This window comes from Carassius carassius, chromosome 10 (assembly GCF_963082965.1).
Source record: "Carassius carassius chromosome 10, fCarCar2.1, whole genome shotgun sequence".
NCBI classification, from domain to species: domain Eukaryota; kingdom Metazoa; phylum Chordata; class Actinopteri; order Cypriniformes; family Cyprinidae; genus Carassius; species Carassius carassius.
This window is the reverse complement of record NC_081764.1, coordinates 24,529,357-24,601,445: the sequence shown is the minus strand read 5'-3', so window position 1 is coordinate 24,601,445 and position 72,089 is coordinate 24,529,357. Positions and strand designations below refer to the sequence as shown.

At 38.0% G+C, this 72,089-nt stretch overlaps 3 protein-coding genes and 1 long non-coding RNA gene across 7 annotated transcripts; 1 reads left to right on the top strand and 3 right to left on the bottom strand.

Annotated features, from left to right (window-relative positions):
- Positions 1 to 19,819: 19,819 nt before the first annotated feature.
- On the bottom strand, positions 19,820 to 28,114 carry LOC132151991 (potassium voltage-gated channel subfamily S member 2-like). The gene is made up of 3 exons (XM_059560592.1): positions 27,879 to 28,114; positions 23,487 to 24,466; positions 19,820 to 20,692 (listed from the first exon to the last, which is right to left on the bottom strand). The coding sequence occupies exons 2-3, from the start codon at positions 24,450 to 24,452 to the stop codon at positions 20,210 to 20,212; spliced, it is 1,449 nt and encodes a 482-aa protein (XP_059416575.1). The 5' UTR covers positions 24,453 to 24,466; positions 27,879 to 28,114; the 3' UTR covers positions 19,820 to 20,209.
- A 2,150-nt stretch (positions 28,115 to 30,264) lies between these two features.
- LOC132151990 (GTP-binding protein Rheb-like) lies at positions 30,265 to 37,390 on the top strand. The gene is made up of 8 exons (XM_059560591.1): positions 30,265 to 30,618; positions 32,197 to 32,268; positions 33,100 to 33,167; positions 33,249 to 33,331; positions 34,922 to 34,978; positions 35,066 to 35,113; positions 35,644 to 35,725; positions 35,881 to 37,390. Exons 1-8 carry the CDS (start codon positions 30,567 to 30,569, stop codon positions 35,971 to 35,973), a joined length of 555 nt encoding a protein of 184 aa, XP_059416574.1. The 5' UTR covers positions 30,265 to 30,566; the 3' UTR covers positions 35,974 to 37,390.
- Positions 37,391 to 42,766: 5,376 nt separating this feature from the next.
- Positions 42,767 to 68,711, bottom strand: LOC132151988 (myotubularin-related protein 14-like). Of its 4 annotated transcripts, none has more exons than XM_059560586.1 (19): positions 67,993 to 68,711; positions 66,337 to 66,485; positions 64,992 to 65,100; positions 63,228 to 63,303; positions 62,145 to 62,205; positions 61,074 to 61,196; positions 60,492 to 60,565; positions 60,295 to 60,365; positions 60,054 to 60,128; positions 59,495 to 59,561; positions 59,308 to 59,393; positions 59,083 to 59,159; positions 55,452 to 55,488; positions 55,152 to 55,222; positions 53,936 to 53,994; positions 53,625 to 53,757; positions 53,135 to 53,311; positions 52,710 to 52,868; positions 42,767 to 42,955 (listed from the first exon to the last, which is right to left on the bottom strand). In XM_059560586.1, the coding sequence occupies exons 1-19, from the start codon at positions 68,074 to 68,076 to the stop codon at positions 42,775 to 42,777; spliced, it is 1,869 nt and encodes a 622-aa protein (XP_059416569.1). In that variant the 5' UTR covers positions 68,077 to 68,711; the 3' UTR covers positions 42,767 to 42,774. The 4 variants fall into 4 exon arrangements, with proteins under 4 accessions (XP_059416569.1, XP_059416572.1, XP_059416573.1 ...); XM_059560589.1 differs by having other exon boundaries at positions 53,625 to 53,700; XM_059560590.1 differs by having other exon boundaries at positions 53,135 to 53,299; positions 53,625 to 53,700.
- On the bottom strand, positions 54,001 to 55,023 carry LOC132151989 (uncharacterized). The gene is made up of 3 exons (XR_009436459.1): positions 54,966 to 55,023; positions 54,766 to 54,909; positions 54,001 to 54,699 (listed from the first exon to the last, which is right to left on the bottom strand). It is a non-coding gene; the product is annotated as an uncharacterized LOC132151989 (long non-coding RNA).
- Positions 68,712 to 72,089: the final 3,378 nt, after the last annotated feature.

The following is a 72,089-nucleotide window of genomic DNA, read 5'->3' as shown; positions in this document are numbered from 1 at the left end:
TTAAATATTTGAACGCAAAGCATCCGTGAACACAGCAGTTGCGGGCAGTTCAAAGTAGATGGACATTTACAAATTATACAATTTCAAACAGGGCCCACTAGTACAACCTGCACTGCATGTGGACCCGCAAACCCCAGTGTGACTAGTGGGGCGGGGCCGAGAGTTTTAATATTAAAACTTTTAATATTAGCATCTACACTGCTTAAGGAACAGTTCAAATGTAAATTAATAATAATAATAATAATTACAATAATTATTTGCACTTATGTTGTTTCAAACTCAACAGCTTTAACAAAACTTATCTTTTTCCACACCAGTCATCTGGAGGCATACAGCGCACACCTATCGGTACTGGCTAGATGGGGAAATCAAAACAAAACAAACTCAAGAAGAACAGCGATCAACTAAACCTAATACAAAAACAAAAACATAATTAACAATACAAATTAATACACAAAAATAACCACAAAACGCATTTCTTTAATCTTGTTCGAAAATAAAACCAAGACTAATCCTGGACTAACTTCCAAGATGGAAACGGGCGTGACCAGCGGCCTATAAATCCACACTATTTAAATATGAAACTAGTTTCGTACAAAAACAATCAATATTTGCTTGGCCTACCTTCTCAACCACAACACGTCTGTACACCACCACACCAGGGAAGGCTACCAAACAGCACAATTCCACACAACAGATTGGACCTCCTCTCTAGGCCTCCCTAGAGGTGCCCGCTTAAAAACCCTCTACCTACCTGGCCACGCCCTCTACTAATTGCCACCTCAAGTCAAACCCACAACCCTAGGGTTAGGAGTCAAACTCTCTAACCAGTGATGCGCGGGTTGATCCAAAATGAGCGGGTGCCTGCAGTCACCCGCGATTATCCGCGGTTACGAGTCATCCAAAAATATTTTTAATGATATTCGGGTTGCGGTCGGTCGGGTCGTTTGAAATAAAGATGCCAATTAAACCTTTGTAATTTATATAGTACTAGACACAATTTTGAAATACATAGGCCTACACTTTATTGGCTGAATAACTGGTGCGAATAGAGTGACCACCTGTCCCGCTTTACGTTGTACTGTACAACAATTTTACCCTTTGTCCCGCCTCATGCAAATTGAGCATCTGTCCCGCTTTTTCTTTCGACCCTGCCTAATAAATAGACGTATACGTCCATAGGCGTACTGTTAACTTATGTCCAATAGTTCAGATGAGAGCAAAAAAATAAAAAATAATAATATAAAAGCATTAGTCGATAGGCTGAGTCGTACGTCAATCAAACTGTTGACTGGTGCACGAACGCCTCCTCAACATTGTCAACAATCTCAAATTGGAGAGCGTGCGCGTGCTGTTCGCTCAGGTTAAGCAGCCATGGCCACGAAAAAGAGAAGATGCACTTTTAATAGCGAATGGACCGCAACATACTCTTAAGACCTGTAGATGGCGAAGCAGAGAGAGCTTTTTGCATTTTATGCAAAATAAGTTTACTGTGGGACATGGTGGAGAATACGACGTGAGTGACATGATGCATGTGAGTACCACAGAAAAAAAGCACATCATAAACCAAATGACCCACAAGCTGACAAAGTTTGGGCAGCAGAAGTGACGAGCATTTATCATGCCGTCAGTGTTGCCAAGTCCGCTTATTATACGTGACTTTGGGCTTGTTTTTCCGTAAAGTCGCTTACAAATATTGGTAGTCATGGGTTGCATTTTTTTGGGCTTGTTTCTAAAGTGTAGTTGCTAATTTGGGTTTGTTCCAAGCTCCATAATAAGTTATCAAGCAGATATTTTCTATATGTTATTTAAACGTAGGAGTTCTAACCTGTTCTCTATGTCCCTCCCCTTTTTCCCATACACACAGGAGACAGCAGAGTTTTTTCCCCACCCACATCCTGCTTCCAATTGGCTCTGACCCAGATGGCAACGAGTACTAGCCAATCAGAGGCAGAGAAGGCAACCTGTTTTTTTTCTGGTTAGGAAACATCTCGGTTACGTATGTAACCTTGGTTCCCTGAATAGGGAACGAGATGCTGCGGTGACGTCACCACGTATGGGAACACCTTCAGTGTGATGAATGTCTGAAGCCCTATACCATCCCGCCAATCCTATTGGCCAAATAGCGCGTGGCACCGCCCATGCATGCGTACGCATATATATACCTGGTGCTGTGCGCCATTTAACTCAGATTTCATGACTGAAGAAGAAGAAAGCTATCAAGGTATGGTACGGCCAGAACCGCAGCATCTCGTTCCCTATTCAGGGAACCAAGGTTACATACGTAACCGAGATGTTCCCTTTCATAGGTCACTTCGAGGCTGCGGTGACGTCACCACGTATGGGAACGCTATACCATAACGCCTGACTACCTGATAGCTGGGATCCAAGGAAGCATCTGATCAAGCGGAGAGAACCCGGGAGCCAGGAGCCATCCTCACATCCAGACTGTAGGACTTGATAAAAGTGCTCTGTGAGGACCAGCCTGCCGCAGCACAGATATCATCCATAGAAGATCCACTGAGAAAGGCTTGAGAAGAAGCCACTGCTCTCGTGGAATAACCTCTTACTCCTAAGGGCGAAGCGAGCCCGCGCGCCTCATAGGCTAATGATATTGCCTCCACCAGCCAATGGGACATGCGCTGTTTTGTAACTGCATGGCCTTTATTCTTATGTCCAAAACAGACAAACAGCTGGTCAGACTCACGCCATGGGGCAGTACGATCCACATAAGTCTTTAAAGCTCTCACAGGGCAAAGACTCAGATCCCCAGACTCCGCCACAGCAGGGGATAAAGCCTCCAGGACCACCTGCTGAAAACGAAAGGGATTAGATGCGACCTTAGGGACATAATTAGGCCTAGGTCGCAACAACACTTTCACAGAGCCCGGTGCAAACTCCATGCACGAGGGTGAGACAGAGAGAGCCTATAAATCCCCAACTCTTTTGAGGGAGGATAAAGCCATAAGGAGAAGTGTCTTCAGAGTCAGGATTTTATCCGATACAGTTTCCAGGGGCTCAAACGGATGCCCTGACAAACCAAGCAACACAATGGATAAATCCCAAGAAGGAACTCGCACAGGGCGGAAAGGTCTCAGCCGCCGCGCACCCTGTATGAAGCGAGAAACCAGTGGATGACGACCCACTGAGACACCACCTATATACTCGTGTTAAGCTGAAATAGCTGCCGCATAAACCTTCAGGGTGGCTGGTGTCACTCCATCCGAAAAACGGTCCTGAAGAAACTCCAGTACTGAAGCCACTGGGCAGTAAACTGGATCCATATTATGAGTTTCGCACCATGTCATAAACAGTCTCCACTTGAAAGCATATAAGCGTCTCGTAGAAGCTGCTCTAGAGTTCAGTATAGTCTCGGTGGTTTCAACAGAAAGACCGGGACATATTAACTCACTCCGCTCAGAGGCCACGCCCACAGTTTCCACAGATCTGGCCTCGGGTGCCAAATCCGTCCCTGTGCTTGCGATAATAAATCCCGTCTGAGGGGAATCCCCCACGGAGAGCCCGCTAACAGATTGATCAGATCCGCAAACCACGGCTGTGTGTGCCATCGCGGGGCCACCAGCAGCAGCTGTTCCACTCTGTCCAGCCGTATTCTGAATAATACCGCTGGGATCAGACAAATTGGGGGAAACGCATACAAACTGGTCCTGTGCCAGTTGTGAGCTAACGCATCCAAACCCAGGGGCGATGGAGGGCATAGGGAGAACCATAGCGGGCAATGCGTAGTCGTGCTCGACGCGAATAAATCCATTTTCGCTTCTCCGAAAATCCGCCATAGGTGATTCACCGTCTGGGGGTGCAATCTCCATTCCCCCTGCTCCAGAGTCTGTCTGGATAGTAAATCCGCTCCGAAGTTCAGTCGTCCGGGGATATGAACAGCCCGGATCGACAGAAATTTGTTGCGAGACCAAAGAAGAATACGTCTCGCCAGCCTGCACAGGGGGCGAGAACGTAATCCTCCCTGATGAATCAGGTATGACACGACCGCTGTGTTGTCTGTTCTGAGAAGCACATGACGGCCGATCAGCAGACTCGAAAAATACTGGAGAGCCAGAAAGTCTGCCAGTAATTCCAATTTGTTTAGGTGCCAGCTGCGTTGTGCCGCTGTCCACACTCCGTGGGCTGGGCGCCCCTGACAAACAGCTCCCCAACCGGTCAAAGACGCATCTGTCGTGACAGTCTCTCGGGAAGCACAGATCACCAGCCGAACCCCGGTAAGGAGAAATTCGGCTGACGTCCACCGTTTTGACGACATCACACACCTCCGTGTCACCGAGATCGTTCGATGCGGAAGACAACGGGTGAGCCGAGATATATCCCGTCGTTTCGTCCACCACTGAAACGGGCGCATGTGAAGCAATCCCAGATGAATTACGGGCCGCCGCCATTAGACCTAAAAGTCTGAGGCACAATCTCACTGTCACTGCGTGACCCGCTCTGAAGAGCTGTACGCATGACGCAATCGACTGAGCGCGAGGGAGAGAAAGCTTCGCTGTCATCGCGCGAGAGTCCAATTCTATTCCCAGAAAGGTAATCCGTTGAGAGGGGATTAACACACTTTTCTGGAAATTTGTGCTTAAGCCCAGGCTCTGTAAATGACTCAAAATGCTCGGCGAGAGTCTCTTCCACCGGTGGTAACGCTGCATAGCCATGGTTTGCCATATCAGAAATGGTGGCGAAATCCGCAGCCGCAGCGCTTGTAATCCGTGCCGAAAACTGCTGTTTCCAGGACCTCGAAACCTCCTGGTGGAGGTCCGGGAAAAAAGGTAAAGACCTCCGGGGCTGTGCAGGTGTCCGACTAGTTAAAAAAAGTCGTCCAGCTTCGAAGAAGGTTGGGCCTCGGCCTTCTCAACCTCCCATTCCAGCCCCAATGTACCCACCGCACGAGAAACCACGTCCAACAGCTCACTGTAGGAGGGGGAAACACGCCTCTCCTGTCCACTAGGAGGGAGAGGGCTAGTGTTGGCCGCGAAGTCCTCAGACCCCGAGGCCGCGGTGGATAGAACGTCGTCATCATGGCGGTCACAACCGAAGGAGATGGCAGTACATGCCTCCGGTGTGGGCCATAAATCCTCACAGGAAAAGACGACAGGCTCAATAAAAGTTTTCCTCTGCACTAGGGTAGGGGAGAGCGAGCGATGTGGAGAATATTCCAGCGCTGAGCTGTCCTCAAAATCCATGTCGCACGTGTCACCCCAAGCTATCACCTCGTGCGGTGCCTCGGCATTCGCAGAAGTGATATGGCGGGGGTTAGACACGGGGGCGACATCGGAAAAAACATCTACCCTCGAGCGCAGCACTCTGAGCCGCAGGCCATCGCAATGGGGGCATGAAGAAAGGCCGCTAAGCGCCGCCTGTGCGTGGTGTAAGCCTAGGCAAACTACGCACCTGTCATGAGTGTCCCCCTTCACGATGTACCTGGTACACGGCTCTTTGCACTTTCTAAAACTCATCGCGTCCGCGGAGAGGAGTATACTGCTCGTGACGATCACTGTTGAACGCGAGATAATAGGGCACAGAAGATTCGCTTCGTTACTGAAGGAATGAAATCTGAGTTAAATGGCTGAGTTAAAAGCGCTATTTGGCCAATAGGATTGGCGGGATGGTATAGGGCTTCAGACATTCGTCACACCGAAGGTGTTCCCATACGTGGTGACGTCACCGCAGCATCGAAGTGACCTATGAAAGGGAAACGTCGTCAGTGAGTGACGTAAACTTTAAATATATGTGCACGAGTTGCGACTGATGGTGACTGACTGGACTGTAGGAGAGTTTTTATTATGCAATAATAAATAAAGAATTTGTGAATTCAGGATGATATTTATTTGTGTGTGCAAATTTTAATTATCAGATGTTTACTGTGTATAGGGCTCTCAAGTCTCACGCATTGGGCGTGAGACCCACGCATTTCAACCCGTTCACACGCTCACACGCCACACCTTGTATTTCTCACGCAGAGACATTACGAGGAAAACGCCCACCAAGTTGCGGCGCTATTTTTTAAACCGTGAAACAGGTAGAATCAAGTGAGTTCCCCGACGGCCCTGACACGCACCAGCTAATCGAATAAAAAAAAATATATAGCTACCGATCAGCCAATCAGAAAATATCATTGCTGTATCTGGGTAAAATTTCCACAGGCTCGTGCGCAACACAGATTCAGACTCTCGCTGATCTACGGTTACAGAAGAGTATATATAATAAATAAACTGTACCGTGTGTGCAGTTTTGTAAAACAGCGCACAGTTTACCAATCTGTCCACATGGATGTAAACTGACAATCTGTGTGCACGGTTTTACAATTCGTGGGGACGGATTTTAAACTGTGGGTACAGATTGTCAATTTACATCCAGTTTATTTATTTATCTCTTCCCAGAACCTAGGGGGGGTCCGTAGAAAAAGTCGCTTGTTTTGGGCTTGTTTTCACAGGCCTGGTTGCTTATTTGTCTCGCGAGATCTGGCAACACTGCATGCAGTACATCACACACATTCATATCGCTCTACCGACTGCAGTAACAAGTTAGCCCCAGTCATTTTTCCAGATTCTGAAATAGCTAAGAAAAAAGCTCTACATACTTTGGGTGATATTTTGGATCAGGTAGTGTCTTAATCTTTTAGTCGGTGGGTTTTAAAAGAAATATAGGCAATTACAGAAAGCTTGAAATGTCTACTTTTAAACGAAAATATTCAAACCAAAATAAATAGGCTACTATCTGATTATGTAATCCATATGAAATGTGCATTTCTCTCTGGCGTTCATGGCGAGTCCGCATCGTCAACTTCATCTTTGCAGCGACACAGAAAACATAGTTTATTACTAAACAATTAAATGTCTCCTTGCTAAGTTAGAAACATGCATAATCATTCCTTAACCGGTTCTTTGTGTGCGGTCATAACGCTTATTATCCTGTAGGCTATAGCCTAGTTATTAAATTAATATAGAGGGGCGACGCATTTACTACTTAAAGGGTAGTTGAAAACATCGGTCGGGTGCGGGTTGTTTATACGTACAATGACCCGCGCATCACTGTCTCTAACCACTAGGCCACGACTTCCCACTTTAATAGCACTGTTAACTGTAGACAAACCTATTTGTAATCCTTAAATTTTCTATGACATTTTTCATTAAAAGACTTACAGTAGAAAGCACTGTGCTAATCATGTCATACTCGGCTCTGTTCAGATCTTTTAGTAAGACTGTTGTTAGGGTTCATGTCCATCAGTCTATCCTTTCATTAAATTGACCAATAAGGATGTTGCCCTGTAACTAGTTACGAGTTAAAGACAAATAGGTCCTAGTTATATGGAAGTATGTGAAGAACGATTTACTGCATGGACAACACATGATTTCAACTGTGACCAAACAAAAGCATTACAATATATTACACATTGAAATATAAAGTAAATTCTCTGGTTTGAATTATCACTACAATCAGAAAACACGTTCTACATATAACACATTTTCAAATATACTGTATATGAAAGTCATTTTCATAGACTTCCTTGAAATCTTACAGCAGCTCCTGAGTAGCATATACGAGCATTGCTATTTATTGCAGCAATCAATAAGGTGAAAACAGCTTAATTTCCTTACCTTGCTAAGTTAAAGAATACCACCTTTACCATATTTCTCTGCCATTGAAATCTACTAAACATATACAGCAGATAGCAAAGAAACATGGTTAAGAAATATTTCGTTAAGATAATGGCAAAGAAATGTGGTAGAGGGCAAACAGAAGAGAGAGCTATTAAGTCTGTCATATACACTACAGTCTGTGTATAGTAAAAGATGTTACAAACAAATATCATATTTACGTGTATTTCAAATGGGAACATAGTGTAAGATCATCTTTCGTTGCATCGTGGTTTCATGTTTCATGGATATTTCTGCTCTCCAGACTGCAGCAGTGTTTCTAGCAATGTCATTAATAATTCAAACAGTGTTTAGATTTACCTTTTGTTTTCGATGGGGGTTATATTTCTCACTTGTCATCAGATTAGCTGTCCAAGGTCACAGCAATACACCTTGATTCTTCAATAATTATAAATGAAACATCAGAATATAATGCAGCTACTCCTGAAATTAAATTTGAAGTAATACATTTAGAAAATGTATTTATATTTATGCTTATATTTATATATATTTATGCTGCATGTTTGAGTGAAAAACTCATGTAATATTGCAAATGTGCAATAATAAAAAGATACATTGCTAATAGCAATTGAGAATGCATCCTGTTACAGTGTTTTGCAATGTGCAACTTGTGAAGTGGCTTTGTAAAAGTAAACATTCCTACAATAAATGAAAGAAAACCTATGCTTTTCTGATGTGATGCTCTTTATTTATCCTACTCTGTTGTCCCTAGACTGGAACGTAACAGGTGCAAGAAACTTCATGTCTGATATCAAGCTATGTCAACTGCTTAAATAACGAGACCTAAAATTTGTGCTGTGATCAGGCTCCACCACCTTTAAAAAGCCATATATAAAAAAGAACAGATGTTAATGCACATTATAGTCGGGACATCCCGATCTGATCTGAAGGATTGGGATCAAAGCCAAATAAGCATTTTTTTAGCTGACTAATATCAGCTCTTCTAAGCCTGATTCTTGTTTTACGGCAGCTGTCATACTGGTGTTGTGGAGTAGGTGTCTTTATGGACCAAGTTGGTATGCCACACACATTCAACCTTACTTGTTTAGAGTATTTAATGCACACGTTTGTATTGATTCACTCAAAAGTCATTTATTTGTAGTTTGCTTTTATCTGCCATCAGACCATCTGAGATATTGTCATAATTGTTTTGCATTGCGTCTTACTAAGGATATGACTGACAGACATATAAGTATAGAAAGCTTGAGGATAATGCATTTCAATCTTTCTTCACTCCCTTGCCCCCCTTTATTTGCAATTATTCTGCTTATTGTTCATATAAAATACAAAACATGTAGTATTACCATATTTATAACTGTGATCACACAGTCAGTTTACAGTGTCTATCATTGTAATGTTTACATCTACCAATGTCTTTATACTATATGTGCATATATATATATATATATATATATACAATTTTTACTTTTGAGCCCCTCACTGAGAATCTCTCTGCACATCCCTGTATACAATGGATTGATTTTAATAAATAATTTACTTGAAGTATGCACCAAGACTCGTTATCTGCAGATGCATTATTCATTGACTCGTATTGGATCAGGGTCTCAAAAAAACCTGATCCGGACATCTCTAGATCATAGTTATTATGAATTTATGCCTGAAATTAGTCCATGGTAAAGGACCATCACAATTTGAAATCACATTAGTGCTACTGGATCTTAGCAATGCGTTTTACACTATAGACTACAAAATTATATTGTCATTAGTGGAATTTCATTGGCATGGTTCAAATCTTACTTATCTTACCATTTTCAATTCGTAGCAATGAATGTTGAGGGATCATATCAATCACAAGTACAGTATGGCGTACCACAAGGCTCAGTACTTGGACCGCTGCTTTTTACATTTAATATGTTACCCTTGGGAGATATCATCAAAAGACATGGTGTTAGCTTTCACTGTTTTGCTGTTGATACTACAGTATATTTCTTTGCGGCCCAGTGAAACACACCAATTTGCAAAACTAACAGAATGCATAGTTGACAAAAAACTGGATGACTAATAATTTCTTGCTGCTGAATTCTCAAGAAAATTTTTTTTAATTATAGGTTTTAATTATTGAACCAAAAACCTCCACAATTAAAAAACCTAAAACACTCTCTAACACTTCATGGGTGCTCTCTCAATTCTTCGTCATCAGTTAGAAACCTAGGTGTGTTATTTGACAGCAATCTTTCCTTCGAAAGCAATGTTTCTAGAAATTGTTAAACTGCTTCTTAAAAATATATCTTAAATAACAAACTCCAGCTGGTCCAAAATGCAGCAGATAGAGTTCTTACTAGAACAAGGAAGTATGATCATATTAGCCCGGTTCTGTAAACTTCACTGACTCCCTTTTGAACATCAAATACATTTTAAAATTTAAAAGTGTTATTTACTTATAAAGCCCTGAATGGTTTAGCTCCTCAATACTTGAGTGAGCTCATATTGCATTATTGGCCTATATAATATAATATTTAATTAAAATAAATATTAAATATAAATATTTATTAATAAATATTTAAACATTTATTATTAATATTAAATATTTATTATTAATATTAAATATTTATTATTAATATTAAATATTAATTAATACATGTTAATTAATAAATAAATATTAAATATAATATTTAACATATATAACATAACATCCAATGTACTCATTATATTGTAAGAAGCAGATGTTTGGTTTCATTTTTGTGTTTCAATTCATCAGTTTTTGGCCAGGCAGTGTATGAGATGGTTGATAGGCTACCCCATCATGTTCACAATGTCAATAATATCTACAAGATGTAAGTGTTATTTCATAGCCTGACCCTATCTGTAGCAATGATTTAGCTTTGAATTGGACAGGCTACGTGTAGTCTGCTTTCAGAGATCTTTGTCCTGTCTCCTAAACTATAATACATATTTTCAGAAGCAGCTGTGGCGATTCCCGAAAGAGAGAGCAAAGGCTCTGGTTTGAGATTGTAAAAAGCAAGTAAATATATCCCCAGTGCTTTTTGATGTCATGTTGCCTTTGACTCACATTTGAAAATGCTTGTTCAGTGAATTTTAGGTGGACTTTATAAAAATCTTTGGGAATTGAGTGGAAGGCTAGCCAGTCACATAGGCAAATACTAGGGGCACCATCCACCATAGGGGTTTCAATATACGTTGAAGGAACGTCGAAGGGATCATTGGATACCAGCTCTGATGATATACTAGTACCATAGTGTTGTTTGGTGATGCGCATATGAAAATTATTATTGCTTTTTTTATTATAGTAAAAAGACGGAAAAATAGACAACAAATTATTATTGTAAATTACCAGTTAAGTCGAGGGCAGAATAAGTACCTGTATGGTGCAAAAAGCAGAAGAGGTCAGCAAAAATTTTTTTTTTTTTTTTTTGGACCTGTAAAGGAATACATTTTTGTATAGATTGTTTTCAACTCACTCAGAAGTATCAAGTGTAATTTACATAAAACTCAGAAACAAATGAGCTGAACCACGTCAAAAGGTATGCTTAAAATACATGAAGAACAGCAATGCTTTCTGTAGCTAAATAACTACTGCATGTCTCTTTAAGATTATTAAGTGTACCATACTAATTATTGAACCTATTAAAGTAATACAAATTAATTAAATATAATGACAAAAATAATTAGCTTATTGATTTATCTATTTATGTATTTATTAATTTTACAGTTTAAATTTTTGCATATTTGATCCTTCATACATTTTTAAATACATACATACATACATACATACATTAATTTCTCGTAGCACTAAACACATATTTCTCCAATCTAAAGTTTAGCTGAAATAGCAGTAGTAACCTGTGAATATTTAGAGCAAAGAAAGAAACAATGGCAGACCGTCAAGAAAGAGTGAAAAATAGAGGTAAGACTGAAAATAGGTAGAGTGGGTAGAGGAAACACTGTAGGAGAAAGAACAAAATCTAGCAAGTTAAATAGAGGGTGAAAGTAGACAGAAGAGAGGGTGGGAAAAGAACAAGAGTGATAACCATTGAAAGATTTGAGGAAAAGAGCATGATGGAGTGGTATAAGCGGAGCAAAGAAGAAGGGGACAGTAAGAAGGAAGAGAGGGGATGTCCAATTCTGTTTCTAGATGGTCACCTTTCAGCTGAGCTTAGCCCTAACCCTATTTAAACACACCTGAACCAGCTAATCAAGGTCTTCAGGCTAAAGGGTGTGTCTCAATCAGCTCCCTAGCTCCCAAGCTTGTGAATCAGTATATATCATGTACACGAATTCGGTCACTGGTAAGCTCCCTGGCTCAATGCACATTGGGACAGTGATTACTAAGTTTCTGGTGAAATGACTACGTACAGTCGTGGCCAAATTTTTGAGAATTACATAAATATTAGTTTTCAAAACGTTTGCTGCTAAACTGCTTTTAGATCTTTGTTTCAGTTGTTTCTATGATGTACTGAAATATAATTACAAGCACTTCATACGTTTCAAAGGCTTTTATCGACAATTACATGACATTTATGCAAAGAGTCAGTATTTGCAGTGTTGGCCCTTCTTTTTCAGGACCTCTGCAATTCGACTGGGCATGCTCTCAATCAACTTCTGGGCCAAATCCTGACTGATAGCAACCCATTCTTTCATAATCCCTTCTTGGAGTTTGTCAGAATTAGTGGGTTTTTGTTTGTCCACCAGCCTCTTGAGGATTGACCACATGTTCTCAATGGGATTAAGATCTGGGGAGTTTCCAGGCCATGGACCCAAAATTTCAACATTCTGGTACCCGGGCCACTTAGTTATCACTTTTGCCTTATGGCACGGTGCTCCATCGTGCTGGAAAATGCATTGTTCTTCACCAAACTGTTGTTGGATTGTTGGAAGAAGTTGCTGTTGGAGGGTGTTTTGGTACCATTCTTTATTCATGGCTGTGTTTTTGGGCAGAATTGTGAGTGAGCCCACTCCCTTGGATGAGAAGCAACCCCACACATGAATGGTGTCAGGATGCTTTACTGTTGGCATGACACAGGACTGATGGTAGCGCTCACCTTTTCTTCTCCGGACATGCCTTTTTCCAGATGCCCCAAACAATCGGAAAGGGGCTTCATCGGAGAATATGACTTTGCCCCAGTCCTCAGCAGTCCATTCACTATACTTTCTGCAGAAGATCAATCTGTCCCTGATGGTTTTTTTGGAGAGAAGTGGCTTCTTTGCTGCCCTTCTTGACACCAGGCCATCTTCCAAAAGTCTTTGCCTCACTGTGCGTGCAGATGCGCTCACACCTGCCTGCTGCCATTCCTGAGCAAGCTCTGCACTGGTGGCACTCCGATCCCGCAGCTGAATCCTCTTTAGGAGATGATCCTGGCGCTTGTTGGACTTTCTTGGACGCCCTGAAGCCTTCTTTACAAGAATTGAACCTCTTTCCTTGAAGTTCTTGGTGATCCTATAAATTGTTGATTTAGGTGCAATCTTAGTAGCCACAATATCCTTGCCTGTGAAGCCATTTTTATGCAACGCAATGATGGCTGCATGCGTTTCTTTGCAGGTCACCATGGTTAACAATGGAAGAACAATGATTTCAAGCATCACCCTCCTTTAACATGTCAAGTCTGCCATTCTAACCCAATCAGCCTGACATAATGATCTCCAGCCTTGTGCTCGTCAACACCTGAGTTAACAAGATGATTACTGAAATGATCTCAGCAGGTCCTTTAATGACAGCAATGAAATGCAGTGAAAAGGTTTTTTTGGGATTAAGTTAATTTTCAGGGCAAGTAAGGACTATGCAATTCATCTGATCACTCTTCATAACATTCTGGAGTATATGCATATTGCTATTATAAAAACTTAAGCAGCAACTTTTCCAATATCCAATATTTATGTAATTCTCAAAACTTTTGGCCATGAATGTACAATGTCAATGGACAACTTTATAGAATGTCACCGCTTTAATTAATCAACAATAGGCAGGAACAACCTCTTTTTGATTACACGTTTTATTCTCTTTAAACACATTGTTACTGAACTAGGGAGCTGATTGAGACGCACCCATAGCTACTGGAAGGCAAGCCTAAAACCTTAAGTCAAAAAAGCAAAATAATGTGGTTTTGGCAGTTCGCAGGGAAGGGGACAAGATGTTCCTTGTTTATTTATTTATTTATTTTATGGATTTCAATTAATTACATTTTTAGTGACTAGTATCAGCATTATGTGTGCCATATGAAGCTGTTTTTAAAATGAACAGTAGCTTTATTTGCACTGCAGTGACATTACTTAAGTGACCAGCAATTCACACTCTTTTTTTCCCACTTAGAAGCACCAAAATCTCTTTTCTTGTGCAATATGTATTCACAAGACGAGCAAACAAACTCTCAATAAACCATGCAAAGAAATCTGTAACTGACTGTTGTAAAACTTAGAGCGCTGGATACTGATGTTAATGCCATTATATGATTGGCTGAGATGCCTCATGTGATCCAAGATAGCATACCTTACATCACCTTTTATGCCATGCTGTCTTAGGGACGTACAATACAAGATTGCTACTTTTATAGTAAACCTCTATCTAAGAGGTGATTTGGGACAATGTCACTGTCTAATTCCATCAGGTACAGCAAGTGTTCACTAACACACCCCCAATGACAAGGTCATGGGTTTAATTCATAGGAAATGCAAGAACGTTAGTATTGCAGAGGTCATGGGTTTGTGCTGTCTAAGATGCTAAAAACTCCAATAAGTGTTAAGTTGGGTTGAGATCTGGTGACTGCGTATGTCTTAAATATTATCATATATATTATCTGATATTGTCTTTCAAAAATAATCTGATTCCATTAGAATTTTAATCTTAATTTCTATTACTTGCACAGTTTGTTAGCATCACATTTGCCTGTTAACTCATGGCATCTTCTTTTGTTACCTGCACTACTTGCCACTGCTAACTCATTTTCTGAGTTAGTACTTGGTTCAGATAAAGTCTTAATTGTTGGTGATTTTAACATCCACATGAATAATAAAAGTTACATTAGAATTGGCATTTACAGACATTCTAAACTCTATTGGTATTAGACAATATGTTGGGAGCCACTGATTGCCATAATCAGATTTTATATTGTAACATAAATTTGTTGATAACGTTGAAATTTTACAGCAGAGCTGTGACATCTCAGGTCATTATCTAATCTTGTTTATTGTCCATTTAGCTCTGATTTTTACTTCAAAATGAAGTCCCTGTTATAAATATGATAAACCTAGATAAACCTCTGTATGCTGATTTCCACACTCTGCTTGCCTCTTTTGATCTCAACCGAGTGTCAACTACTGCTACTCATAAATCAGGCAACCAACTGATCATGTTCTGGTTACTCCACTGCACATGTCGGATCACTTCCTCCTCACTCTTAACCTCAACATGGTCCCTGACACATCACTTACCCCTCCACATGTCATCTTTCGACGTAACCTATGCACACTTTCACCCTCCCGGCTATCTGCAATGGTTTCATCTTCACTTCCTTCCCCTAAACTGTTAGCATCTTTTGATGCTAACAGTGCTACTGATACTTTCTGCTCCACTCTTACATCTTGTTTAGACACTGTTTACCCCTTATCTTCCAGGCCAGCCCGTAACACTCCTTCTGCCCCTTGGTTATCTGATGTTCTACTAGTGTTGTGTCGTTCTTGAACGATTCGTTCATTTTGAACGAATCTTTAATGTGACTTGGGAAGAACGAGTCGTCTCGGGGGATGATTCGTTCAGTCGCGCATGCATATATGTAAATATATCTATTTATATCGTTTTTACCTCTTGTACACAACCACGTCCAACTGATCTGAGGGCGCGCGTGCTTCCTGATGTCGTGACTCGTGTGACGTTTGTGCGTGCTCTGGCTTAGTCTGTGCAAGCGCGGAAAGCACTGGAAGTGATCTCTTGCGCGTGTACGTCACTCATTGTTTACCGTTTACCACACCATGCGCCACCAATCTGCACTGTCTGAAATATAATACAGTAATTGTAATGAATTAATTTGTTTATAATGCACCCTATAATCGTTGCGATTATAATAAAAATACAACACATTACTCACCCTATTGACGGCGTGCCATTCGGTCCCTCTGGCCTTGGACGTCGCCTCCAGTTTATACATGGCAAACAAAACACAAAGTGTAAAACGCTGCGACTCAACAGCGGAGAAAACTCAGGATCTTCAGTCAGGCAGGTGTATGATGCGTTACTATCAATGTCCTCTTCGTCGTTTTGTAGTTGTGGCATTGCTATGTCCCATTCGTGACAACATATGCTCTCCATTTCTGTTGGCATCTCACAACACTTGCTACTAAAACACCACCAATTTTGAAGAGATCTCTGTCTCTCCGAGGCTTGAGGACGTGCTGCTACAGTGGATGCTTCCTCTGTCGCTCTGAATACTTGATCTGTGTATTCTGGTTCAAATAAATATGGTTGTGAAAAAAATTTAACGTTGTCTGTTGATACATTGAAATGGTCTTCCATTGCAATTTCCTGTACGTCTAAATATGTTTAGATTCTTCACAGTGAAAGGTAACACTTCCGAAATCTCTGTGTAAACCATAGACAGTAAGTGTAAACAATGAGTAACGTACACTCGCGAGAGATAACTTCCGGGGCTTTCCGCGCTTGCGCAGACTAAGCCAGAGCACGCGCAAACGTCACACGAGTCACAACATCAGAAAGCTTGCGCGCCCTCAGATCAGTTGGACGTGGTTGTGTACAAGAGGTAAAAACGATATAAATACTGTTCGTTTTCTTACACAAACGATGGGGAATTGTTTAATTTGGACTTCTCTGTGCATGCTCCTTGAGGTGGTGACCATAGACCTCCATTATATGAGTCACAGCCAAGAACGGTTTGACCTAAAAATATCAAAATGGGAAATACTGCGGAAACAAAGAAACCTACATCTTGGATGCCCTTGAGGTAAGCTAAAACATATCAAAATTTAATTTGAAAGTGAACCATCCCTTTAAGAAACCCACCCTCAACCCATCTCTTTTAGAGAACTACAGTACAGTTTCTTTTCTTACTTTCATTGCAAAAACACTTGAACGAGCTGTGTTCAACCAAGTCTCTACATTTCTCACACACAACAACCTCCTTGAAAGCAACCATCTGGCTTCAGAAGTGGACATTCAACTGAGACTGCCTTGCTCTCAGTTGTTGAAGCTCTGAGACTGGCAAGAGCGGAATCCAAATCCTCAGTACTTATTCTGCTTGATCTGTCCGCTGCTTTTGACACGGTTAACCACCAGATCCTCCTATCAACCCTACTGGCAAAGGCCATCTCAGGAACCACACTTCAATGGTTTGAGTCTTACCTATCAGATAGGTCCAAGTCACAACATCTAACTACAGGGGTGCCTCAGGGCTCAGTTCTTGGACCACTTCTCTTCTCTGTCTACATGGCATCATTAGGTTCTGTCATTCAGAAACATGGCGCTTCATACCACTGCTATGCTGATGACTCTCAACTCCTCCTCTCATTCCATCCAGATGATCAGACGGTAGCTATTCGCATCTGTGCTTGTCTAACAGACATTTCTTGCTGGATGATGGAACATCACCCTCAACTCAACCTTGCCAAGACAGAACTGCTTGTGATTCCAGCAAACCCATCGTTTCATCACAATTTCACCATCAACTTAGGCACATCAACCATAACTCCTTCAAAAACAGATAGAAGCCTTGGAGTTATGATTGATGATCAGCTGACTTTCTCAGACCACATTGCTATAACTGTCCGATCCTGCAGATTTGCTTTATTCAACATCAAGAAGATCAAGCCCTTTCTTTCAGAACATGCTGCACAACTCCTTGTTCAAGCTCTTGTTCAGTCCAGGCTGGACTATTGCAATGCCCTCTTGGCAGGTCTTCCTGCCAGTTCTATCAAACCTTTACAATTAATCCAGAACGCGGCAGCAAGATTAATTTTTAATACGCCAAAAAGAATAAACGTCTCACCTCTGTTTATCAATTTGCACTGGCTACCAATAGCTGCATAAAATTGAAGGCATTGATGTTTGTCTACAAAACTACCACTGGCTCTGCACCCATTTACCTAAATGTGTTACTTCAGACTTATGTGCCCTCTAGAAGCTTGCGTTCTGCAATTGAACGTTGCTTGATTGTGCCATCCCAAAGAAGCACAAAGTTTCTTTTACAGACTTTTAAAATAAATGTTCCCTCCTGGTGGAATGACCTCCCCAACTCAATCCGTTGGCCATCTTCAAGAATCGGCTTAAAACCCATCTCTTCCATCTTTATTTGACCCTCTAACTTAAAACACTCACTATTCTAATTCTATTCTTTAAAAAAAATATCATCTTTTTGTATTCTTTTTTTCCACACACACACACACACACACACACACACACACACACACAAACACACACACACACACACACACATATATGTATAGTCCATGTGACATCAGAGGGTCAGTTAGAATTTTTTGAAGCATCGAAAATACATTTTGGTCCAAAAATAGCAAAACCTACGACTTCATTCAGCATTGTCTTCTCTTCCGTGTCTGTTGTGAGAGAGAGTTCAAAACAAAACAGTTTGTGATATCTGGTTCGCGAATTAATCATTCGATGTAACCGGATCTTTTTGAACCAGTTCACCAAATCGAACTGAATCGTTGTCTCCAATATGCATTAATCCACAAATGACTTAAGCTGTTAACTTTTTTAATATGGCTGACACTCCCTCTGAGTTCAAACAAACCAATATCCCGGAGTAATTAATGTACTCAAACAGTACACTGACTGAACTGCTGTGAAGAGAGAACTGAAGATGAGACGCAAACAGTTTCAAACGATTCAGTTCCATTTGGTGAACTGGTTCAAGAAGATCCGGTTACATCGAGTGATTCGTTCACGAACCAGATATCACTACACTACAGTGAACGTGCTCACAACAGACCCGGAAGAGAAGACAATGCTGAATAAAGTCGTAGTTTTTGCTATTTTTGGATCAAAATTTATTTTTGATGCTTCAAAAAATTCTAACTGACCCTCTGATGTCACATGGACTACTTTGAAGATGTTTTTATTACCTTACTGGACATGGACAGTATACCGTACACACACTTTCAATGGAGGGGCAGAAAGCTCTCAGACTAAATCTAAAATATCTTAAACTGTGTTCCTAAGATGAACGGCGGTCTTACGGGTTTGGAACGTCATTAATGACATAATTTTCCTATTTGGGTGAACTAACCCTTTAAATATGATTAGGTAGAACAGTCCTATGCATGACACCATCAAGAGAGCTGCTGGTTTATTAAACAAACTTCACCTGGTCCGAAATGCAGCAGCTGGAGTGCTTACCAGTCCAAAAATATGACCATATTAGACTGGTTCTGTCAACACTGCATTGTCTGCCTATTAAGCATGGAAAAAAATTGCTGATTACCTATAAAGACTACAGACTACAGCCCAGGCATTTTCTCACCTAATTCCACTGTGGGGTACTGAATAATATTGGTCCGCAAAGTCTAACTTGTGAGGCAGTGTGTAATCATAAATCACAACGTAATGAACACGAAAAAGCCAAAAGAAATCCGGCCCCCTGAAGTCTTTTTTCTCCCAAACTTTTTCTTCTTTCACCTGATCGAATTCTGGTTGCCACTGTCATCTTTGGCTTTCTCAGATGGGGTCTGAAAGACAATTATTATTCAGAAATAATATTTGATTATTAATAGTAATTCAGAAATGTATTTGACTGCACTGAGACTATTGAGTGAGAACAAAACTGGAATTCAACTAGACTGAATAATGGCACTATTTTCTTTTGTATAGCTTCCTTTGAAGTTGTTTTAACTGACAACTTTGCAAAACTGACAGTCAGTGAACTGAACTGAATCAACATTAGTCTGACTAGAGCTGAATAATGGCATTATTTTTATATTTAATATTTGTTTCATAATTTATGTACTTTACAAAACTGACAGTTATTTTCATTTTTATTACTATGAAGTTGCATTGAAACTATCTGTGCTGAATTAAGCATTATATAAATGTGACTTGACTTGACAATCATTGCTTGCATTCCACTTTACACACACACACACACACACACACACACACACAAAACTCATACTTCACTTTATTGCAATAATGGAAGGCGAGATAATATGAGGATTTTTAATATATTTTTTTCCCACAAATTAATTTTTAATAGTATGTTGTGATCACAGGGGAGGAAACCTTTATGATGCAGCCATGCTGACTTGATAGATTGTCTCATACTGATGTTTAATGCTGAGTATAACTCTAGTCTAAAAGCCTCAGAAGGATTGGTCTAGGAAGGATGCAGCCTTCTTGTTGAGAAACACTCTTGCCTGAAAGAGAACAAGTTGACCCAAATCGTAGCAGCAAAATGCCCCCCACAGCATAACAGAACTATTGGATCCCCCAGATTTCCTTAAATTTGTCACCCATCTCTATTTTGAGTCAGCATATGATGTTTCGATATTGGTTGAACACTTCAACACTAATAACTTTTTCTTGCATAGTGGATACATTAGAGTCTATTTGTCAGTGGATGGTCTTCATAGCAAAAGTTGACAACTCCTCTCTCATAATTCACATCTTCATCCTTCTCTCCATCCTCCAGACAGTGGCTATGCCCATGTATTGCGCTGTCTTCACTGTTACTCTGTTGTCTTATAAGCCTCTTGTTGTTGCTGTTTCTCACTGAATCCTCAAGAGCTTTTTGATTGCGGTAAAAATGTGAAAACTTGTTGAAAATGATGGTGATGGGTAGTGCCACAACTAATGTACCACTCAGGATGCAGCCAGATGCTGCCAGCTTTCCTGCCACTGTAACTGGCACTACATCTCCATATCCCACTGTTGTCATACTAACAGTCCCCCACCACCAGCATGCTGGGATTGTGTCTAAACCAACATCTTCTTCATATTCTGCAGTGTAAGCAATTCCGGAGAACACTGATACACCGACTGCCAGGTACAGTAACAAGATTCCAACCTCTCTGTAGCTGTGCTACACAAAGAAACAAAAACATATTTTTTACATGTAAAATATCAGTAGAAACACTTCAGCACTTAAGTGCTTAAGTTACTGAGTTGCCTGAATTAGGTATTTTGACCCTTTAACAATAATTTCCATTTTTGTAATAATTGTAAGGTTTTAAAGATTTTATAGAATTTTTAAAGACAAGGTAGTCAAAAAATATGTGATTTATGGATTATCTGGTATCATCAGTTAAATTATTTACAGTTAGTACTGTTTATTATGTTAGTGGTTTTCAATCCTGATCTTGGGGACCCACATAACTGCGTCTCAAGACAAGTCTCAACACACCTGATTCAGATTAACATCTCGTTAAGAGAGAGCTCAATAAACTAAAGAGATGATGCTTCCCAATTTGCCTGTTTATGCTATGCCCTAAAAGTATTTATGTTTTTTGTGAATAAAAAGTACATACCATACAAATGAGTGAAGAGCAGATGAGTAAGTAAGTTTTACAACATACTACCATGTCAGAAAAAATGCTTTTTGAAACAACAGGCTGCTTTGTCGTAAAGCTACATCACATGCATTCTTTTACCATAAACTGGACTGTTTCATTACATTTCTGGTATTTATGTAAAGAAACTGACTTATCCAACCACCGGAGATAGCCCCAGGACAGATATCATTAATTTTTTTTTCTTCAAATAATTTGTAAGTTTAAAAGCCATTTGTTTCCAATTCACCTACTTTACTGAGTATTCCTTCATTGTATTATGGACTTGCCTTATGTTAATGTTCTGCCTGTTTATTGTAGAGTGACCATACGTGGACTATTTCCTGGACATGTCCTGGCCAGGCTTTCTATATTGCCTAAAGTATCCAGGTTTTGGATTTATTTGCCCTGCGCAGACTTATGTTATCACACCAAAGTACCGTATCACTATAGAAAAGGACGGCTCCTTACGATTTTGAATTGCTCTCGCAGTGCTTTGATGTCATAAATGTCATCAGCAGCGCTGCTTCAAGCCGAACACACTTAAAATGTACGCATCTTTGCATTGCTTTTACTGTTCTTTTTAGATCCCACCTTCTCGTGCTCGATTGCTGGATTAAGTAGCTACAATACCTGCATGTTTTTCGATCAGAAAGTATGAAAACAGGAAAACATATATTTTAGCCAAACCTTCTCACCCTAACTTTAATAAGCTCATCTGTGTCTTCATCTGACCTTACAACATTTTATATATTTTTACTGCATTCAAGCATTAAATCTAGCTTTATTGGGTGGTTTTTTTGCACACTTAATAAACAAACTCCAGCTAGTCCAAAATGCAGCAGCTAGAGTTCTGACTAGAACCAGGAAGTATGACCATATTAGCCCGGTTCTGTCAACACTGCACTGGCTCCCTATCAAACATCGTATAGATTTTAAAATCTTGCTTATTACTTATAAAGCCCTGAGTGGTTTAGCACCTCAGTATTTGAAGAAGCTCTTTTTGCATTATAGTCTTCCATGTCTGCTGTATACACAAAACTCTGGCAATTTGATAATACCTAGAATATCAAGATCAACTGCGGGCGGCAGATTCTTTTCCTATTTAGTGCCTAAACTCTGGAATAATCTACTTAACATTGTTCGGGAGGCAGACACACTCTTGCAGACCTATCTCTTTAACCTGGCTAACACACTAAAACATTTCTAATATTCAAATCCTTTCAATGATTTTTAGGCTGCATTAATTCGGTAAACCGGAACCGGGAACACTTCCCATAAAACCCAATGTACTTGCTACATCATTAGAAGAATGGCATCTACGCTAATATTAGTCTGTTTCTCTCTTATTCCGAGGTCACTGTAGCCACCAGTTCCAGTCTGTATCCAGATCAGAGGGTCACTGCAGTCACCCGGATCCAGTACGTATCCAGAACAGATGGTGGATCAGCACCTAGAAAGGACCTCTACAGCTCTGAAAGACCTACAGACCTTCTCTCCTAGATGGCCACCGGGACAAGACCACAGGAAACGGATGCACAGTGTGACTTTGCTGCAGCCTTGAATTGAACTGCTGGTTTCGTCTGGTCAGAGGAGAACTGGCCCCCCGACTGAGCCTGGTTCCTCCCAAGGTTTTTTCTCCATTCTGTCACCGATGGAGTTCTGGATCCTGGCTACTGTCGCCTCTGGCTTGCTTAGTTGGGGACACTTGATTTCCAGCGATATCGTCGACTTGATTGCAAAGATACTATTTAAACTGATCTGAGTTGAATAATGACATCACTGAATTCAATGATGAACTGCCTTTAACTGAAAATTGAGTGTTTACTATTGTCATTTTGCATTATTGACACACTATTTTCCTATTAAATGCTGTAAAGTTCCTTTAATACAATTTTTATTGTTAAAAGCACTATATAAATAAAGGTGACTTGACTTTAAAAGTAATGAAACATCACTGATCTTTGGCACATCCGCCATGTTCAGATTCTTTGATATTCGTATTTGTAATTTTAAACCAAAAGTGCTTGTGGACAATATTAATTGTTAGAGTGTGCTTGGATGTGCACTTAAAAAATACACTGCAAATAGTAGGCCATCAAAGTATCTTTGGATTCTCATTTCAATATATTGTATTGTGGGAGAAATTAATTCTAATCTTGAATATATTTAGGGTGAAAAGTGGGAATTGGGAAGCATGTTTTTTTTTTTAGATAAGAGTGACATACAAAATGTGGAGTGCTGTGGGTCTCACTTCAAGTCCAGGTTTGAACACCACTGCAATATGCAGCTTGTAAATGAACACGAACAGTGACAGTGAAATCTCACCCGTAGTGTAGCACCTAGTGACCTTAACCCTGTTGAATGCCTAGCCAGCTTCAGTACCCTGAAGATTCTCATCAGTCGCAAAACCTGGACTAGTTTTCCCAAGTTGTCCAGCTCCGACTCACTCCCAATGACCAGATCAAAAAAGATAGTGATGTAAATTGGCATCACTGAGATGATATCAATCAAGTTTAGAGGTAGCAGGAAGAACTTACGATGGTTTGGTGCAAGAATCATACGTGTTACTACCTCAAAGGTAAACCAGCAGATGCAGAACACTTCTAAAACATGCATAGTTGGGTCTTCAGTTGGATTACCATTTTCATCAAATATCTGGTACTCTGGAATGCTATTGATACACATTGTGGCAATTGATATTAACACCACACAAATGGAAAGCAAGCTGAAAAGTTTGCTCGGGATTGAATAACCTGGGTTTTCCAATGTTAGCCACAGACACTTCCGAATGTTTCCAAAACGCATTTCATGGAAGTGTTCAATATCTTTGTTCAGATCAGAAATCTCATCATCTGATGTATCCACACTGCTAACATCACTTTCTTCATCCCAGCTTTTATGATGTCTCTCCAGTTTACGATCAAGGTAACGGTAACTACAACAGCTGTCCAGGAAAAAATCACTTATGCCCCAATACTCTATTTCCTGAGAGAAGGAGAAAATGCACAGCTCTTCCATAATGTGCAGCTTGCCAGTCTGGTAGAAGTGCAGGACATAAGGGAAAAGGCCAGGGTTACGATCAAAGTAAAACTCTTTCTGTTGAACATCGAAGTCATCACAGAGCTGTAGAATATCATCTTCTGAGTCACAGGACAATAGCTGGCCAAGACGGGTGTCCGGAAACTTCCTCAGAATGCTTGAGCATAGAGTGTACCTCAACCCACCCACATTGATGTGTAAAAGGTTGTCCTTAGGATCCAAAATCCACCAAGTGTGTCTTTCCTTAACCATGATCTACCTATATGCTGTAATAGAAAAAAGCAACATTTTGTTTTAGTATGGCTGGCAGACATAATGGGTTCATTTCTGTGATTCATTTTAAAGTGTTAAAAATATTAATATAATTAATGCACCATAATTTTGCCCACTTCCTGTGGCATTTACTGTGTGCTGATGTTATATGCATGCTATTCAGCTCCACGAAACAAACCCTGTGATGTATGATGGAATTCTCATCTTATTCTGCAAACAATAATTCTTAACATAAAATATAAGTAACTCTTATATTTTACTTTCCATAATACTTATATACTTATATAATTTTCACTTATATAATTTTTCCGAAATTATTAAAATTTTACAAATGTCTGTAGTTTGTGTTGGATAAAGTACACAAATCATGTACTTGAGTAAAAGTACAGAAGGCTAAACGAATTACTCCTTCGAAAGTTTTTTTTCTTCTTTAAAAATGAATGATTAATAGACCATCATTTTTAATAATAATAATAATAATAATAATAATAATAATCATTATTATTATTTGCAATTCAGTATACTCCATCCTTGGTTTGCTCATAAAAAAAGTATGTGCACCTATGTCCAAAACACACAGCTCACATAATGCATTGTCAGTATCCATATACCCATTTGATCAACATCTAGTCTTTACTCTGTCTGATTTCTACTTCTGCACTTATTTCAGTTACTTATTTCAGATTATTGTACTTCCCCAACTGTGTGGCGACGAGTTTATCATTTGTGAGGTGCGCTGTTGCTGTGTTTAAGATATACTGTGATTGATTTGGACAATATAAAAGAGACTCTTATCTCTGCACTCACATATTTTTCAAGATGGAATTTATAGTTTTTTCCCTCCATGTGAGAAAGTTTTTCATATAGGCATCAGTGCAGTTTATTGTGCGTGGGTCATGAACTTTAAGATGCTTTGTTCCTGGGTTGGGTTCTTTAGAAAGATCAATTCCCAGCCTTCCTGATATCTAACCTCTGTGGTGCCTGAGGGGCCGCATGAGCAAAGGAAGTGAGGGACATGGAGAAAGGGGAGCTCAGGCCTTGTGTTTCTCATCTTCCCCTGGTCTGTCACTTTAGGCTATGAGGATGAGTGAAGGGTGGATAAATGGGAACAAGTGGTGTCTGACTTTACTGTTGGACTTTGCCACCTAGAATGGGTATTCAACAAGGCAACGCCGGCCTGCTTGCCCTTCTGTGGAGCATTCTGGATTTCCACCACAGTTGTGCAAGCTCATGTGCTTGTTAGTTGGTTATCTTAAACAGTGAGCCAAGATGAATCTGCCCTGCATACTACTGTGGCCTTGCAGGCCTATCAGGCAGAACTTCTGAAGAGCATGGACAAATGTTGTAGTGCTTTAAGTCCCTTAAGATTAGTGCCCAAATCAAAAGAAGGTCTATGGCTTGCATGGGAGTTCAGAAACTGAGATTCTAGATTAATTTATTGATAACTATTTGATTTAATCCTGGATTGTTCCGTTTTTTATCTCAGAGTTGTCACAGTAACAATTTCAAGTATTCTTGGAAGCAGATTTATGGACTACTTGCACAGCTGATTCCACATACTACTTATTTTGGCTCAGTCATTTTGCAATAAGATTTATTTATAAGAAACCCGCTTTTATCTAGCACATTTTAGGGCTGTCTGTTGAATACTTCAGAATATTTCCTTCTTCTGAACACACATTTTAGGTGGACTGAAGTTTCGAGAACTAGGCAGCAACATAGATCTACACATAGATACCAGCGTGTCCATTATCTTGGAACAGTCAACATTCTAAGGCTGCTCATCACTCATAATAACAAACCATTCAATTTCCATATACAGTAAATGCCATAACATTGTGCAAGCTATGGTTGTAAAATCCAGGTTCTCTGATAATCAACTGCTTTATAAGAGTTTAAACCAGTATTCTTTACCATACTATTTACCATATGCAGAATTACTTAACATTAATAATAAACGAAATCCTGTGAAAATCAGCAGCTTAATATTAGATATAGATATTCATACATGTTACTCTCAAGTGAGCATTCCAATATTACAGACAGCTTATGCATAGAAACAAAGAAACAGCTGCTAATGCAGTATCTATATATAGATTTCTATGGCCAACAGCATACAGTAAACATATACTGTATACTTGGAAACTAGTGAGCTGTTTTACTTAAAAAAAATAATAATAATAAATAATAACACTCATGAAGCTCTGGCCAAGTAAGTGATGTCTATAAGAAAATGCCAACCTCTGCTGCTCTACAGTTGGATAAAGTGTAATCATCATCTTTGATCCCCAATCACATTATATCATAAAATATGGTTAGTGTTGTAAATCAATCAGTAGGGTGTGGTGTAGTGCCAAGGTCATGGGTTTGGTTGCCAGGGAAAGCACAAACTGATAAAGAACTGATGTGTTCCTTGAATGCATTGTAAGTTGCTGTGGATAACAGTGTCTGCCAAATGCATAAATGCAAATTAACTACATCCTGCCGTTAAAGTACAAATATAGCTCACAACAAAAATAAATATTTACTGTCAAACACATTGAAGATTGGCGAACAGGCTGTCAGTTAATTAAGAAATAAGTTGTTAACTCACAAAATTAAAAAAAAAAAAAAGCCAAAAGTTTTCTGTGTGGTTCCTGTTTAGGGGTTGGTTAGGGTTAAAGGATAGAAAAATTGATTAGCTCAGTATAAAAACTGAGGGACTCTCACCTATATTGAGAGTCCCTGCAAACCTCATGTGCAAGTTTGTATGTGTGTGTGTGTGTGTGTGTGTGTGTGTAGGTGTATGTACGGATCAAGTTTATACTATGTATACGCAAGTTATACACAGGCGTGTATGCATACATTGCTAACATTATATGTATTGGTATCGATTTCAAATTAGTGTTTACGTGTATTTCATATATGTATTTTTGAACATCCAGTAGTATGCATGTGTATGCGAGTAATTTATAGATGTATATGCACGTGTTTCATGTATGTATTTATAAGCGAAGTTTGCATTTAAATCCTAAGCGTCGCCTCAAAGAATTACTTTTTCTCATATTAAACTCAGAGTAAAATTCAAATGTAAATCTGATTTGGCCTAGCCCTAGACATTTGCAAAGAACTGTATCAAACTGAAAGCATATCAATGGCCACTCACTGCTGTTCTTAAATGCATATCGCTATGCTTTTAAACACAATAAATCATTCAGGTTCCATTTAATCAACACATTTTGTTCATTTATCATTATACTGTATGCGCTTCTGTATAACCTTATTTTAAATATACTTCCCGAAAATTTTTTTTAATGTAATAAAAATCAACAAGATATGTAAAGCAAATATTGTAGCTATCTCTGCTTTTAATATGTTCTCCCTTATATATCAGCATATAGTTCTAGAATTAAAAAGAAAACCTACCACACAGATGTCACTGTTTGTTCTCCACTTGTTTTCTTTCCACGTTTGTTTACGGCACCAGTGTAAGATGTCATTAAGTATCAGTCCATTGATCTATAGTAATCTAAGTTCACCGACTTTGTAAATAGCCTATTGTATTTCTCTGATATCGGTTTATCTCTTCGCTTCGCCAAAAACTGCTCCTTAGTCGACATTAGCTCATTTTCCCTCCGCTCCTGCTGCTTCGATGTGAAATGATGCGCATTTGTCCAGTCAGGCGCGGAAACACACCCTAGCAGTCAAACACTGCAGTTCACAGGAACGTCTATTCTTGAATGAATGCATCTGAATTTCCTGTGAATCTTTAAGTCAAGTTTAGGGGCAGAAAAAAGTTTATGTTATGGATTATTATTATTATTATTATTATTATTACCATTAATTTATTAGGCTGATTGAGACTATACTGTTTTTAAACTGATTTACAGATTAATATTGTGACCCCATGAGGTGTATTCGGTGTCATGCTTACTTTTTCCCTTTTCCTATACTCTCATACACTTGTTTTGCTGCTTCAGAAGTCCATATTATTCTTTTATTATGTTGGCTTCCCCTTTAACTGTAACTCTTTATTGTAATTGGCACATTGTCACAAGAATTCTACCATTCCCCTGACAACCACAGTCACCACCCTCACCGATTGAGGGAAGACAGTGAGTGGAATAGACACTTTCACTGTTAAAGCCACTGTTAAACACTAAGATTCCGTCAACACTGAAGAACTGTTTTTTGTTTATTTTTTTCAAACCTAATTTTAAGTTTAGAGGCGCACCTTCCTTTTGAGGAGGAACCTTTTAAAAATGTAAGTTTTCTTTAAAGAAGCAGGTGACCATTGGAGCTCAGTAGCCTGTAGCGAAGCAGAGATCTGTAGGCTCTGTACATGTTTCAACTTATACTCTGCCCATGCCATTAGGGGAATGTGAGACTTAATTGAATCTCCTCATACTGAGTGCCAAGATTTGAAATCCCCCAGGAACTCTATGCAGACCTTTCCTGTCAGACAGCGGAATCCAGGAGGGCTTTTAGTATCATGAATATCAATGTCTGAAAGGAGGTTTGCAGGTCTTGTTCTAAATGTTACAAATTTAAGGATGATCAAATTTAATGGTCCACTAGTTTCAATGTTCAACCTAGAGAAGTGTAAATCATTTACCAGCATATTATACATACTACAACTGAACAATACAGACATTAATGTACAAGTTAGGATGTTTTTATATGTATGTTTTTATAGTGCTGGTAAGAAGCTGATAAGTGCTTGCTAAAATGGATTACATAAAATACACATACACACAGACTAATAATGATATATTTTCTGTCATTTAGCATGAATGAAGTTGCTTCAAGGGATTCAACAATAGTGATAGTATACTACGTCTTTAGGACTATATTTATTTAACCTTCACTTTAAAAATAATGATGATAAAAATAATAATAATAATAAAAAATACTAGCAGCTGTGGTTGCCAGAACTGTATCATACAAAATATGGTAACAACATTTTAGGTTTTACAGACTTAACTTAAATTCACAATAAAATAAAAAAGTATTTTATTGAAGTACTAATGTCTGATTTTTTTATGTTGTAATTCACAGACATCCACTAAAAACAGGTGGTGATAAGAAAATCACATGAAGAATCATAGCTCATCACAAACACAAAGCTTTTGCAATTCAATATTTAGTAAAAAAAAAAAATTTGTGCCTTATTGTGCTCTGGCAATATTGCCAAACCTATAATACAGTTAAACGTATATGACTTATTACATACATTGACAATTAACATAATATATATATATATATATATATATATATATATATATATATATATATATATATATATTAGGAAATATTTGTGGGTGGAGGAATGAACAACCTCACATACAAATACTCAATTGCTCCTGGGCCTACTGCTTCAGATTCATTGTGTGTGTGTGTGTGTGTGTGTGTGTGTGCATGTGTGTGTGTGTGTGTGTGTGTGTGTGTGTGTGTGTGTGTGTGTGCACTACTCACTGCTGTGTTTTACGCACTTAGATGGGGGTTAAATGCAGAGGAAAAAACTTGGCCTCTGCAGGTCATGTTGTCACTTGAATAAATGATCCAACAGTGGCAGAAACTGGTTATTATTATTTTTATTCTGTTCAAACTTATATGCTTATTTGCAATCCTGTAATGATATGTTTCATGACATGTGGACCAGGTAGACATTAATAATTTATATATATTTAAAATAAATAACTTTGCATTACAGAATACAACTTTTTTATTTTTTTCCCCTTCTGCAGTACCGCTTAACACTCCATCCCAGTAGGTGGCGAAAATGCACCAACAGTTGATTGCCAACCGCAATATAAACTAGAAGTAGAAGACACGCTACTGTGCAGTGAATAAGCATTTTAGCTCATTCGTCGTAGTTTTAAGACGTCACTGCATACTTAAAGTTTTACTTCCAAAGAAAAAATATTTTTGGCTGTACGACGTACACAAAACGTAAAGTTTTATTTTATGCGACAGAGACAATGATGAAGTTCTTTCTGGAGGGCGTGGAAAAGTTTGTTGTTATCACGTGATAGACCTCTAATGTTTGATAAACTATTTCTTTCATAGCCTCTAGTTCTTTGGTTTCGACGTTCCACGGTTATTTCTTAAATAATGCCTCAACCGAAATACAGAAAGATTGCTGTATTGGGGTATCGTTCAGTTGGTGAGTGTTTGATATATATATTTTTTCAGTAGGAAGTATTTGATGTTAATCGCTTAATGTGGTCGCTAAGTTAGCAGAGTTCTTACAGCTGTATAGCGTTAGTGAATTTAATTTCAGCTGTTCTCTGTTTTCCAGACACTTTGTTAAGTTAATTTACTCATTTATTTCGACACTGACAATAAACTTCAAACAGGTCACCAGCATTTGGAAATATAATGGAGAAGCACATGGTGCTGGCAGGGATTAGCAACGTGCAGATCTCATCACACGGGGATCACAGGAGATCGTTTTCAATCATTTGCCAATCAAAAATCGAATATGATCAATTGGACAATTCTAGTAACATCTTGCTATGTCTCAAAAGTGATTTGTAACACGTCGCAGTTTCTTTTTAGCTAGTTATTAGCCAGTTACTGCCACTTTCTGTTCCACCTTAAACGACTCTTTCTGTTCACATTAACGTGTAGATGGCGTGTCCATATTGGGCTTTACAGTGCGTATTCTCGGTCACTTTCAAGGGTACGTTTAAATGTGACACTGTAGTTTTAAGACCCCATAATGATTTTGAAACAATAAAAAATGATTCGAGTTCGAATTGGGAGGCTTTTTGCCTCTGCCAAAGTTTTAACTCGTTACTGTACCAATCTATTTAATGTACCCAAAATTGAGACAATATATAAGTAAGTTTAGTTTCATTATCTGCTGGTGTGTAGTAACCGTTTCTTGTCATCGTCAAAGATGAGCGCAATGTGATGGCTGATTAAAAAAAAATATATATATATGTGTGTGTGTGTGTATATATATATATATAAAATACACACACACATAGAAAGTTGTCTTAGTTCAGTTAATTTTTTTTCTTTAGTTAGGGAAGTGTATATTTGTGGATGAACGTAAACCTCCGTATAACTTTATATTGCGCACCTGGCGGATCTTTGAAATCCTTTTAATATTCGATGTATTGCCTTCTAAAGTGGCAGATCTTGTGGTATTGTTTGCTGACTGGTGCCTTTAGGTCTGTGAGGTCACATTTAGGTAATGTGCGAAACAATAATGTTAGATGTATCCATTAAAATGAATTGGTTTATTTAAAAAAAAAAATCTGTAGATTTCTGTAGAACGAGGAAACGGCAGCTTATTCTCTATTATTCCATACTGTATGTCATATTAATGGTTTCAAAATGTGTAATTTTACAGTGAATTAAGCTCTTTATCAGACCTTAGTGTCATGTTTAACGTACCCATGAAAATGGCATGAAAGTGACTCAGAAACCTTTACAAATTGGGCTAAAGTTTTAAAAGTAATAAAAAGAGCATAAGTTTCTCACAGTACATTACACATTTTCATGCGTAGTTAGTGTTGTTCTTAACCTGCATATACATGTGTGGCTTGATCAGTCAGCAGCTTTCTCAACACCTTTCTGATACTTTAGTTATCCTTTTTTTTCTCCATTATAATAAAATAATAGTTTATGATTATCATTGTACATTCAACACCCTTATAATAGATGGCACATTTCTGTTACTAATCATTGTTAAACACTGCTTTGATAATTATTTTGAATTATTTTACAACAGGAAAGTCCTCCCTCACGATACAGTTTGTAGAAGGACAATTTGTAGATTCCTATGACCCTACTATTGAAAACAGTGAGTACTGGAATACTTTATTAATATGCTGTTTTACTAGCATTCTTAGCCTGCATGATTCTAAAATGCCATAATGGGAAAATAAATGTAGTGGCTAGCAATTAGTATATGCTACTAAGTTTTAAGACCATTATAAAATATAGAGGCATTTAACTGCATTGTATGCAAGTATGAGAGTTGACAGGCCTTTTTCAATCATGTGCCTTTTTGCATGTGAAATGAACTTGTCTCGTAATCTGTATAACAACGTAGTGTAACCAGTTTTGTTTATTCATTTTCACTTTTTATTATTTTTTGTATTTATCTTCCAGTTTAGCATAAATGTTACATTTAATGTTTTGGTAAATTTAGTGTACATTGGAATTCTATACATTTATCTCTTGTATATATAACTTATGTAATAATGTTAATTATTCATTAACAAACATTGTTACGTAATGTTTAAAAGATCATTAGTTGTTCAAATAGAAATTAGTCATATACTGTTATATTCATATGAATGTTAATGAACCACTTACAGTATGTAAGTATAATGTTGTTTGTTAAGAAGTAATTCAAATTTTGTTAGCGTTGCAAACATTTTTATTTTCATCAAGTTATCAGTAATGACTACTATGTAGTGACACCTGTCAGGTTAACTAAATGGAAAACTTGAAAACAAAATTTCATATGTATATATTTCTGAATTAAGTTGTTCTGAATTCTTAATTCAGTTTTCAGTTCCTGCTTGTGTGCTGTGTGATCTCTATAGCCATAGTGGAAATTGTATTAAAACCAAAAATACCTATGAAGGTTCTGATATCCTCAATTCAATTTCTGTTTGCCTTTAAGCTTTTAATAAAATGGTGTCTGTGAATGGCCAGGATTTCAATCTCCAGTTAGTCGACACTGCTGGACAGGTAATAAACACCCCACCTTTCTGTGAAAATCTTTCTTTTCTTTTTTTCATACCGGTTGTCCCCCTCCCCCTTTCTGTTTAGGATGAGTATTCCATTTTCCCCCAGTCTCATTCTATGGATATTCATGGTTACGTTCTGGTGTATTCTGTCACTTCAATGAAAAGGTCAGGTTTTTTTTTTTTACTTGCACTGTTATCATCATTTTGTTGTCATAAAACTGGACTGTTTAAATGTTTGGTGTGTTTTGATTTTTTAAGGTTAATGTAAATAAACAAACTTGCATGCTTGTGTAATCTCTCTTTTATTATTTTGTTTTTAATTCTTGGACTATATACACCTTGCTGTTTTTTGCGTTTATCTTTTGTTTTCTTCAGTATTCTGACTTTTACCTGGGTTAATGATTTGTTTTTCTGCCTGCTGTCACGTCACACAAGTAGTTCTTTCATTTTTGAGTATACTCCATTGACCATGAGCTTGTATGCATGCATACTATAAGTCTACGACTGATTTTTAATACTTGACTTAGTTATCTTCATACTGTTTCAAACTTTAAAAAGGTATTTTTTGTACCTAATTTTTATTTTGTATTTTTCCATCATCTTTGGCCATTTCTTAAATTGACAGCCATACTGGAGCTAACCATTTTCAGTGCCATTGTTGATAGACATAAAGTCTTGACTATTTTGCAGCCTTCAAATTTATGAAAACCATTCCAGATCAGTCATAGTCTCAGCTTCCAGCTTCTTATATATAAACTGCCTATCTCAGTACAGTTATTTCAATGAGTCTTGTAGAGAGTAGGATCATTTTTTCAATACTAATTCATAAACATGGCTTATAGTATTTTTAATCGCACTTACTCCAGTGTAAGTGGAGTGTGATCCACTCTGTGAGTGATTTATTGTACTTCAGTTTACCAATATAGAGGTATGTCAGCCCATGTGCACAACGACAAGGTAGCTAATTCAAAATTATATAATCAAATTATTAAACATTTTCTGTTTTTGTTGCAACTACAGCTGCCACAGGATTTGGCTTGCTATATATACCATAATATAACTTACAATGTATTTAAGTACATCAGCCAAAAATATCAATAGAATGCTGTAACAATGAGCTCTGGCTCAAGCCCCTTTCCCACCATAATGGATCCAGTGCGGATTACTGACCAGTGTTCTGGGCTGGAAAAATCGATTCCACTCTGGCCTTATGGTAGTCTTTCTGAGCAGTGTAATAACATTCCATTCCATTACTCCGTGATAGAGGTTGAGTCTGCATGTTCAGTTTCAGTTTCTCTTCAGCAAGTACAGAAGAGGGTACCGACAGTTTACCGGAAGACCTGTTGGGACACAGGAATGACTCCCGGTATCTGTGAACAGCAGAAGGGCTGCTTACACAAACAATGATGCATCAAATTTGTTTTTGGACTGGTTATGTTGTCACTTAAACAACACACATATCATCTTTTCCATTACATAAGTGTGTGGGAACACAGGGCTAGTTCTAGACAGGCTTCAATTTGCCCAGTGAAACACTGTGTACGAAACACTGAATTTATCTTTTCTAATATTTGATATTTGTCAAAACCATTGCAGATACTATGACACTAGTAACACACTCAATATTGGCTGAAAAGGACATTTTTTAACCTCTTATTCTGATATGTTTTTTTCCCTGAGTGTAAGGGCTTAAATGCTGATCTGAATGCTTTTTTTTGAGACCAATATAATGTAAACAATCCGCTCTGTTTTCAGTTTTGAAGTTGTGCAGGTTCTTCATGACAAGCTGCTTGATATGGTTGGAAAGATACAGTAAGTGAGGTTTAAAATGTGAACATGGTTTAAAATATTACATAAGGTCATAAAACATGTAGCCATAAATGTTGCATATTTACCCAGGGTACCTACTGTTCTAGTTGGAAACAAAAAAGACCTTCACATGGAAAGGTAAGCATATACTATATTTTCCACCTTTTGTATATTTTTAGGGACCAGGCACTAAAACTGTATTATATATGTTTTTGGTGGTGATGGCGTTGTTTTATTTTTATTTATATTTATCTGTTTAATATGACTTATTTAGGGAACAGTGATTTTACATCACATAGACTCCAAACATGGTAGAATTGTCCCAAATCCTCCTACTACTCAGACATACATACATGCATCAGTCTGACAGGTGGCGCTATAATAAAGCCTTTTACATTTTTGCCATAGGACATGTATACCAATTTTACCCAGGCCATATTGCCTTTCAGTCATTTTGAATAAAGATTCTTCAAACTTATTATAGTTCATAGGGTGTTTGTCCAATTTGGACAACATTCAACATCAGATGTTCTTGACAGCTTTAAAACAAATTCCAATAATTAGTAGACCAATGTGTTTTCTGTGGTAAACATGCTTGCATATACTAAAAGATTATTAATTTAGGAACTCTCTTTAACTTATTTAACTCTCGCTCTCTCTCAATTTAGAGTGATTAAACCAGAAGAGGGGAAGAAGCTAGCTGATTCTTGGGGTGCTGCTTTTATGGAGTCATCTGCTAAGGAAAATCAGGTAACTTTTTTTTTAAATTATTATTTATCATCTTTTGCTTTACAGTTGTTTACAAAACATGTAATAGACATTTATGCAATACACAATTTCCTTTTCTGTATATTATGGATATTTGTCTATATGTTCTTCTTTGTAAAAGAACATTCATTTTACAGACAGCTGTAGAGGTTTTCAAGAGGATTATTCTGGAAATGGAAAAAGTTGATGGAAATGCCCCATCAGAGGAGAAGAAGTGTGCTGTGATGTAAGGCATGCAGTAAACTCACATGCTGAAGTTAAGAGACACCTCACCATACCATGAATTATAACGGAGCAGTTCAGTAACAGGTCCACTCCTGATGAATTATTTCCAAATGCAGTCAGATATTTAAGCAAATCAGTGCTGTTCAAAACCAGTGTCAGCAAACATTCTTCCAAAATTACATATTCAGTATTGGGAATTAAATGTTAATACTATTTGAGGCTGAAATTACTGTAAAAGGTTTTACTGAGAAAAAAAAAAGAGAAAAAAGTCCCACCTCTGTTACTTTCAGCTTTGTTGACTGACATTTACTGTTTAATCTGACAGGTACTAACCTGTTTGCAATCTACTATCTCAAATGGGCAGTAAACCGTTGCTCTTATTTTGATTTAGATTTTTTCTTTTCTTTTTTGTTCCCTTTGATAAATATTTACTAATTTTACTTGTCTTGAGTAACCAGTGTTACTCAAATGTGTATCAGTTGTCCATTTAAATTTAGTTCATATAGTGACTGTCATTAAGACTGCACATATTAACAACTCAGCGCTGTGCTCCTTCGTTCCTCTTCCTAGTGGAATGTGTAAACGGTGTGGGTGTGTATATATAATAGGATTTAAAACGGCACCCTAAAAAGATCCCCTGTTCCCACTGGTGGTTTTATACACAATCAAGTGACTACAAGAACTGTATTCTTTCTAAACCTTCAGTATGAAGTAAACATGAGTACTTTAATACTTTGTTAGAATTCGATTCATGAGATTCAACCTTTTTTCATTTGTTGGAAGTGTTTTGTTTTGAATCAGAAATTAGTTTGGTTACCTGTAACAGTGCCCTACATGCATTTTATGCCACTGTGAACATAAATCTTTACATGGTATATAAAAGTGTTTGTTAGGAAAATACACCATTTTAGTATGATGCTGAACTTCATACAGACCATTTGCCATTCGTGAGGGCTTAGTCTAATATTTGCATTGTTACAAAGGATCAGTCAATTCATCATCAACAATTTTCCCCTGTGGAGGCATATGAATTTAATCTTCACTTAAAAAGCAGGGTCACAAACAATACCTCTGTAGATCAGTTTAAACTGATAATGCACCGGTTACCCAAAAAAAAAAAAAAATGTTCTAATGCAGTTGTAATGTCTTTTGCATCATCGTCCCTGCTTCCTATTTAGTAACTCCTTAGTGATATTAAATGGCACCATGATACAAATACTATCAGAAATGTCCTGACCCTTACTACTTTGAATCAGCACCACTGAAGTCCAATGTTCCTTTAAAATCTGCACCTCATTTACCTGTGAAGTTCAGGCTGCCAGGTTTTTCGTTTTTATAATTTTGACAACCTTCATGATAATTTTAGGGACTTCTGTATATGGATTTTTTTTGTATGTGGACAAAAATAAACATTTAAAGAATTTTGTGTTTTTTGTTTGTTTGTTTGTTTTGTTGCTTTCAAAAGTTTCAAAAGTTGGGTTTCTCACATCACAGTACCACCACAAGGCATCTTTGGAGAGATTAACTTGTCACCAGTGTTGGGGAGTAACTAGTTACATGTAACGGCGTTACGTAATGTAATTACAAAATTATTGTAACTGTAATTAGTTACAGTTACTAAGAAAAAATGAGTAATTAAATTACAGTTACTTATGAAATTTTTTACGATTACAAAGGGGATTACATTTGAATATTTACACACATCCACATACAGATTTAACTGATTTCTTTCCCAAATTGCACTGACTATTCTGAGACATACCGCCCTAATAATTTCCGGGATGCGGAAATACAGTCTGGTTCGTAGAATCCAGTCATAAAAACGAAATGCCTAACGCGGACGGATTATGCCACATTTTGGATCACTAAATCAAAAGTAGGTCAGTACACTTGAATCAAAACATGACATGGACTAGTGTCTGTGAATATATAGCCCCAAAAATGCAATATATGACTTGCAAATTCTGCGTGTCTGTGGAAATCAGGCGCGGACTGGACACCGCGGGAGAACCGGGACAATTCCCCGTGGCCTGGCAGCCGATTTTGCCCGCTATTTAATATCATTATTGTATAATTGCCTGCCGAATGTACTAAAGCGATCATTTGCGAATCCGCCATTTGATAATTAAATCTCTAATAAGTCATGAAGTGTTAGTCATGACTCGCGCGCTCTCCGCGCCTCCGCCAAACGGTAATCAATGCGAGAGAGAGAGAGTAGAGTTGTGACGTTCGCGAACGAACCGATTCTTTTGAACGGCTCATAAACATGAACGATGGGAGCCGAGTCGCGGCTGGAGGGGAGCCGTTCTTTCTGTCGTTCTTTTTTCCTATGCGTATTTCACACAGATGCACACAAATGAGCTCCTCCGCGAGACAGAACAGTTATAGGGGTAGGGGCGCACCCAGCGCAGGCCAACCCTTTATAGCGTGATGATATTAGTTATTAGTTGTGCATGTTCATTGCAGCCCACTTTGTTATTGTTCATTGACTTGAAGGGGCTGATGTCCTATTTGCAAAGTTTACAGTAGTAATAGTATGTAGTATGTAGACATTTCCATTTTATTTATTCTAATTTTATCTACTTTCAATATTTTTTGTTTTCTATCAAAATGTTCTTGTGTGATAACAATGTTCTTGTGTGAAAGTATTTGTAGTAAAAGCTGTTTTGCACAGAAATTCATTGCAGCCGGCTTTGTTTTTGATGTTTATTTGAGTAGGTATTGTATGAATAACATAAGTCAACGTAGCTTTACACACACACACACACACACACACACACACACACACACACACACTTTGTACTAAAGGTAAATCCAAAATAGTGATGTCACTGTCTAAGCAGAGGGATTTGTGCAACCCTATGGAATATAGTCCACACATGACAAACGAGGTAATAATCAATATTTCAGAATAATTCAAACTCAGATATTGGTGTGTGATATCTGAGTTTTAATTATTTGACTATATTGACTATTTGACTATATATATATTCTTTTGAACGGCTCTTTGAAAGGAACGGATCGCGAAGATCCGGATCCCCTCAAAGAGCCATAAATCCCATCACTAAGAGAGAGAGAGAGAGAGAGAGAGAGAGAGAGAGAGAATAGAGTGAATTGCTGGAGCAGAGAAGCAGAACTACTGTTCAGGGTTTCAGGTCAGTTTCATCTGTAAAGATACTTTTTTGTCTTTGTTTTTTTATGTATTTAATCAAGCAGCAGCACGTTGCTCATCAGTCATCACTCAAAATACTATATAAAGGACATCATTATTATCTGTTGTAATGTTACAGTAGGAATTTAGCTGAAAAAAAAATCAGATTTTTTTTTATAGGTTTAGGGGGAGCTACGACAGACAACAACACAACCCTTACGAAAATTAACATTTTAATATTTAACTATAAATCCAGAGAAAATTGTTACTATTTTTTAACTGTGATAACCAAAAATGTAAAATTATTTTACAAATGTATTTATTTAAAAATAAATACAAATCCATTTGCAAAAAAAAAAAAAACAAGGTTATTTTACTTTTATATAGGCTAATAAAAGCATGGTAATTTTTTGTAAGGGAAAAACATGACTCGTGTACAGTATTAGGATTTTTCTATAAAAATATTGTAGTATTGTAGGGTATTGTATTGTAAAGTATAGTTTTGTTCAATCTTGAGTATTAAAGTCACGAGAGAGATGGATAACAGGGCAAAATAAAGAGACTGAAGAGAAAAATGGAAGTGAAGGTGCAGTTCAGGAGAAAACTTTTAATTATTTTGCATGTCCCCAAATTAAAGATTTAAACCTTTTTTATGTCAGGTCCATACAAAAAAATAGTTTTGTCCATGAATTTGTTTGTATGAGTTTGAATTTTCCAGTCTGAATTTTTTTCCCAGTCCGCCCCTCCTGTAAATTAATGGCAAAGACATGGTTTCATTTACTACACATAGGCCTACTGAAGCTCGCACTGTTTTCAACCCCTGCTGCCTCAATATAGGAGTACACGAGCACATAAACATAATTTCTAGAACTGCTCTGTGTCACTTCATGTGCATTTTACTTATTTTGAGAAAACTATCATCATATACAAAGAAACAGCAGTTTAAAAAAAACACCAATGTTTCAGGAGTTTATTACACAGAATACGTCACATGCTTATTAGATAACTGTATTTAAGTTGATGTATATGATTTTATTTATTATTCTTTAATTTTCACAAATTTAGAAAAGTAATCAAAAAGTACTCAAAAGTAATTAGTTACATTACTTTAATAAAGTAATTGAAAAAGTTACACTACTATTACATTTTAAACAGGGTAACTTGTAATCTGTAACCTATTACATTTCCAAAGTAACCTTCCCAACACTGCTTGTCACACCGAACATAGAAGTTATGTTGATGTCACACAGGTGGATTAATAACTCCTATCCCACTGGTCACAATTATGTCCAACCATAGAACACAATTTTTCACATACTTTTCTATATTTTTATTTATTATTAATAATTTCAAAAGGTTAATAATGACACATATTTTTGGATGTTTTCATGTCTAGATAAACATTTGATTTAAATGGGTTAATGTCCAGATGTTTGATTCCATTGAGGGTTCCCTCTATGTCATAATCTGGGATTCCCAATGTAATGATGGAAATTCCTGATTTAGTAAAAATTCTCATTATTGACTTGCATTATGGGATTGAATCGGCACACTTGATAATATTCACTATGGTCTTAGACACCAATGCAAATGGCTGTTACCTCAAATTGTGCATTATATAAAGTACAGCAGTAATTTTAGATGTGTTTAATTTACATTACAACTATGCAGTGAAACACAAGCCTTGGAATACACACGTCTATGAGACTGCCTCTGCCATACATGGTGAGTATTGCTGGTGCTGAAATCTTACTCCCCACCTTTCTTCCAGTCGTTTGTTATACAGAGATTGTTATACCCACAACTAATCCTTAGCATAGTAGAGAAAACCAAGGGAGTCTTGATAGTTTGCAGTTAATAGTTGAAATGGTTTTTGAGGTGACTTGAAACGGTGTCCACACCTCAGATTTTCTTGCACTTCTTTCTAGAAATCTTAAAGTGCATTGACTCGAAGGTGACCAGGCCAGACATTGTCTCTGTGCTGAAAATAACTAATACACCTCTCCCCAAAGCAAGGAGGTACACAACAAAGGTGGGTTCCCTCAAGTTAATGTGAATGAGAGTGAGGTAATGCGTAGTGAGTGTCTGTGATCATAGGGAACAAGGATTCATCAGTGTATCACAAGAAGTAGCGACAATAATTTACCCACAAGTGATTGCACATCAATCCAGAACTACTAGAATAGGCTAAAATAAACAGAGACAAGTTAGTGAGACTCCAGTGTTTTTATTGAGTTTAATTAGTTCCTGGTGTGCTTCATTCATAGCTAAGTAGATGTGATGCAACAGTTATAATACAACTATTATGATTATAGGTCACGGAAGAATACACATTCAGTATAACCAAATCATGTTATTTTCATATTAAACAGGCATTTATGACTCAATTTAAGCCTTTTGGGTATGACCGATTACATTATAATAAAAACATATAAAGTACCCCAGGCATACACCATGACCCCAACTATTTTTTTTTTCTTCTTTATATAATCAAACTCCTCCTAAGGTATTTTTGAGATCTTCATTAAATTTGGCTTGGACCATCTTTAGACCATGCTGACAAAAATTAATAAAAGATGCATTTTTGATGCATCAAACCACTCACATGACCATTCAGGCTTTTTGAATAAACTGTTCTCACATAGCGCATCAAAATTTTATGGCAAGATTTAAAAACCAAACTCTGGTAGCTGCTACAGTGCACATGAACATTGGTTCTGTCATAAGATAACAAAAAGAGAAACATATATAGCAAGGCATGGTTTTAAATCCAAAAGCAAGATATTACAGCTTTGCATGAAAACAGAATTGTATATCCTTAAGAACAAAAGGCACAATAAAAGGCCCTGAGGTAACGAGGCCACAATGGCTTTATGTCCAAAATACTACAAATGCCAAGTTTTCAAACCTTGAATTCAAGTGCAACCTTATAGCCATTCATAAATATCTACTGCCAAGGCAAATCAGTTATTCTGAGGCATTTGCCCCAAATCATTCAGAAGTAAAAAAAAAAAAACCTTGTCTAATAACAAAAATGACTTAAGTAAAAAATGAGTGCAGGACATGGACTGCTGTTCTGTATAGATTAGCTCTGTTTAAATGAATCTTTACAGTTTTATGTATTTGAGTGATGCAGTTTAAAAAGAATCTAGAGACAACAAAAATGAATTCAATGCAAAACAAACACACATTAAATTATTTTTAAAAGTGTTCATTAAAAGAACAACGAATGTTTTACATTACCACTGCCCAAATTGTTGCCATTTCTAAAACTACCACAAACAAATGACTGTCTTTGCCTGGCTTAGTTCAAATCCTGAAGGTCTAAAAAGCAGTCAATCACTGCAATCATTTCAAGAGAAAAGTATTTTAAGTGTATAACACTGCTAAAATAAAACGATCCATTAAAATGGGTAAATAAATCATTTTCCCTCAATCTCCTTTATGTTCCAAGAAGTGTAATCTCAAGCATTTTTTTTTTAATATAATTTTCACTTTCCTTCCCCTCTCTATTCTTCCCAATTACAGTACAAATGTGCAACATGCAAAAAGTAAGAGGAAGATGAAAGACAGCAAAAATTAAAATCTAAATTAGAAAACAAATGGACAAACTGTATTATTTGGTCTGTAGAGAACAAAGTAAACAATGGAAGGCTCAGATAATGCCATTAGTGCCACGAAGGCCGACCCCACGTGCAAACTGCTCCAGCAGGCCTGAGATGGCACTGGAGGGGCTTGGAGACGATGACTTGAGTCCTACTGTAGAGCTATAGGCTGCAAGGAACAACTCCCTCACTGCCTCCAATCTCACTTGCCTGTCAGGTACAAATGTGCACCTAGAATTAAAAAGAGAAAAGACAAATGGCATTTATCGTCACATTCTCTCCCTTCACTTAATCGCCAAATTTGTTGTGCCTTCATTTAGACCTTAAAGTATCATACATTAACATATTTCTGGTTTTAAAAAAGTAATATTTAAAAAATCTGATCATGATATGAGAAAAACGTAAAGAAGGTAAAACTCAAATTAAATGGTGAGCACTGGCACAATTTAAGATTACACAAAAGGGGCAATTTCTGGAATGTCTTTGTTTTTTTTCTTTGGAATAAATTTGGTTTACTACATAATGACTGATGTGTGTGTGTGTGTGTTAATATGTTAATCTCCTTCTGCACTATCTCAGCACGTACTGCTTCCGGGTGGGAAGAAAAAAAAGCACATTTGGGGATGTTCTGTGTGTGTGTGCGAGGGACGATGATGGCGGATGCGTGTTAATGTTGCTGGAGTCAAGAATGAAAGAAGTTATGTAAACGTTGTGTTTATTTTGTGGCTCATGGTAGCAGAGGATGGTTGTGAAGAATGGCAGCTAGTTATAAAGTTCTGCCGAAGTTTGATGAAGCCAGACCATACGAGTGCTGGAAAGTTTCAATTAATATTTGGACGTGGGTTAGCGACCTCGACAAAAGGAAACAAGCTTTTGTGGTTGCATTGAGGCTTGAGGGGAGAGCTTGTGAAACAGTGATGCAAATACCTGCAGATGATTTGGACAAGTGATAACGTTATGACAACATTAATGGCAAAGTTTGATGGCATGTTCCTAAAAGAGGAAAAGGCAGTGAATATGAAGCCTATTCTTTCTTTTTTATAATGGCATAATGAAAAACAGTTCAGTTTCCAATGAGGACTACATAATTGAATTTCAACAGTGATGCAACCGGATGAAAAGGTATAATATGACACTTCCTAAAGCAGTGTTGGATTTTAAGCTTTTAGATACGGCTTGTCTTGACGGAAAAAAAAAAACTGACAGCTAGCACTGACGGCCTGCACAGAGTTAAAGTTCTCCTCCATGAAGTCGGCTCTCAAAAGGATTTTCAGAGTGAAAACGACAGGCTAATCAAATGGAATATAAGTTTATCAGGATGTGGCATTTTTCACAGAACAAAGACCTCAAGGAAGAGGAAAATGGAATTCAATATCGCAAAGTGGGCAGCCAAAGCAACCATTACTGGGTACTAATCCACTGGATACATTCAGTAATAGATCCAGATGTGCTATTTGCCAGTGTGCATTTCATTGGGCTAAAGACTGTCCTCATAAGAAAACTGAACAAGTACGAATAACTGAAGATGCAAATATGAATGTAGAAGAATGCAACATTACATTGTTTACAAAGACCTCTATGTCAGATGCGGAGATATTCATAAATGAATCATTCGGATCAGCGATTATTGACACAGCTTGTCCCCATACTTTGTGTGGGGAGAAATGGCTTGAATATTATATTGATGGTCTCACCCAAGATGAAATTAATCTGCTGATGAAAACAGAAACTCCAAGTTGCAGACCATTTCGGTTTGGAGATGGGAATTTGGTATATTCCACAAGAAATGTGAAACTACCAGCTAAAATAAGACTGGCAAAATGTCAAATTGAAACTGAAGTTGTCAAGGTTGACATTCCACCTCTGCTGAGTAAAACATCCTTGAAGAGAGCAGGGACCATTTTGAACATAGAAAAGGACAGAGCAGTAATGTTCAAACAATCCCCTTGAATTTACCAGTTCAGGACATTACTGTATAGGTATCATAGACAAAGAAGTTAAAGTAAGTCAAAATGAAGAGGAGGTCCTAACAGTGACAGAAAATATGTCTACAGAAAAGAATCACAGAATCCTTCCGAAGCTCCTTAAGCAGAGTTTGGTCACGCGTTGGCAGACAGGCTCATCCACAGTTCAGGAAATAAGAACAAAGAGTGTCAATATATTTTACAACAAATAGTAAATGAATGAAATATGCAGAAATTATAAAAAGACAAAGCCAAAGCCTACTATGGAGTTACCCCTAGCTTTGGAGTATAACAAGACTCTGGCGATGGATCTGCTTAGAACCAGCGCTGGAAACACTGTGAAAACGAAGAAGCCATCTGAAATGGTCAACTCCTTCATTCACACTTGGTTTAGTGTCCACGGCGCCCCCAAAGGATTTACAGTGACAATGGAGGCAAATTTAACAACAACAGAGATCAGAGACATGGCTGAAAACTTTAACATCGAGACAAAAACAACAGGATATAGTCCTATAATCAAATGCATACACAGATCATCCAGAAGGTCAGACGAGAAAATGGATGTGACTGGCGCACTGCCCTTGACTGGGCCCCCATGGCTTAGAACAGCATGTTGAATGTCCATGGTTACAGAATCCTAATCATCCTTCTGTGTTAGTGGATAAACAACCTGCCTTGGAAGGTACCACTATAAGCCCTTTCACACATACAGACTTTTCCGGAAAATTACCGGTAAATTGCCGTAAAGAGATCATGTGTGAACAGGATCTTTTCAAAAATACCGGTAAATACATTCCGGCAATTTACCGGTATGAGAAGTTGTAACATTAACAGTAAATTGCCGGACTTCTGCTGTGTGTGAACGCAGAAGGAAAATTACCGGTATGAGCACGTACGTGTTCAGAACGCAGTGACGTAAGACGTCTACTCAGGGCCAATCATAACAATGTGACGCATTCATGCACTGTTTAAAAAAATAAAATAAAAGTCATCCAACTGAACTGACAGCGAAATCTCCTCATCCGGGCGGATGAATAAATTTGTCGTCATCTGAGAGAAACTGTTAGTGATGCAGTAACATATGATAAAATAACTGTTAACTGTCTCCGAGAGCAATGCATTCACAGGACAAAGTCAGGTCATCAATAAACTGAAAACATTGTGTCTTAATATCTAAAATAAAAATAAATAAACGACCATCACAAACGAAGTAGTAGTGGAAGTATTTCTTTTTCCTATTATGACTTTTGTCAATCTATTTGGGGGTCCTGCTACTCCACAAATCCTGTAGCTCTGAACCAGTGGATATCAACCCACGGCACGTCATGAAATCACACGCGGCCCACCATGCCGAACACAATAAAAAAATTATAATAATAACTAAGTTTTACAACTTATTTTAGTTTTTACATAGGTAAAAACACATAGTGTACAAACGAGAAGTCGGAGCAGTGGAGAAGAGAAGAGTGTTGGACATTCGGCCATCAACTTTCGGTTTGCCCCGCAACTCACTTGAGGATGTTCAGCCCATCTTTTTTCCCAATTCTCCCATAACAGCTTATACTACTGTTTCAGCTATTAAAATAGTTCAATTTTTGATCGTTAAACAGGCCTATAAGTTTTGTTTTAAAGCGGCCAGCACAGAGAGAGAGTTTACATAGCCATGTTTAATCAGTTTAGCCTTCTCAAATCATCACGAATTGTCTCAAATAAAATCTAAAGATATAAAACAGTTCAAGCATGTAACGATGTTTTAACGTTAAACCCAGATACATGTGCGCTAGATATATCTAATATTTTGTGCGGAGAGTGCAAGATAAAACATGCTTTTTTGGGACATAGGTGACAGCGCGATCATAATATAAAATAAAGAAATATAAAATAAAGAAAACAAACATGCTTTCTGCCGTCTCGTCTTGAACAGGAGAGCTTACAAAAATAAACCGAAACTCAGCGAATACATGCCTCACAGACATGATAAATATGTCTATAGAAAGCTTTAAATTACTACTTAACGAAATAATAAAAACAAACAAACAAACAAAATCTCAATACAATTATAATCCGTATAGAAGGTGCGTCTAATGAGGAGATGATGAGTCAGGCAACTTCATCCTTTGCACACAGACTCAGAAAACACTAGTTTATTAGTAAATTATTCAAATATATTTTTACTATTTCCCTCTGTCACATTCATGGTAATTACTTTTTCCGGTGCTTTGCGACAATTTTTGAACTAAATTTGAACGCAGAACTGTTTATCTGCGCTGACAGACTATTTGATATGAATTTGCATCAGCATAGTCTACATTTGTGAACGCACCTTTTCTGCAATGTCGCACATCTTACAGACTGCAAATCGCAACTTCATTGTGCTATTAATCCTTTCAAGCCGATTTTCACTAAATTGGTCAGCTCCCGACAGCATCGGGTATTTTATTAATGGTGAGTATAACTATTTAAACCAGTCGTCTATTACGATGTCTCCATAACAAAAGCAGTTGCATGAATACTAAAGTTTGAAACAACAATGAAACCATAAACAGAAATACTGAACAGGTATTACCCTCATGTTTAAAAATACAAGCACAGCTGTTTAGAGGTTAATGACGTCACAGAATTTACCGGTATTTTGGAATGGATGTGTGAGTGCTTTTCCATAAAAAAGACGGAATGTCGTTGACTGTGTGAACAGCGCATTTTTGAATTTACCTGTAAAGTCGTTCCGGTAATTTTACGACAATTTACTGGTATTACTATGTGAAAGAGGCTTATGAGTGCTAGAGTTAGAGAACACATTTCTGCTTTACATGCTTATAGGAAAGCATTTACAGAAGCAGAGTCTTCTGAGCGGATAAGAAGGGCAATACGTAAGCAGCTCAGGCTCACAGATGACATGTATGTGATGAGAGACAAGGTACACTACAAAAGAGTACAGTGTCCTGAGTGAAAGGGACCAGGGGTAGTTATAGGTCAGGATGGAGCTGTTGTGTTTGTAAGACACGGTGGGACTCTTGTTAGAGAACATCGATCCAGGCTCTGTAAAATAAACACACAGGATCAGGAGCCACAGGATTAGCAAACTGTGCGAGACAACAGCCAAACAGCTAGTGAAAAGGGCATCTTAAAAAAATGTAGCAGAAAGCTTACATAGTGAAGAAAACACAGGTAATGAACAGAAAAACATCAGCGATGGTCTACAGGGAAGTCGTGGCCTAATGGTTAGAGAGTCGGACTCCCAATCGAAAGGTTGTGAGTTCGAGTCCCGGGCCGGCAGGAATTGTGGGTGGGGTGAGTGCATGTACAGTGCTCTCTCCACCCTCAATACCATGACTTAGATGCCCTTGAGCAAGGCATCGAACCCCCAACTGCTCCCCGGGCGCCGCAGCATAAATGGCTGCCCACTGCTCCGGGTGTGTGTTCACAGTGTGTGTGTGTGTTCACTGCTCTGTGTGTGTGCACTTCGGATGGGTTAAATGCAGAGCACAAATTCTGAGTATGGGTCACCATACTTGGCTGAATGTCACGTCACTTTCACCTTTTTCACTTTCACTTTCACCTACAGAGAGCCAAGGTTTTAGGTAGAACAGGCAAATTCTCTGGAAAATACAAAAACTGGTTTAATCTGCAACATATTGAACCTGATGGCAGAGGTGGGCAAAAGGGGCCAGTGGATATGTCATGTGTTGATAATCTTAACATTGAACCAACTGATAGGGAGACAGATGTGTTGATAACAAAAGACATTTCATTCAATGCATCGAAGCAGGATGAAATCATGAATTGGTACAAAAACTGTGTTTTTGTAGAAGATGATGATGTAGGTCAAAAGTGTGTCTGTACCAGATGGGTCTGTAGTCTCAAAGAAACCCCCAGTGGCAGAGGTTTTGTAGAGCTAAACATTCACAAACTGCAGAAAGAGTCTTCAACCAGTTCATCTGAGTCTCTTAGGCTATTATTAGCAGTAATTAGTCAAAACAATTCGCAAGTTCATTCAATGGACATCAAATCTGCGTTCTTATATGGCATGCAGATGTCCAGAGAAATCTAGGTTCGACCTCCTGCTGAAGCAGGAGCATTCTATGGAAATTAAAGAAGTGTGTTTACGGCCTTGCTGATGCATCACTGTATTGGTACAACAAAGTGAAAGAAATCATGTGGAGTACAGGTGATAAGATATACCAAGTAGATCCAACAGTATTTTATTGGTTGGAAGAACAGTGTAAGTTTACTGGAGTACTTGCCTGTCATGTTGATAATTTTCTCTGGCAGTCCCTCAGGACAGACATGGAACAGTGGGCCTCCAGAGCGGTAACTGTTCGGTGCGCCATGGCAGATAAGGAGACACTGGAGGCCATGGCGGAGCAGGGGACTCGGGAGGCCATGGCAGAGCAGCCTCCGAGGCCACAGCCGAAGCCCCCGCCTCGGCCTCTACGGCTGGAGCCTTATTATCCCCCCCAAAAAATAAAACTTGGGGAAATTTACGGGGCTATACTCGGGAACTGGAACCCTCCCTGGGCTTGATTGGAAAACAGGAGCAGACACCAGAAGACACCTTCCCTTAAAACTTAGCCCAGTGGTGTCTGGGAGGTCCACTGGGCAATGGTAGTTGGCCCTGAGCCAGAAAAGCTGATGAAGGATGGTGTCATCAAATGCTGTCACCACGGCGATCTTGCAGAACTCCCTTGCATACTCATAGAAGGGGAGATCTCTGTGGGCTAGGGTGAGGAAACCACATGGCCATGGGGAGAAACAGTAAAACAAAATAACAAAACTGGGGGGAAAAGGCACCACTAACTTTCGGTTTGGTCAGGTCTTCTGTCACACTTCTCTTGAGCAGAGAATGAGGAGACAAGGAATTCTTCAAATAACACAGACTTTATTGCTCCAAACACATAGGGGACGTTGGGAACACGAATTACATTCAAGACCAGATGCCAAAGACAGGGAAACACAGGGCTTAAGTACTAGAACTAAATGAGGTGTAAACTAGATAGTTAAAGACACAGAGCTGGGGACTAATAACCTAATGATTAGAACTAAACAAGGACAGGAACAGGAAATCCAAATATGGTCACAACAGGGAGGGAAACAAGACAGAGTCTGACATGTACATCAGCATAGTTACATTGAAAACGTTGGCCTGCTAGCAGCACGTGCAGTGCAGAGAGATGTCTCTCCTAATGAGATTGAAAAAGAGCAGCTTAGGTTAAAAACAGAAAAAACAAACAAGACCAGACATTATGTTTGATGCAAGGAGATTAGCGTCAAACATAAAAGATGCTACATTCCAGTCTATTCACGAGACAAAAAGGTCATAAGAAAGCTTAAATCTGAACTTTGTGCTTGTCAGTGATGCTTCCACTGGAAATCTCCGTGATGGGGGACACTCAAAGAATATTGATTGGTCTCACAGGAGGAGGGGGGATATTTTCTCCTCTATACTGGCAATCTAAGAGACTTAGAGATGTGGTGAGGAGCTCTCTGGCAGGGAAACTCTAGCCCTGTCAGATGGAATATATAATGCTATCTTTTTGGCTACCCTCTTTTCTTAGCTTACAACTGGAAATGATGAGCTGAATGCTCCCCCACTGGTCTGTGTGACCGACAATCACTCTCTGTTTGATGCTACTAAGTCTACAAAACAGGTCTCTAAGAAATTAGTTAGACTGGAAATGAGCAATAAAAGAACACACACACTATTATATATAATAGTATAAAGGTGCATATCAATAAATTAGAATGTCATGGAAAAAGTTCATTTCAGTAATTCAACTCAAATTGTGAAACTTGTGTATTAAATAAAATCAATGCACACAGACTTAAGTAGTTTAAGTCATTGGTTCTTTTAATTGTGATGATTTTGGCTCACATTTAACAAAAATCCACCAATTCACTATCTTAACAAATTAGAATATGGTGACATGCCAATCAGCTAACCAACTCAAAACACCTGCAAAGGTTTCCTGAGCCTTCAAAATGGTCTTTCAGTGCTGTATACAAGCTTGTTAACAGAAAGTTGAGTGGAACGAAAAAGTGTGGAAGAAAAAGCTGCACAACCAACCAGGAGAACCGCAGCCTTATAAGGATTGTCAAGCAAAATCGATTCAAGAATTTGAGTGAACTTCACAAGGAATGGACTGAGGCTGTGGTCAAGGCATACAGACGTGTCAAGGAATTTGGCTACAGTTGTAGTATTACTTTTGTTAGACCACTCCTGAACCACAGACAACGTCAGAGGCGTCTTACCTGGGCTAAGGAGAAGAAGAACTGGACTGTTGCCTAGTGGTCCAAAGTCCTCTTTTCAGATTATAACAAATTTTGTATTTCATTTGGAAACCAAGGTCCTAGAGTCTGGAGGAAGGGTGGAGAAGCTCATAGCCCAAGTTGCTTGAAGTCCAGTGTTACGTTTCCACAGTCTGTGATGATTTGGGGTGCAATTTCATCACTGCACCCGTTTACCAAGAACTTTAGGAGCATTTCATGCTTCCTTCTGCTGACCAGCTTTTTGAAGATGCTGATTTCATTTTCCAGCAGGATTTGGCACATGCCCACACTGCCAGAAGCACCAAAAGTTGGTCAAACTCGGGCCGGGCTCGCGCTCTGGTTTGCGAGGTAAACGAGCGGTCATGTGAAGTGTTTTGATTAGTGCAAGAAAGATGCGAAAATGGATGCTGAGTAAGAGAAATGGATGCTTACCTCTGGTGATTACGTTTTGTTTGCACCAGCAACTAAAGCGAAGTCTGAGGTGTGGAAAAGTTTTGACCATGTTTATAATGAGAATAATGAGTGAATAATGATGCACCATCAGTGAGCACTCCACACTATTGCTGAAAAACACAATCACTACTCAGCAGTCAGATGATGTCTGTATGCACAAAGGCACAGGTCCCTAAACAAGACCTGAACTGCAGATTAAACTTTTTTTTGTTTTAAATTTGAATTAGCACCTCATGGTTGCACCACATTATGTAAAAGAAGCTGCAAAAGACACAGGTGCAAGTGGAATGTATAAAACATGGTGACATAAACGTTTAAGTAAATATAATGGGCAATATATTGCGTCACCAAAAACTATTGATGTCATGTACATATATTGCACGATAAGTCGATATATTGATTGCGATAGGCCTATGTACAGTAAATGTACATACTTTCTAGAAGGCCAACAATTAAAAATTATTTATTTATTTTTTTAATCGGTCTTAAGTATTCTAATTTGTTGAGATTGAATTGGTGGGTTTTTGTTAAATGTGAGTCAAAATCATTCACAATTAAAAGAACCAAAGACTTAAACTACTTCAGTCTGTGCGCATTGAATTTATTTAATACACACAAGTTTCACAATTTGAGTTGAATTTCTGAAATAAATGAACTTTTCAAAGACATTCTAATTTATTGAGATGCACCTGTTTATATATATATATATATATATATAAATAAATAAATAAATAAATAAATAAGGAGGGTATATTAGTCTGTACACTTTCAATTGCACATGTAACAAACAACTGTTTCGTTGTGAGCGCTGAGTTCTGTCATGTTTACTTAGGCCCTTGTTATATGTTTTCTTATTTTTTTTGTTTAAAGGAAAAATGTATGGGTAGTATTGTTAATAATAAAATATTGTTAATCTCAGCACGTAGTGAGAAGGAGAAAAGCACATGTGTTTGTGGGTGTTTGTGTGTAAGGGGCGATGATGGCGGGTGTGTGTTCACGTTGATGGAGATGAGAATAAAAGGAGTTAACTATGTAAACGTTGTGTTTATTAAGTATAACAGTGTGAATAATAATAATAACATGGAGTTGATGGAAAAAAGTTTTTTAGTTTTAGGACTTAAAATTCTTCACATGTTACAATGATGAAGCTGCTGCCTATTCCTGTGAATGCAGCCTTGTGATAATCATGACTATTGTAAAAACAATATTACTCATTCGGTCTCAATTTTACAACTTTATTGTCAAGTTACAAGAATACAGTGTATACGTTTAGGTGGAGTTGGATTGTGTATGAGACTCACATTCTTCCGCTGGGACCCTCATCCTGGAAGCTGAATGGCAGAGGAGACTCTGAGGGCACTGGGGGACGATCATGGATGCTCCCACATCCTGAGACAATCTGCCAACTGCCATAATCTGTGGACATTGAGGAGCCTGGCCGAGCATATTCCACTATTGGCCTGAGATTTAGAGAGAGATTCAAAGCATTAGAGCAAGAAAAAAATGGTTAAAGAAGACATGTCATTTTGGCCAGAAGGGTTGGTCCAATAACATAATTAAGGCTCAGATATAATAGCAAGCTCTGGTTCTTCTGTATTGAAAATCATTAGTGAAGTGTGTATTTGTCGAAAAAATGGCAACATAAGTATCTCTTATCATGCACACTACACAGACAAGATCACTAAACAGACAAAAGCACTACAAGATAAAGTCTGCAAGTGCTCACCTCCTTCCTGGTACAGCTAATGGGGTACTTCCTGTCCCTGTAACATTTTGATCTGAGTGGTTGGATGAGGAAGAGCTTGAGGACTTTACATTAGGCATTCGTTCCTCTGACGCAATCAGTCGTTTCCAATGCACAGAATGAGAAGACAATGGCATGCCTTTCCTCCTGTGATAAACACTAAATAAGTCAACAACATTTAAAGCAATTGTCAAGTGAAAAAATGTATTCACATATTAACACGTGAACAAGGAACAGAAATAATGACATGGTATGCTAATATATTTTCTCCACTTTCTGTGGTTAGAGATATACATGTCGATCATATCTGAGTGCTATTCTTCCTCAGCCGAGCGAAGCAGACTCCATCTCTGTCTGGCTAACTGACTGATCCTGCCAGTAACATGTAGTGGTCTTACACAGGTGCAAGTGCATTCATATTAATAAGGTGTAATTAAAGGTGCTTGTTTACTTATTATTTTGTAAGCCTTACACATTAGAAGCCTGTGGTCCAATGGTATTCAGGTTTGTGGCTTCTGCATGTAGACTGGAGGGAGCAGATGTATCTTCTGTGATGAGAGAGAAATCACTGCTCAAACTCGTAACACTACCACGATTTCTGGACTCTGAGAGAGACAGAGAAAAAAGAAAGAAAGAAAGGATGAAAAAGAGAAAGAGACCATAAAAGAGCAAATCATGTAGTATAAAATCTATAGTCTATTTAAAAGCTCCTGCAGGGGCAACTATGAGATCCAGAGAGAGAGAGAGAGAGAGAGAGAGAGAGAGAGAAAAATCAGAACTTACTTAACTGGAAGATGTCATCAACTGTGAAGTCAGCATCTTTGAACTGAGAATTCTTTCTCCTGTTACAGTAATAATACATAAACAGGAAAAAAACAGACATTAATGCAGTCAAAAGCTGCAACTATCTGTGTCCAAGGGCAATAGGGCACTGAGAAATTTAGCAGAAAAAAATACATTTGTCACCAAAATTCAGTATATCAAACTTTCCTCAATGAAACCATCACAGAACCTCTGAAGATGTTGAACTTACAGCCTGCCCTATTAGTGGAATTTGGAGATTTTTTTTTGTTGTTGAGTAAAATAAATTAACTGAAATGAAATTGGAACTGGTTACTGCTAAATTATTTGATGAATCAAAACTGCAAAAATGCAAACCAATCAAACAAATGATCTGTGAGGAATTAGATTTTTATTTTAATGAATCTAACCTAAAATGGTGAAAACCTATCACAGAAAAATAAATCAATACACCATTTAATTCAGAGATACAGACAGGGTATTTTGTTGATATTTTATAGATGTTTGGGGTCATTAGGCAATGCATCTGATGGTCATTTAGAAGTTACTGTGAATTCAAAGTTCAACATGTATTTGAAAATTATAGATCTATGGACTCTAAGTAATCTTCCAGCACCAATGATTCTTGAGGCTCTACAGTATATAAAACCATTTGCTCGGATGTAAAAAAAAATTTCAGTGGATGATCCCCCAACCCTCCACATTTTTCAGAGACCTACAGGAGAATCAAATAAGTCAACCAATGTCTCTGTAACAGAATTTAATGAAAAATTAAAAATGGCTGCAGCTTAATATGGCCAAAATATGAACACTGGGCATAATATGCTTCAGTGTGCACTGTAGCAAAGAATAAGAAGAGACCAGTCTCATGATTTTACATAATACTAGTAAGTTATGAGAAAAGAAAATAGTTTAACATCATATTTCGTAACCCTCTCCAACTTTTTATTCATACACTCTTTAAAATCAAGATTAGAACTTTTGCTAAAATGGTTTTGCACCATAAAAAAACTATTAAAATAAAATAAATCACACCCTTGAAACCAACCATATGGCTGCACAAAAAAAAACCCTTGACAATTTTTGCATGTTTAAAATAACAGAAAAAAAGCTTTGGGTTCAAAGACTATCAACTTATTTTATTTTACACAATCATGAGACACAAAGATGTTTCTTGTATTTAGGTCAGCTAGCTTACCTTTGTTTTTTTATGACTGAAAATGAGTCACAAACAATATGCTTCAGAAAATTGAAGCAGAAAAAGAAAATCTAGGAGAGAGAATATCAAAAATAAAAATGATTTTATATAATACATGTTATGTGCAATAAACATGCAAATCATCCTCTATACAAGGCTTAGGCGGGCACTGACACATGAACAATCTGGTTGTGAGGTGCACTGCACACTAAATAATAATTACTATTTAAATCACTTAAATTGTATTCCATTCAAAATTAACAAATGTTCTCGTCAAAGATATTAAATATGTGGTCTCACCTCCTCCCCCTTAGAGAGCCGATCAGGCAACATATGACTATGGAAAAGGACAAAAATTACAAATTTAGAGATTAAGAATATTCTTTTTTTGTTGCTGCATTATGATGGCAGGTCAAACATCACTTCCTGCACAAATATTTTCCTTTTTTCACTCTTCAGACTACCTTTAGCAAACATTTGTATATTTATGTTGTAGAACAAAATGTGAAAGTCTCTTCGAGTAAAGTTAACAACAACATACATACATAAATACATACATACGTACACACACACACACACACACACGTGTATATATATATATATATATATATATATATATATATATATATATATATACCAAAAGTTAGGACACACCTTCTCATTCAAAGAGTTTTCTTTATTTTCATGACTTTGAAAATTGTAGAGTCACACTGAAGGCATCAAAACTATGAATTAACACATGTGGTATTATATACATAACAAAAAAGTGTGAAACAACTGAAAATATGTCATATTGTAGGTTCTTCAAATAGCCACCTTTTGCTTTGATTACTGCTTTGCACACTCTTGGCATTCTCTTGATGAGCTTCAAGAGGTAGTCACTTGAAATGGTTTTCACTTCACAGGTGTGCCCTGTCGGGTTTAATAAGTGTGATTTCTTGCCTTATAAATGGGATTGGGACCATCAGTTGTGTTGTGCAGAAGTCAGGTGGATACACAGCTTGTAGTCCTACTGAATAGACTGTTAGAATTTGTATTATGGCAAGAAAAAAGCAGCTAAGTACAGGAAAACGAGTGGCCATCATTACTTTAAGAAATGAAGGTCAGTCAGTCTGAAAAATTGGGAAAACTTTGAAAGTGTCGCCAAGTGCAGTCACAAAAACCATCAAGCGCTACAAAGAAACTGGCTCACATGCGGACCGCCCCAGGAAAGGAAGACCAAGAGTCACCTCTGCTGCGGAGGATAAGTTCATCCGAGTCACCAGCCTCAGAAATCGCAGGTTAACAGCAGCTCAGATTAAAGACCAGGTCAAGACCAGGCACACGGAGTTATAGCAGCAGACACATCTCTAGAACAACTGTTAAGAGGAGACTGTGTGAATCAGGCCTTCATGGAAGAATATCTGCTAGGAAACCACTACTAAAGAAAGGCAACAAGCAGAAGAGACTTGTTTGGGCTAAAGAACACAAGGAATGGACATTGGACCAGTGGAAATCTGTGCTTTGGTCTCATGAGTCCAAATTTGAGATCTTTGGTTCCAACCACTGTGTCTTTGTGCGACGCAGAAAAGGTGAACGGATGGACTCTACATGCCTGGTTCCCACTGTGAAGCATGGAGGAGGAGGTGTGATGGTGTGGGGGTGCTTTGCTGGTGACACTGTTGTGGATTTATTCAAAATTGAAGGCATACTGAACCAGCATGGCTACCACAGCATCTTGCAGCGGCATGCTATTGCATCTGGTTTGCGTTTAGTTGGACCATTTATTTTTCAATGGGACAATGACCCCAAACACACCTCCAGGCTGTGTAAGGGCTATTTGACCAAGAAGGAGAGTGATGGAGTGCTGCGCCAGATGACCTGGCCTCCACAGTCACCGGACCTGAACCCAATCGAGATGGTTTGGGGTGAGCTGGACCGCAGACAGAAGGCAAAATGGCCAACAAGTGCTAAGCATCTCTCGGGGAACTCCTTCAAGACTGTTGGAAGACCATTTCAGGTGTCTACCTCTTGAAGCTCATCAAGAGAATGCCAAGAGTGTGCAAAGCAGTAATCAAAGCAAAAGGTGGCTACTTTGAAGAACCTAGAATATGACCTGATTTTCAGTTGTTTCACACTTTTTTTTTTTTGTTATGTATATAATTCCACATGTGTTAATTCATAGTTTTGATGCCTTCAGTGTGAATCTACAATTTTCATAGTCATGAAAATAAAGAAAACTCTTTGAATGAGAAGGTGTGTCCAAACTTTTGGTCTGTACTATATATATATATACATACATATATACACACACAAAACACACACACAACCGGTCAAGAGTTTGGGATCAGTAAGACTTGTTTTTTGAAGAAGTATCTTTTGCTCATCAAGGCTGCTTTTATTTGATCTAAAAAACTGAAAAGAAAAAAAACCCCGTAATCTTTCAAAATATTATAAAATAATTGTTTCTATTTTAATATCCTTTTAAAATATAATTTATTTATTTTATGCAAAGCTGAATTTCAATCAGCCATTACTCCAGTAAAGCAAATGCATTTGCGTTTATTTTTGCGCCCATGGGCGTGCTGGTCTAAAAAAAGAGATATGTTAAGGCGCATTGCTAGTGCAATGCTAATTTAAGGAGCTGGAAATACACTGCGCCATAGACCAGCTATATATATTATATAATATATATATAAATGCCTACATGTCATAATGGATAGTCATCACATGTATCAGAATTAGGCTATTTGCTTGCACACGAGCAGCTCCGTTTCATCTCGGAGACGCGTTTTGTCTTTGCGCTTGCCAAATTCCGCCGTGTAAATAGCAAATCTGTCATGGCACAAGCGCAACTGGCTCTTAAAGGGAATGGAAGATGAGACTGTGATTGGTTTATTGCACGTTATGCCCAAAAAACACCCATTACTCATTAAGAGAATAGGGACTACCAGTTTAGACCATGAGCCCGGGCACGCCAACCATTTTTCCGTTGTTAAAATGGCAAAAGTGGATTTGGACACACCCTGAGTGCACCTGTGCCGTGTGCTTTACACTTTGCATTTAGATAGTTAAAATAGGGCCCATGATCTTTAAGAAATCATTCCAATATGCTTATTTATTATTAGATTTATCAATGTCGGCAACAGTTGTGGCAACAGTCAAATATTTATTTTTGGGAAACTGCAATACCTTTTTCAGGATTCTTTGATGAATAAAAAGTTTAAAAGAACAGCATTTATTCAAAATATAAATATTTTCTAACAATATAAATCTTTGCTATCACTTCTTAACAATATAACACATCCTTTTAATTTCTTTCAAAAAAAATAAAAAATTACTGACCTCAAACTTTTGAACTGCAGTGTATATTGTTAGACAAGATTTCTATTTTAAATAAATGCTCTTATTTTTTACTTTTTATTCATTAAAGAATCCTGAAAAAAGTATCACCGGTTCAAAAAAAATATTAAGCAGAATGACAGTTTCCAGCACTAATAATAAATCAGCATATTAGAATGATTTCTGAAGGATCGTGTGACGTAAAAATGCAGAAAATTCAGCTTTGATCACAGGAATAAATTTAAATGTATATTAAAATAGAAAAACTTTAATTTTACATCATAAAAATATTTCACAATACAAAAAAAATGTCCCTGTATTTTAGATCAAATAAATGCAGCCTTGATGAGCATAAGAATTTCCTGTAAAAAACATTTAAAATTATATATAGTGCTTATCACTTACAAATAAAAGAAAGAGGGACACATTGTGCCCGGTAGCTTTCTGGGTTTCCTACAAAAGCTATTTAGTTTACTATAGTCACATGGCATACTACTGGTGACATCATAACATAACATGAAAATAATTATCAGCTTATTGTTATGTGCCAAATTTTTTATATTGGTACATTCCTAGACATAGATATTTAACAAACAGGAATGAGACTAACCCAAAAAGATACCAGTCATATGCGATAGTCAGGTAAAGGATCTCAGATGGATCCAGACTGGCATGAACGGCACGGTCCTATAAAAATGCAAAATTAATTAAACACAAAGAAAGGTAAAGAAAGGAAAGGGGGAGGGAGAAGAAAATAAGATATTTAGCAAGGTGGAATGAATAAAGATATAAAATGAGGACATATGTAATGAGAGACAGATGAATTAATACTTACTGCCCACAAAGAAAGTCTGAGCAGGGAAACAAAAAGCGGTGTCCTGTCCCAGCCTGATATACAGTGCACCAGCAAACCGTTCTCATCTGCAGGGCACAACACTCCAAATAGTTATCCAAAATTATACAGACAAGTAAAACCTGTTCTATAGTTCGGTGAAAACTTTTGTGCAAGTGCAGTAATTTACCATCAGAGTTGATGATGTGTAATAGCAGTTTCAGGTAGTTCTGAGTCTGCTGCACCAGGTCCCATGACTGAAAAAGAAGACAACAATTAACAAATTCAAGAACATAAGTATTCACACATAATTTAAGTCTGTGGATCACCATCCAGCATTCTTGATTAACCTTTGTCAGTGTATTAACCATCAATCAACACTATTTTTTGTGCCTACTAATAAACAGTGATAAATATTTTTTCATTTAATTTTGTAAAGACACCCAAAAGCTACTGGTCAATGTAGTAGTCTCTCACCAGGAATACATTTTTATAACTTATACACCATATCTTTAGAACAGTAAGGTCTGAGCCTTGACATCAATTACTAAACTATGTTTGACAAAAATGCTCCCAATTTAATCTCAAATTATCTAAAAAGATGGAGACATTTTGCAGGTAGTGTAGTCCGCTTTAACACATTTTTAATGCGAAGCCAACCAGAGTTTTTAGATCCAGCTTGTGTCATTTGCTTAAACCCAGTCAACCCCAGTCTACCTAAAAGAAAATGCACAAGAGACTCTGAGTACCTGATATTCACTCCAGTTGATGTTGAGGTTTCTCTTAAAGAAATCAGGGATTGTCAAAGGAGCATCCACATAGTCCTAAACACACACAACCAAAAGTGATGGTCAGTGAAGAATCAAATGCACTTAATGAAACTGTTTCTGTTAAACCTCTCTGGCCAAACAACAACCAACCTAACATGCAGTGATACGAAAGTGACTTTAATAAAGCAAAATTTGTTTTCAGTTTGAGCTTGGTATGGACCTGATTCCAGTTGAAGACAAGCCCTTCTGCTGTGTAATCTCTGTCTTTATATTCCCTGAAGAATTCACATCCTGAAAAAAAGCACATGAAACAACTTAAGCTACAACTACAATGTAACAATTACTTAAACCATAGAATAAGTAGAACAGAACAGAAATTGTTTCTTGAAATTAAATCAGCATAAAGAAGATCTACACCTGGATAAGGCACAGAGAGTAGGGTAAAGTCATCATAACGGTGTTCCTTGTCCACCTTTTCTGAGGAAGTCACACTGAAGCAAAAAGAATCATAGATCATTGAGAATCATAGACATATGAACAAAATCAAGTTCATATGTAAAAAAAAAAATCAAGTCAACACAGTCACGTCATAATAAATACTGTGTCAGGGTCTGAAATTAACTTCCGCAATGTAGTTTAAAACATGTTAGTATGAAGACACATTTGAAAATGGCAAAGGCCACAGAATAAACTGAAGTACGATAACTACAAAGCTGTCCAAAATCTGAGAGCCAGCTATTGTCGTTAATCTTTAGAGACTGCCATATGCATGTACATCAACAATCAAAGCCAAAAGGAGAAAGGTGCACATCAATGTACATCAAATTTAGAATGAAAAATGAAGACTGTCTGGTCTTTATTTTGGATCATGATAATGGATCTGGTTTGGGGTGTGAAAGCCAGAGCTTAATATCATTATTTATGGCACATCATTTACTAAACATCATGTCATATTTAACAAAAGCATTCTAACATGAATGTAACAGAAAGTTCACTCACTTTAGGCCAAACTTGACCTTCTTATTCTCTACCATGAGGTCACAGATGTAGTGTACAGACAAGTACTTCAACAGCCGAATGTCAGAGCCCCTAACCTTATCAAACAACTGTGAATCATTACTCCTGTAGAGTGACAAAGAAAGACCAGAATAAGAGGGAAAAAGATGATTATAAGACAAATATTTGTTTACAAAACACACAAAATCAGTTCTGTCACAATTCAGAGGAGCATGCGAGAACCAGTGTTAAAGGGACACTCCATCCCAAAATATATATATTTTTTGTCATTAACCACTTAGCCCCATGTCATTGCAAGCCCATAACAACTTCATTCGTCTTTGGATCACAATTTAAGATATTTTGGATGAAAACCGGGAGGCTTGTGACTGTCCCATAGACTGCCAAGTAAAATACACTGTGGAGGTCCAGAAAAGTATTGTAAAAACAGTCCATCTGCCATCGGTGGTTAAATCTGAACTTTATGAAGCTAGGAGAATACTTTTTGTATGTAAATAAAACAAAAACAATGACTTTATTCAACAATTTGTCTCCTCTGTGTCTCTCCGCATCACTGTAGCAGCATTTTGGAGAATATCCACTGAATGCAATCAGCGTACGCTCTTCTTGTGGTGCGGCTGACTCAGAAGAGTGTAAGCTGCCTGCATTCAGCTCATTTTCTCCAAAATGCCGCTACAGTGATGTGGAGAGACACAGAAGAGACAAATTGTTGAATAAAGTCATTTTTTTTGTTTTTTCACATACAAAAAGTATTCTCGTCGCTTCATTATGTTACGGCTAAACCACTAATGGCAGATGTACTATTCTGATGATGCTTTTTATACTTCTGGACCTTGACAGTGTACTTGGCAGTCTATGGGACAGTCACAAGCCTCCCGGTTTTCATCCAAAATATCTTAAATTGTGTTCCGAAGATGAAAAAAGCTTTTACGGGTTTGGAACGACATGGGGGTAAGTGAGTATCCCTAAACTACTGATCTATGTTTACAACTGTCTATATAATTGAAACGTTTGGCTCCTTGTAGGATTGTGCTCCTTGCCAGCTTATCTTACCCAACTGCACAGTCATCCTCCGGAACCACTTCAGCATCACCAAAGGTGTCATCTGAACCCCCTGCAATAGTTTGATATTAAACTTAATGCAATCCAACAAGTAATGTGCACAGCTACATCTAAACTGCCCCACAGATTTAGCTCTCTTAGTAAATGTTTGTAGCTTGAGAAGTTTAGACCATGTAACAGAAATGTTACAATAATCTCTTCAAAGTATAATCAATGGATGTAGTTTAACCAATTAACAATAGAATCTGAAATTCTATCTTGTAATGCAGGGGTGTCCATTCCTGCTCCTGGAGGGTCACCATGGTGCAGAGTTTAGCTCTAACCCTAGGCAGGTGTGCTGGGGGAAGTTGGAGCTAAACTTTGCAGGACATTGGACCGTCATAAGATTGGATACCCCTGTTTTAATACATATACATACAAGTCTTTATCTTTGTAATATTTTCACAGTTCAGTTCCAGTGATGGAAGCTGTGCCTTTACTGCATGATTTTTATTTGGGTTTTACTTTCAGAGTCTTGTGTGAATTTATATGGGAAAACCGATTTTTCCCATTGACCATGGATGTCTTTTTGCCTCAAGGCTTACACATATCCACAAACCTATGACTCTGTCCTGTTCTCCAGTGGTGGGATCAATAGCTTTGCCTGACTGCCCAAATGAGTTCCTGTCCAGCAGGGGCAAGTTCAGTTTCTGATTCTAAATTAAAATGAATTCAATCTTTTAATGACACCAGGACCAGATCACAGTAAGTCCACTGGTATCTGAATAACAAATTGAAATGGGTGTAAATGGTGATGAAGGCTAGGACTTCGATGACAGTGAGTTGAGGAGGGAGGTTATTCTCCATTGTAGGCAATTTTCCCTATTCATTTGTTGACATTTAACTATAAACTTGTAAGGAATAACTCAAACAGAACACATTCTCTCTGTTCTATTTTTTTCCACTGTTTGAGAAATGTTTTTGGCAATTGCACCACATCTCAGGGTACTTTCAGCATCTTGCAGCATGTGTCAAGTTAATATTTGTCAACTTTTGACACATCATTTCGATGCTGATATAGCAATGTGTGTGTACCTGAAAAAATGTAGTTGTATCCAGTTCGTCCATAAAGTTCGCCCCAACCTGCTAGAGTGGATGATCGACACACATGCTATGATAAAGGAGAAAAAAAAAACAGGTTACTAGAACTAAAACAGAAACACATGTCCCTGGTAAAGCTAACTACAGAGGAGTCTGGCTGGTTAGAATTTCCTAGTAAATTATACCAACCTTGAAAGTCAAAGGCTGATAGTTCAGAATTCTACTCTTTAGTACTAAAGACCCCAACAGCCAGATTTCACAAAAAAAATAAAATAAAATAAAATCTGTTATTGACACTACGATTTGTCTACTATAAATATATCCAAATGCAGTGGCGGCTCCTGCCAATTCTCTCGGGGAGGGGGGGGGGGGGGGTGTTTGCTCGATTAACGAGGATAGGTCACCCATTCAATTGATAAATTAACGGCTAGTTAAAGATGTACTGAACTACTATAGTATTTATTAAAAATAAACTGACATTAGGAATCAATCTCTTGCTCTCCTTATGTTTTCTATATGCGTGTTAACACAATTCAGCAGCAAATGAAGACAACAGGATGTGGTTTTTCCAAAAAAACTTTTTACTTCGATTTCAAGAAATAATTGAAGTCACATAAATCACTATTTACACAACTCACTTATATTACACTGCTCATTTACATCACATTCCTCACTTACATTACACTGCTTACTTAAATTACTCACTTATATTACACTGCTCCCTACTATCCATATACATCTTTGCTCTTTCGTGTTTTTTCACCTTCTCCAAGAGATGATGCATGTCGGTGACACCTGTAGTTGTCCATGCGATGTCCGTCACGCTTTCGTGATGGAACAAAATGCAGCGGTAAATTAGCAGAATAAAGCGTCAGCTACTACGCAGCCTGCTAGCCTTTTTCTCCGCTCATACCAAGTCCTCGAAAAATACTTGTTTATACGACTTCCCGCCATTTGTAGTTACTTGTTTGATGTTTAAATTTGGTCTTGGTTGTCCTAATTCTTTAAGTGCCAATTTATCCTTATTGCTACAACAAACTAATGGTATTCCTTTCATTGACACAATAGATTTAATCTGCGCTGAGGTTACGTTCGCCGTGACGTCGATCAAGTTCAGCTGACAAAGGCATAGCTGTCCCTGTCCCTCTGTTTTTTTTTTTTTTCACATTTGATAAAGATATTAAATTAGTTTTTCCATTTTTTTCTTGTTGTTAAAATTAAGAATAGTTTTAAATATTATTGGATGTCAATGTTCCCACCAGTCGTGCACAAGTTAAGGTTACACATGATGACGAAAGCACGTTAGTGCGAGCCCTCTCGGAACTCATTGAGATTGCATTGCAGTGCCTGCATTTAGAAAAAAATGATCTTTGAATGGAAGTCTATGCGAGCATTCGGGGCGATTCTCAGTCTGACAGAAAACGCCCAAAAAAGGGCGGTACTACACAAAACACGACTCGACGCTGATTGGACTATTTAGAGGCAGCACAAACAGTCTAGAATAGTGAAAGCTGGCGTGGTTGAATGTATAAAAAAAAAAAAAAAAAACCTTTCCTTTGGTGGTGCTTCGCCCAATCACCCTAATGGAGAAACCGCCACTGTCCAAATGTCTAACAGGGTCATGTCTTACAACTATAACATCGCAATCTATTACAAAAGAATTAAACGGCAACAAAAAACATCTGCCGGTCCAAAACAATACTATGTAACAAATTTTTCCCTGAAAATTTTCCCATTTGCTTGTGGCAAGATAGTTACCTTTCCATTGTAGAGGATGACTGGACAGACAAATCTCCCTCTACAGCGAGCCATCTTACTACGGTTCACCAGATCCTGCAACTTAGTGATCTGCACAGTACTCTCAAAGCTGAACAAAGATGAAGAGAAAAAAAACAACAACATTTGTATACACTGGTTACAGAACAATATATAAACTGATATTTAACCATTCGACACACGATCAGCCAAGAACTCCCACATGGCCAATTAACAGAAACAGTAATGTCAACATTACAACAAAAAGGTATGTCTTCAGATTTCATTCACAGATATTATCCTGCAGTTAGAAAACCATGCAGTCTTCCCACAATGTTCTTAACTACACATGTGGCATTACTATCAAAGGAGACAAGCCGTGTAGTTACATTAAACAAAGCAGATCAACATTTCTATACCAGTAATTAATAGACAATTACAATGTAGTAAGTGATTATCAAAACAGGTAGGCTACTTTCGTTTGAGTAGCTACACTAAGATTCCATGTCTTCATTTTAACATTTGAGTTAACAGCAATAAATGCAGACTCATATAATGGAACTCTATAATCTCAAATGCAAGATACTGATTTAATGCTAACATAACTTTAGATAGCTTATCTCTCAAGTTACCTACATTTAAAGTTGACAAAAAATTCTAAATGGTATCTGGGTAATAGTTCAGGAGTTTTCAAAGAATTGTCAGAATCCAAGTGAGATAACGTGACCTGTGGCCAAGTATGGGTCACCAAAGCACCAAGCAAATTCTTCTATATTGCTGAAGCGCCCAGGTAGCAGCTGGGGGTTCAATGTCTTGCTCAAGGGTCTCACCTCAGTTGTGGTATTGAGGGTGGAAGAGAGCACCGATTATTCACTCCTAACACTACCGATGATTCCTGCCGGACCTGAGACTCAAACCAGCAACCTTTTGGTTACAAGTCCGACTCTCTAACCATTAGGCCATGACTTCCCCTTGTCTTGGTTCTTCAAAACTAGACCTGCTCTGATTTCATTATTTAAAATGGACTGGTGTCATCGTCATCAACTTGAAAATTTGCCTTTAGTTACGTTCAACTTTTTTGCAATTCGGTCAAAATATTGGAGAGGTTTTTTTTTTTTTTTTTTTACCCGGCCCCTCATCCTCAGACTTGATGCACATGCGGGTTGCCAGATTGATGACACCAACAAGGACAAGTGCGTTTGACAATTGACAATGACTGAAATTAAATATACTGTGTGTTTGGCCAACTACTTCGCAGTAGACAGATTAGTAGTAAGTTATGTTGTCAAAATAGTCAATTGTAAATGTCCATTTTTCAGTAGACTAAAAGAGACAGCTATGTTCTTACCTCTCTTTATTGTTGTCTGAAGATTCATATTCCAGAAACACAATCTTCCGTGGGTAGTGACCACACACCTCCCCATTTGTATTATGGATGATACTGTACTTGTAGTCCCGGTCAAACAGCTCCAAACAGTGCTCCTCTATTCTCTCTACCTGAAAATACATATAATATACATACATACCATTTTAAAAGCTTTTTAAAGAAACTTTCATAAAGCAAAAAATTATCAGGTCATCAGAAAAACAAGAGCAAGTTCAACCCTCTAACTTCAGCAACAATCGGAAACAGATATGACTCCTAACTAAAATTATTAACTTTTTTGGATGTTGAAGAAATAATGCTCATGGTCAAAAAGGGGGAGTAACTTTGGTGTCAATTCTTAAATTACATTCTGAAATTACATGCTAATGTAGGATGAAGAAGTTGTTTAAGTGACGTGACATTCAGCCAAGTATGGTGACCCATACTCAGAATTCGTGCTCTGCTTTTAACCCATCCAAAGTGCACACACACAGAGCAGTGAACACACACACACACACACTGTGAGCACACACCCGGAGCAGTGGACAGCCATTTATGCTGCGGCACCCGGGGAGCAGTTGGGGGTTCAGTGCCTTGCTCAAGGGCACCTAAGTTGTGGTATTGAAGGTGGAGAGAGAACTGTACATGCACTCCCCCCACCCACAATTCCTGCCGGCCCGAGGCTCGAACTCGCAACCTTTCGATTGGGAGTCCGACTCTAACCATTAAGCCACGACTTCCCCTTTAATATGGTTTAGCCACCTTTATTTTCCAAATATCAGTGCTAAAAGACGCAAGTGTTTATTCACATATGCAGTAAAAGATAATAATTTTAAGTGTACAAATTTGTTTAACTATGCAACCAGTTTAACAACTACTGCCTGTGAATGTCATTTTAACATAACCTACATTATTCCCCTGTACTTAAATCAGAACACACCTGAACACACACAGGTCTGAGTCAACACATAATGTTAACCACAACACTGAGCCATAGTGTAAACCAGTGGTTCTCAATAACATATACGATACACGATAACATATATATAACATATATGACTGTTTGCATTTATACTTCTGCAATGGTGTGTTTGTGCCATTCTGCAAGTACACCTGCAGGCCCCATGTGCACATCCCTTTCAGAAGGGTGTTCACATGCATGCCCTTTGAGGTCTCTTGGTTAGCATGACCGATTACAACTGTGGAAAAATGACTGTGGTCAATACAGACAGGACATATAGTTACATTTTTGAAGAGGTCCACTTTAGGTTACAGAGAAGTATAAATCAGTCTTACGGGTTGTGGGTTAGTTTTAACTACTGTTATGGTGTGTTAAAACACCAGCATTTTCTCTCAACCTTTTTTCTAAAAAAAAATTGCATACAAAGTTAATAAAAAAAGGGTAAAATAAAGGAAGGACACGTATAACATTTATTATGTGACTTTGAAAAGAAAAGACTCTAAGTCTCTTAAAGTCACACGAGCTGATTCCAGTTGCTCTGCCTCAAAACCATTTAAATGCCTAGAATTTTTTCCTTTATTTTTTCCTTTGGACACTTTTAAATGCCATTGGCCAATTTAACAGATGCTTTGTATTACAGGAAGGAATTGGCTGATGTTCAATGTTTTCATTCTTACCGATGGGGTGACCTCCTTTGCTCTGTACTGACTCTTTGAGAACACATAGATCAAATCGGTTATTTGCTCGCTCCGGCTAGCCATTTTTGAGCTGTCATCCGCCTTCTGATCGATTCGAACCCGGCCTTCCTTAAATAGCGCAGTTCCCTGGGTTTGATAGGATCCTCCAGGCCATCCCTTCAGGGCGAGCTTTGTCCTCACCGCCCGCTTCAAGGCGCCGCGGCCGGTGACGCGTCCCGAGTTCAGGGTCCTGGCGGGATGATTCCGCTCCACAGTAACGTTACTGGTAATCAAATAATAACCCGTTACCGATGGTACTTGACACGCGAGAGACTTCAATGCTTCTCACCGATATAATTTCTCCAAACAACAAAAATAAAGAGTTTTTCAATTCATTTATAATGAACCCCCCGTTTCGGTAGTTTCTTTTCCAACAGTCTCGTCAAAACACCGCATGCCACAAAATAATATCAACACCCGGTCACCAATCACACAGGAAATCCACACGATTTTAAGTCTTCACGCGCTTTTTATCCTTGAGTTTTATAGTCAACTTAATTTCGATCTGGGGATAAAACATACAGTGTTGTTTACAACGCCAAAACTGTCGGGTGTGTGTAAAGGCATAAAGACGAGCAGTCTGTAATGCTGAGAAGAACTCGATCCGTGTTGGGTATAGCTAAGGAACTTTAACCAGGGCCAGTAGTAAACAGGAAACTGATCTGATCATGTGATCTATATTTCCTGAAAGGAGATGTCAAGAATTGCGTTTCATTCCTTTTTTATGCCTTTCACTCGCTTGCTTCCCTCAGTCTCGATAACTTGGATGTATGTCATTATCCTTGTCCAAATCATAGACATAAATTGTATTTATATGTCTATGGTAAAATACCCACACTTGCGGCTTTTGCACTTGACTACTTCTATGACGTATTTCCTGTATTTGGCCCAATTGTTCAAGTGAGGATGAAGACCACAAGTGTGTGCCAAACTTTCATTACCTGATGGGACAGACTTATAGTATTGCAAAAAATGCAAGTGTTTACATAGCTATATTTTATATATTTAAAATCAACTTATAAATGTTCCGTAGTCCCATTGACAATTTTAATTTGTGGTGCCCCTAAGTGATAAAAAGCAGTTCCAAAAGTTGTACAAAATAAATATACTAATCTATGCAGCAATAAAACGTGTAGCATTTTGTTTTACTACCTAATTATATGTAATATCTAATAATTATTATTTAACTTACATTGGAAAGGTATCCGTGACCTCTCGCGATCCTGGCAAAAAGTCTCGTGATTTATTTCCACAATATGATGCATGATGGGATACATTAAAATTATTGCATACCGCCCCCTTACGAATATGTTTGGTGCAGCATTCTATAGGTATGTTTGGACTGTTATAAAGACAAAAAAAACAAACAATCAAAAAAATGATGTATACATTATAGAGTTGTTCGAGGTGGGGATAAATTAACGCGTGTCTAAAAAGTGCTTTAGCTCTTGTATTTGCCCAAAGGTTTAAATTAGTATAATGTTAATTAGAAACAGGCATATATTTAATAATATTAGTTTTTTATTGCCTATTCTTATATATATATATATATATATATATATATATATATATATATATATATATATATATATATATATATAATATACATAATTGATCATCAAAATGACATATTTGAAAAAATTTTTTCCATGAAATTGATATCTTCATGCCTTTATATGGCTTGAATATAACTACACCCTTACCTTATTCAGTATACGCAGAACCATGAATATAGAAATTAGAAAACGCCTTCACTAAATCACACCAGCTTGCGCTACCTTCTTTACTTTCACATTGGTTAACTTCAGTAGTAAATTTTACACAATGGCAGGACTGCCAACTCTTATGCATTCAGCATGACTCACACCACACATTAATTTTCTCACATGGTGAAAAGCACACTCAAATGAGGGAGCAAGAGCTCCCTCAGCTGAAACGGTGATAATCGGTGGCATACTTGATAACCCCAGCGGTGCCGTGGGGGCCCCATCACAGGACATTCTAAAAGGTATTCAAAAATCACACATAATGTGTTTTTGGTTTGAAAAATGAAAGAAGCGGCAGTTGAATTTGGGAAAAAAAAATAACATAAGGTCTCCTGAAATGCCAGCGCAAAGGTAGAGAAGGGCCGGATTTACCTCCAGAGCAGGGTAAATTACTTGAAATTTTAATCTCTTACTGATTCCAAATTACAAGACAGAAATTGTAGTTAGTAAAATAATCCATTACATTACACATGATTTCAGGTTATATAATCAGATTACTTTTAGATTACTTTTGACCTTACTTATCACATTGATTTAAATGGGATAATCTTGACATAAAAATAGAAAAAGAAAAAAGATATATTCCATTTGCTGAAATTAACAACATAAATTAAAATAAAAATTAAAATAAATCATTTTAAAATAACATTAACCAACATCAGAGAACCGCCAACATGCAAATGTGATCATTATTAAATATTTATTTTAAAATCTCAGAGGTACTTTATAAAATATATTAGGCTACGTTCACACGACAAGGATGTAGTCAAAAACTGAAAAGTTTCTCCCTTGCATTTTTAAAAAGTTTCACATATACATGACAACGTTTTTTAAAATGATATGCATTTACACATATCCATGAAAACTACCAAAAAGACTGTATTTTGTATGCCAGGCCAGTAGTTGGGGCTGTTACCAATTGCTGTTACAATACCTGGAGGGAAGTGACAATTATATGTTGCATATGATGCGTCTCCGCTGTTGGTTATAATATTGGTGAAGTAAATAATCTTAGTTATGTACAGTATGTAACATTGGTTCCCTGAATAGGGAATGAGATCCTTCGATGTCAATAGAGCTTAACACCGCCCAGAACATAAGTCCCATATGTTCATATATGCGTGTTGCATGCTATTTCATTGAATTTTAAACTATGACGAACGAAGCGCAATCGAAGGTAGGGAATGGCCAGCATTGCAGCATCTCGTTCTTATATTCAGGAAACAAAGTTACATAGGTAACTGAGATGTTCCCCCTTAAAGGTTCACTTTAATGATGCGATGACCTCTTCGATATATGGGAACACTATACCATCACGCTAGAGACCTGGGATCCAAGAGCTATCCTCAGATCCAGACAAGTAGAACTTTGTGAAAGTGCTAGGAGAGGACTAACCTGCCACAGCACAGGCATCTCCCATCAAATGCACTTTAAAAAGAGTCTGAGAAGAAGCCATTGCTCTTGTAGAATGAACATGCACCTTTAGAAGTCACACCGTGCACCTCATAGGCTAGAGATATAGTGACTATCTGACCCTGCATAGCAGGGGAGAAAGCCTTCAACCATTTGCTGCATGAAACGAAGCAGCCTTAGGATTAACTAGGCCTAGAAAGCAGTAAGACATAACTAGCCTCAGGGCAAAGTCTATACAAGAGGAGCTGAAAGAGTCTGCAGATCCTCAGTCCTCTAAAAGAGGATAGGATTAAAAAAAAGTTATCTGACAGACTTAAATGCTCAAATGTATGGCCTGCAAGGCCTTCCAACCGAAAAAATAAGTCCCAAAAAGGAATTTGTGTTGGGCAGAAAGGCCTAAGACTTCTCGTCCCTGCATGAAACGGGAAACCAGAGGGTGACATCTCTATGGGTATTGCTCAGCAGATATGGCAGCCACATAAACCTGTAGCTGGTCCCTACAGGGTAATGGACTGGGTCCAGATTGTATCCACTTAAGGGCATACAGTCTTGTGGAGGGAGCCCTAGAATTAAGAATAGTGTCATAATCTCTGCCAAGAGGCAGGAACACATTACAACTACGCTATGGGGTCACACCAATTAGTTCCAAAAATCCTGATGGGGATGTCAAAATCATGCCCCGAGCCTGAGTCAGCAGGTCATGTCTGAGGGGAGCCTCCCATGGGGGTCAGCTAACAGGCTGATCAATTCTGAGAACCACGTATGAATGGGCCAAAACGGCACCACCAACAACAGATGTTCACTCTGACTAACCTCATGGAATTGTTTGGGAGCAAACAGGTTGATGGGAAGGCATAA

Coding starts and splice junctions, on each gene's coding strand:
- LOC132151991 (XM_059560592.1), bottom strand. CDS start 24,452: ATGGTTAAGGAAAGACACACTTGGTGGATTTTGGATCCTAAGGACAAC. Junction 20,693..23,486: donor CACTAGGTGCTACACTACGG/GTGAGATTTCAC, acceptor TTCTTTGTGTAG/CACAGCTACAGAGAGGTTGG.
- LOC132151990 (XM_059560591.1), top strand. CDS start 30,567: ATGCCTCAACCGAAATACAGAAAGATTGCTGTATTGGGGTATCGTTCA. Junction 33,168..33,248: donor TAGTCGACACTGCTGGACAG/GTAATAAACACC, acceptor CTTTCTGTTTAG/GATGAGTATTCCATTTTCCC. Junction 34,979..35,065: donor GATATGGTTGGAAAGATACA/GTAAGTGAGGTT, acceptor ATATTTACCCAG/GGTACCTACTGTTCTAGTTG.
- LOC132151988 (XM_059560586.1), bottom strand. CDS start 68,076: ATGGCTAGCCGGAGCGAGCAAATAACCGATTTGATCTATGTGTTCTCA. Junction 65,101..66,336: donor TCAGACAACAATAAAGAGAG/GTAAGAACATAG, acceptor ATCTTTGTTCAG/CTTTGAGAGTACTGTGCAGA. Junction 53,995..55,151: donor TCAGTCATAAAAAAACAAAG/GTAAGCTAGCTG, acceptor TTACTGTAACAG/GAGAAAGAATTCTCAGTTCA.